The sequence below is a fragment of the Neltuma alba genome, unplaced genomic scaffold (assembly GCF_004799145.2).
Source record: "Neltuma alba isolate B1F8T4 unplaced genomic scaffold, ASM479914v2 tig00003276_pilon, whole genome shotgun sequence".
NCBI lineage: Eukaryota > Viridiplantae > Streptophyta > Magnoliopsida > Fabales > Fabaceae > Neltuma > Neltuma alba.
The window spans coordinates 1-54763 of NW_021633217.1; the positions used below are offsets into that span (position 1 = coordinate 1).

The window sequence follows — 54763 nt, forward strand, 5'->3', positions numbered from 1 at the left end:
AATGTCGGCGCGCAGGAGTCCCCCCCTTCGGCCCGCCTGCTTTGCGTATTCATCACGCGCCTCTCCGCTTTTTCTGCTCTCTTTGTTGGTACGCTACCCGACGCCACCATTTTTTTGTTTGGCCTCAACAAAACCAACTGAGCTGTTCGCTCATTAACTAACCACTAGTGTCCCTGTCCATCCAATCCACAATAACAACCAGGGCCACTCTCCGTAAACTCGCGTGACAATCACTTCCCACTCCTTATTTATTTTTACTTAACTATTATTCTAAATAATTTAATCCAAACTTTAGATTAATGCAGGGATGTACCGCTTTTCTCTTGCTTGGCCATCACCATCATGATCCCTAATGCAACGTTATATGGTCCTAATACGCTTTTCACTTGCCGCTAGAGACCTCGTTTCGGCTTCCACAGCTCTCCCTTTTTGGTCATCATAATAATGATTATAATATAATATTCTTGGCCACTTTATTAAGCTAACTTTGTTTTATACTTCCACCATGAAAATTCTATTCTCTGCCGTCAGCTCTGCTTTCCACTATTTTCCTCTTCTTTTATTTTCTTTTCTGTATTGTCCGGACGTTCTCGGTTCTCTTATGAAGCAACGAAGTTTCACTCTCACTGTGAGATTTGTGCGAGTCTCGGAAAATGGAGATCCATTCTGATGGCAGAGCAATGAACCCTTCCAGTCCCCGTTAAGCTCTCGCAGCTCTCTCTAGTCTAATTCGGTGTCTATATTCCACAGTAACACTGCCAGCACCTGCCGTAAGGTCTGCATTGATCTGTTTGTTTATAGTTTGTTTTATCGCATTCTTTTTTAGTCCTCTTGAGATGAATATAGTTGTGTGTTTACTAGATAACTTGTAACTATGTTCCATGGTCCGCATTTTCAAGCTTCTGCACATTTTGTGCTTCAAACCGTGACCTTCTGCACCAATTCTGTGAAACAATGGGCCGATCTGATGCTTCTGTCCTAGATTTTGAAGTTTGACCACAAGTTCTCCATTTGTTTTTTATTCCTTTTTCTTAGTTTTTACTTTTTATCTGCATTTCATTACTTGTCTCTGTGTAATCTGTTTCTAGATTTCCAGCTCTGTTTGCTGGTTTGTCTTTATCGGCATCTCTACTACAACCAGTCATTGAGAAATTACAAGCTTCTTTGTTCTATTATACATAAAGCTCGAAAATGCTTCCTGATGTCCTGCATTTCAACTGTTCTTCCTCACAGGGCTTGAAACTCTAAATATTCTCTGACGTTTAAGTAACCAAGTTTATCTGGGAGGGACTCATTACTTCTGCGGCCATGGTTTCTGGCATGAAAGCAAAGAGCAGGAGAAGTGCTAGTGTTAAAATTAATTACCTCATTCACATCGAGAAGATTAAGCCTTGGCCTCCGTCACAAGCTCTAAGATCCGTTCGTTCTGTACTGATACAATGGGAGAATGGTGAACGCTATTCAGGTTCTACCAGTCATGTTGTCCCCTCGCTGGGTTCTGATACAGACGAAGGAAAAATCGATTTTAACGAGTCGTTTAGACTTCCTGTAACTCTGTTGAGAGACATGTCCATCAGATGTGGTCATGCTGATGTATTCCAAAAGAATAGGTTGGAGTTCAACTTGTATGAGCCCCGAAGAGATAAGACTCTTAAGGGTCAGTCGCTGGGAACTGCCATCATAGACTTGGCAGATTATGGTATACTTAAGGAGACCTTGAGCATTAGTGCCCCGATAAACTGCAAGAGGAACTACAAAAATACAGATCAGCCACTTCTGTTCATAAAAATTCAGCCTGTTGAAAAGAGTCGCGCTAACTCCTTGTCAAGGGACAGTTTGTCAAAAGCGGCGTCAAAGGACGTTAATGGTGGTGACTCAAGATTGATGAACGAAGAATACGCTGAAGAAGCTGAGAGTGCCACTTTTTCTGATGATGATGATGTTTCTTCACATTCATCTGTGGCAGCTCTTGCTTCTGCCCTGGAGGCCAATAAGTGTATCCCGGCTGAACTTGTAGAGGTACTCATGTTCCCTTCCATTCTTTTATTGATAGCATCATGGATTTTTCTTTTACATTACCTAGATCAATTAGCATGGTTGCATAGGCCTTCACTCTCTCTAACTCAAAGGATATGTCCATTCAAACCCCCCGGGGGGGGGACTTGTTAATCCCTTTCCATGAACAAGCATTTTTCAGGATCATATTATGCGGCATAACATTTAAAAAAAAAAAAAAATTGATTGGGACATGTTGCAATAGGACAAACTATTGAGAATATTGCATCCTTTGTGTTTGCTGGAAAAGGATTATAGAGCACCGTCAGAGGACTGTCACCTTAAACTGTCCTTCAGAATTAATGTTATCATAGGACTGTCACCTTATGCTGATTGAATCTTATTGAAGAATACTGTTCTGTTTAATATAGTTATTGTAATTTAATGGCAGAATGGATCAACTCAAAACACTGGTAGGGATGACAAGGAGCGTCTGGCAGGGCTTGAAAAATCAAACATGATGCCACAAGATACATACCAAAAGCTGGAGAGGAGTTCATCTAGCACATCGTCTTTGGATATATCATCTGATCTCGGGAGTCCGGTAAATGGTCATGCTTCTTCTAATTCCACTTATTGTAATTCAGTGACCACTCAAAAACATGCTGTTACCCCAAATGCTTATTCTTCTTATCCATCTTTGGCTCATGACAAATTAGAGGCAGATTTCAAGATCAAGACAAGAAATAGTGGTAGTAAACATTCAGATGAGGAGGTTCATGAAAAGTTTGTTAATCATAGAAATAAAGTTACAGATGTTCAAATGCACAGCAAGAATCCAGATGCTGTAAATTGTGATGTTTCTGAAGTCATTGATAAATTCAATAGGATACATGAGGAAGGTGACAAATATTGTGTGAAGGAGGAAGGAGATGGTAAATTTTACAATGGTTATGTTGAGGACAAACGTGGAACTGAGAATTCTAGTTTGGATAAGAAAAGCAACGCAGAAAATGAAAAATCAGCAGATCTAGTTGCCAAAGATCACGCCTTATTGAGTGGCAGCTCATATCCCTTAGGCGGGACAAATATTACAAGAAGTGAAAGATTAAAGCATGTAAAGTCAGTGAGGTCACCAGCAGAATCAGCTAGGAATACAGGATCCCTCGTTAGTTATCATAATTTGGATGTGAAGGAAATTGGCATTGTTGGAGATGCACAAAACAGTGGAGGAAACATGAGAGGCGGTAGCAAAAAAGATGCTAAAATTTATCCAAAGGAAGCGAGAATGACCATTCTAGACAGCAAAGTCGAGCATTTAGAAAACAAGATAGAGATACTTGAAGGAGAGTTAAGAGAAGTTGCAGCGATTGAGGCTTCTTTATATGCAGTAGTTGCAGAGCACGGAAGCTCCATGAGTAAGGTCCATGCTCCAGCTCGGCGTCTTTCTAGGCTGTATCTCCATGCTTGTAAAGAAAACCTTCGAGCAAGAAGGGCTGGGGCAGCTAAAAATGCTGTTTCTGGGTTAGTACTTGTTGCTAAGGCATGTGGAAATGATGTCCCAAGGTATACTGTCAAGCACACTCTTCTGAGTATGAATCTATCATCATCCTATCATTAATCAACCAAAATTTTGATGCTGTTCTTGAGTACAAAGAACCACAAGTTACATTGGCATGAAAAATCAAGATCTTCTTGAGCCAAAAAAGGTCATTTGATTAGTCTGAGGAAACAAGTAGCTTATAGTGCAATGAAAAATATCCTGTGTTTTATGTTGAACTTGCATGCATTACTTGCTAAATAATTGTTAGAATGAGAATCAGCTTTATCTAAACTAACAAATTTCTAGGCTAAATTGCATGGTTGATATCTGCAAGAAAGCGCCAACTCCAGTGTGTCAGATTAGTAGTTAAGAATTTGGTCAACTGACATTTTGCTGATTCTTGCTGCATAAAATTTATTGTGGTTTCTTGATATTGACAACTGATAACCTCTTTAATCTGACTACAGGTTGACATTTTGGTTGTCTAATATCATTGTGTTGAGGGCAATTATATGCCAAACTTCCAAAGACATGTCACAATCATTTTTTGCAGAATCTAGTGTGAAAAGGAAAAGTGAGGGAGAGAGGAATGGCAAGACAACACCCTCACTACGATGGAAGGGGTCTTCACCTGGTGAAAATGGAAGTGCGGCACCAGAACACACAGGTTTTGGTAACTGGGATGAACCCCATGTGTTCACGTCAGCACTGGAAAAGATAGAAGCCTGGATATTCTCTCGCATAGTGGAATCTATCTGGTGGCAGGTAATCTCTATTTTCTCATCTCTTAACAATTTCTTGAAGCAGCCATACAAGCTGGTGTATAAAAATGACAAAATCTATTTGCGCAAATCTAATGGGAGTCGTTCTGCGTCTATATTTAGACTCTGATTCCACATATGCAACCTGATGCAATAGCCACTAAAATGGATGTGGACTCTGCCTCAAGGAAAAGCTATAGGAGGACGTCTAGCTCATGTGATCAAGAGCAGGGGAACATTTCACTAGATATTTGGAAGAATGCTTTTAGGGAATCCTGGGACAGGCTGTGTCCCATTCGAGCTGGAGGGCATGAGTGTGGCTGTTTGCCTGTGCTGTCTAGATTGGTTAGTTTATCCATTCTAATTCCTCTTTTTCCTTTCCTTTTCTGTTCTAAAGGTACTTGAGTATTTTATTGTATCTACTCTTCTTTATTTTAGTTGTCATATCTCTGTGGGTTTGATCACGATGGGCAAGGGGAAAGGATTTGAAACGAGTGATTGTGTGAACAAAGAATTATGGTGGTCTTATGCATTGGTCAATGATTACTGCGATAAAATAAGAGCAGGAAAGTGCAAAAGGGATTCACATCTGAGTTTGCGAAGGTCATAGTTTCAATGTGATAGTCATTATATATCTTCTGGACTGCCTGGTTACATGTGATGCATGGATAACGTATATATTTATAACTCCGACCAAATTGTATTCAGTAGTATCTTCTAGGTCTCTGGTCGGTCCCTAAAACTGAAGTTGATCACATCTGATGGATTTAAGTACTCTAAGTTCCTGATAATCACGCAACAGAATCTATAATGGGGGTACCCTCCGTATCTGATTACCTGACGTCCAAGGTATCTTCATGCTGAAGATTATTAATGTGCTGAGTTATCCCAATTTTCGGTCTCTCATTCTGGAGGGAGGAGTAGGAAGAAAGTATAATTTGCAAAGATTGTCTAGCTAAAGGTTTCATATCTGCAAATATGGTTTTCTTAACCCTTTAAAATAAATTCAGTCATGCTTTCTCTTACTTTGGCTGATGAGGTCTCCTCTTTGCCTGTATGATGACATTAGAATGAATTGTTACTTATTCTAGATAATGGAGCAATGTGTGACAAGATTAGATGTGGCTATGTTCAATGCCATTCTTCGTGAATCTGCTGATGAAATCCCTACCGATCCTGTATCTGATCCCATTAGCGATCCCAAGGTTCTCCCCATCCCACCTGGGCAATTAAGTTTTGGAGCAGGGGCGCAGCTTAAAACTGCGGTAAACTACTCGAACTCCACATATATGTGAACTTCAATTTTTCAATTCAAACCTAAATTTACAAGTTCAGTTCATGCAACTCTTTTTGTTCGTGTCTCATCTTCAGTGTATATCTAAAAATAAGCCAGGAATGTGGCTTGCGAAATGATGATCTATGATAGTATGTACAGTGTTTTATATTTTGGTCTCAAGCGATAGCTCTGCTCATACGTGTTCTGCTTTTATCAGATTGGGAACTGGTCTAGATGGTTGACTGACTTGTTCGGTATGGATGACGATGACTCATTTGAAGATAAGGATGACCCTGAGGACAATGATCAGAGACAAAATACATCCCTGAAGTCCTTCCATCTTCTAAATGCATTAAGTGACCTTCTGATGCTTCCCAAGGATATGCTGTTAAGTTCTTCTGTCAGGAAAGAGGTCTGCCGATGAACTTGATCATTTCTTTACTTACCAGCTGTCTTGCTTAAAATTTGTGCGCCAGTTACGTCAAATGGATTTTGGTTTGTGCAGGTATGCCCAAAGTTTAGTGCACCACTTATCAAGAGGATTCTAAACATCTTTGTCGCAGATGAGTTTTGCCCTGATCCAATCCCCACTGTTGTTTTTGAAGCCCTGGACTCGGAGGTAAGATGCCAAGTTTGCTCGTAATCTCTTGGCAGTCGAGTTAATGTCATGATTTATTGTGTTGAGAGGCAAAATATTGTCCTTGTTGGAGCTAAAAAGGTTGGTAATCATTGGCCTGAGTGCTGAAGATTTTAGCTTTTGATCGCTAAAGCATTTGTTCTCAATTTGAAACAGGACGATGTCGAGTGTGGTAAGGATTGCGTTAGAACCTTCCCATGCAATGCCGCTCCAATTGAGTACTTACCTCCTCCGGCAACTTCCATCGTTACCATTATTGGGGAGGTTGGAAGTGAATGTCAATTAAGAAGAAGCAGATCATCTGTTCTGAGGAAGGCTTACACCAGTGATGACGAGCTTGATGAACTAAATTCCCCTCTATCTTCTATCCTAATTGATGCCTCTGCATCTTCAGTGGCTTCAACAAAACCAAGCTGGAAAACCAAAGAAATCCGCTACGGATCTTCTGTCAGATATGAACTACTCCGGGACGTTTGGATGAGCAGCGAGTAGTCCCGCACATTCATTAATCAGGTTTCTGTGGCTGAGCTCTGTAAAATAGTAATAATAAAGATGCATCACCCAGGTTTAGCTGAACATGAAATATCAAAAATCGGAATGATGAGAATAGTGTGCATATAAATAATATTCATTTGACATGCAACTTGCCATAGGGTGCATAAAGAGAAAAACAGAAGCATCCTAACTCAAAAACACCAATGAAACTTAGAGCAGAGTATGTGCACTTATACAGAATTTGAGATAAGTTGTATTGTTCGTAAATAACTTTAGATACTCGTGATATTTTATATTGAATGAAAATTCAAGTGAAAAATAAAAAATATATATCAATCAAAATTGAAAAACACAAAATCTGAAGGAGATTCAGATATAAATCATTCTATGGTATACGTTAAACCCTAATTTACTTGACGAAATCCATTGTGCCGCGGATAATAACCCGACAGAGCGGAGTGTTCTATGGTTTACGTTAGCCAACATGACCCGAAAAATATTTCAGCATCATTTTTCCTCGCGGGACCCCTTTTAAACATCATTCCACTCCAATGCATATCTCTATGCAGTAAACTCGCCTGTAATAAATTAGCAATTTAGTTATGAGAGAATGACAATTAAAAATCCTGTTAGGAAATTAATGTAAAATAAGGATATAATTTCAACAAAAATTTCCAAATTACAACTAAAACTTCTATACCTACAATTTAAAAATCTTCATTTTGTATTAATTTCCTCTATTGTCTTTCTCCATTTAATTATTGATATATTTTATTTTATTTTAATATCTCAAATATTTTTTCTTAATCTACTAGCAGGGCATGCTTATCCCCAAGCGGCAGCGTTTGGGGATGAGACCCCTCTTTTTTTGTTTGAGAAAATATTTTTTTTGTTTTATTTATGTTAGGTTGCATTAGTTTTCTAAAATAGTTTTTAGCAGCACTCAATATTTTAAATTAATTAATTTTTAGCATATTCAGTATTTTAAAATATTTTTATAATTTTAATATTTAATACATCTAATATCTTAAAATATTCTTTCAATAACACTCATTATCCTAATTAATTGTATTATAAATTAATTATTTTTTATACATTCAGTATCCTAAAATATTTTTCCAATAACATCCAATATTCTAAATTAATTAATTTTTAAATTATCTAGTATCCTGAAACATTTTTACAATAACGCATAATATCCCTAGTTAATTAATTTTTACTGTATCCCATATCCTGAAATATTTTTCTATAATACCCAGTTTTATAAATTAATTTTAGTACATTTAGCACCCTCAAATATTTTTTTTTAGTAACATTCACTAACTGAGAAAATACTTTAGATATACTTAAAATTAATTTTTGAGATACTACATGTTACTGAAAAAATATTTTAAAGTGTTAAATACAAGTTAACTCAAATAAATAAAAATAAAATAAAATTAATTTTAAAAAAAGGAGGAGGCACTTCATCGCCAAATGTTGCCATTTGGTTTTGGGAAATGAGCATTCCTTGCTCATGGAATCGATAAGCAAAGAATGTGGATTCCTCCTTATTTAGGTTCACCCTGTGACATTTCACTTAAATTCACATCTAGGGGCAATCATCACAAAATAAGTAACTATCAAAAGTAAATATTAATGAATAATGTAAGTCCCAATCACAAGTTAATTAGTTGTGCCCATTTCTGAGACATGGATAAATATATTGTAAATTTTCCGTATGATTAAACAGTTTTAAGGGACTGAATTGAGAGATCTCGTGCTTAGAATGTCCAATTGCGAAGAAATTTATCGTTTATAGCTAAATCATTAAATTACTCTTAAATTTACTATTTCACTAATAATGAGTATATTCTTAAAGAAGACACTGACCAAACCAACATGAGGTTCGTGTAGGAACGTGAAAGTACCGAAAAATTAAGAAAACATGGAAAAAGAAAACAATACACTCATTCGTAGAATTTAGTTGTCATACAATACAGGCCCGTATACTTGCATCCTATCTAAAGCTACAGGTAACACACCCAGCTTACATTCACAAATATCAATGCAGGAGGAGGAAAAAAAACAACTAAATTTAACAATCGCCAAAATTTCTAGTGCACCCTGGCTCTCATATTCACAGGTATCAGAATGCCGATATGAATGATGCCGGAGAAGATGATTGATGGTACCTTAAGCAGTCAACTTCTGTGAAGAAGTGGGAGCGTCAATGTGCTGGAGACGTAATGCAGCCAGAAGTCCCTGCCAGGTTTCTCCAGGACCCCCTGCTACTTCAATATTAATAAGTTTCTTCTGCTCTCTGTAGTATTCTTCCAACAGCTTGCACTGTAATAAAATCACAGAAATAAAGTACCATAAGGATCTGGGAAAATGAAATGACTTCTACAGATAGAGAAGGAAAGATCATGAACCAACCTCTTCTGCGTGATCGTGGACATTTTCTCTCCAGGAACTTCCAGTGTAGGTATATTTCGAGGGGTCCTGCCGCAACAGCTTACTGTCCATTCTAAGATATTCCCGTGAAGGATTAAATGCTTGAGCTCTTAGAGTCTTCGTCTCAAAGTTTTGCTCCGAGCATTTGAAATTCACAACCAAATCAATATGAACGATGTGATCAAGAATTTCCTGTGAAATAATTTGTATTTTAACACAGATAAGCAACTACCATATAAAGGCTTGTTAAACTGAGTGCGGCTTGACTCCTCAGCGTATCAAGAATTGCCAGTAGAACAAATCATAGGCAGAGAAAAGAGACTATTTGCAAGACTGTAGAAACTGGACACTTACAGCTTGGATCCTTGTGCGAGGAATTCCATTCAGGATGAAGCCTGTTTCACCTCTCAAATATCCTTCTTCCAGCCTCTTTGACAACAGCCGAAAAATTATTTCCTCAGGGACAAGTTTTCCTTCATCCAAGGCATTCGCTATCTGCATTGGACGACACAAAATAGCGTATCTATTAAAAATGATAGATGTGAACTGTTACATTGGTTCAACTACTAAAATTCAGGTACAAATTGAGGGGATCCCAAATGGAGAGATCCAAATTTTGCTTTATCACATCTAAGACAACAGACTACAACCTGAATTTTGAGAGCGGGAAAGAAAGGTTTCAAGGAAAGAAGGAATAAAGAAAAAGAGAAAAAGAAAAGAAAAGAATTACGTAGAATACATATAAAGTAGGAAACACGAAAAGAAACACGAAACGGTCAAAAATTGAAGAATTCGACTGCAAGGACAACAGAAATCCGAAGAAAGATTATCAACTAATTGCTCTTCGACTTAAGGTTAAACTGAACTCCAATTTTTTTCAACTAAACAAACAAGGTTTAAGCCAAGCAGGACAAGAAAACCACGTTAACTGAATTCAAAAATCACCAGAGCGGGAGAAAAACCTGCTGGTAGAGAGAAGAACGAGGACTAAGTTCCTGGCTAAGGAGGGTGGCCATAGAAATGTGTGGAACTTCGAGAAGCTTCGAGAGCCTCTCAGCAAAAACATGCCTCTTGGAGCCTGGTTCCCCTATCATTACCCACTGCACTCCACGTTCCGATGCGGAACCTTCTGTATCGGCCATGGCACTTGGCTTGCACAATTCATACCGTTCTTCTTCTTCATAATCATCATAATCGTACTGAACTGCGGCAGCCGCCGATCCGAAAGCTCGATTAGAGAGTAATCTGGGCGGTCTGAACAACGGAGCGACCACTCTCAGTCTGCCGATCGCAGCCATGGTAGCGGTGGACGGAGGTTGCAGTGGCGGCTGCTACTATTAGTAGGGCTCGAGAGTGAGAGGAGAGATTGTCAGTGAATATGAACCTGGGATTGTCTAATAGGGGCATATTCGACTTGGACAAATACCACTATTTGTCGTGTTAATTACGGGCATGCCACTCCATTTTGATCGTTGATTTTATGGCGGGAGAGATGCCGGGAACGATTCCCACTTGGCGTGCGTCTATTGGAAGAATACAAGACGTACGATCTGTTATTTTGAAAGAGAATTTAATCAAGTGCGTGCAGGCTCACGGTTTTGGTATTCCTTTGAGGCTTTGATTGACTTATTTGAGTGGCTACAGTGGTTGCTGAAAGCGGAAACAGTCAAATGCTAATCAAAGATGTTCGCTATGCGTCCAATCAACCCACTGATAACGCCAATTGTCCTCACTTTTTCCATTTTGAAATGGAATTATAATTCTCACTGTTCAATTCTTAATATAACAATTATTTGATTTTTATTTTAATTTTAAATATAATACTTCATTATATTTTGTCTTTTATATTTATTTTTTTTAAAATAGTTCTTATAATAATAGCAGTTCTAACAAATATACTTGATTAGTAAAGATATTTTAGGAAAGACAATATCTATTTATTAAAAATAACTAACTTAACTAATTTTCTTAATTTATTCAAATCAGTGAACTAATTGTTATACTAAGAACCGGAGATAGTATATTGTAATACTACTTCCAGTTCTAATTATAAGAACAAGTTGACTAATTTGAGAAGATTAAAGAAATAAGCTAAGTTAGTTATTTGTAATAAATAGGTGTTGTTTTTCCTAAAATATCCTTACTAATCAAGTGTGTTGGCTACAATTATAATTATTCGAAGGACTATCTTGAAAAAATTATATAAATATGAGAGACAAAATGGATTAAGGTCTTATATTTCAGATTAAAATAAAAGTCAAACGAGATCTTATATTAAAGATTGGAGGTAGTATTTTTTAATATTTTTTTTTTGGGAAGAAAGATGATCATTTAGATAAGCAGGTCCTAAAATGATCTCGCGAAGTAGCTTCTAAAATCCTTTGAAACTATTCTTAAATTGAGTTTTTAAATACCTTAATGACGCTGTGATATATAGAATCAAGTCAGAATAATACATTATCAAAATTTAATTGCAAAATAGACAGTAAGAACTTACAAGAATTAGTCCATGTAAGGGGGATCATTTTGAAATTTGTTAATTTCGGTGACTTTATGTGTCTTTGTCTTTAGTTTTTAATTTCATTAAATTAGTCGAAGTCGGATTCGAAATGTACCCGGCGGCTCAGCGATTGAATCTCATGCCCTGGGTCTTGCCGTAGCTAATACCAAACCGAGGACATGCTCAGCTTTAGAAGCTAAATCGGAGGAAGTTGTTGTGTTACCCAAATGACACGTGGTATGTTGAGATGTTTTTTGCACCCCAGGGCAGGCCACCCACTTGTTGATATTTGACTTTTTTTAAAAGAATTTTACTTTTCTACTCCAAATATAAAACCCTTATAATATAAAAGTCTAAGAAGAGGAGTATTTAATACTCCTCCGGTCCTAATTATAAGACCCAATTGACTTATTTGAGGAGATTAAGGAAGTAAGTTAAGTTGGTTATTTATAATAAATAAGTGTTGTCATTCCTAAAATATCCTTGCTAATTAAGTATATTGGCTAAAACTATCATTATTAGAAGGATTATCTTGGAAAAAAATGCATAAATATAAGAGACAAAATGGATTAGGGTCTTATAATTAAGACCAAATAAAAAGTCGAATGGGGTCTTATAATAAGGACCAGAGGAGTATATACGTTTCATCAACTTTGGAATCCTAAGAAGCTCCGTTCTCGAAGAAGAAGGTGGCGTAACTCTTATCAAATTTTTATGGATTATTTGGAAATTAATTTTTGTGTGTGTGAAAATGCTTTAATAAGGACTTCAATTGTTTTAAACAATTGAGTGCTTATTTAGAATGGTAATAGAACATTAAGATTTTTCAAAAACAATTTTTTAATCATAATTTAAAAAATATAAAATAAATATATATAAGAGGATTTTTGTCACCACTTTTAAGAATATATATATATTTTTTTAATCAAAAAGCTCCAAACAAAGGTTGGCCACATATTCTTCTCTTCCCTACCGTTGGATGAATCTGGTGGCCCGTATTAAAGCACTGCCCGGGGCGGACTCACGGGAGGGGAGCTGAATCCCTGGGGCTTACCCGGAACATTTTCCACGCCAAAACTCCAACTACTGCGGAGACTCCCAAATTCAAAATCCGAGAAGAAACGGCACGTTTTAATTAATTTCGGGAAAATGAATATGATAGTCCTTATAATTTTATCAAGTTTTGAATTAGGTCCTTATTGATTTTTTCCTTTTTATGTAATCCTTATTGTATGCTCCGTTAATAAAGTTAGTCCTTCCGTCTAAAACATTTGAAGATGCCGTTAGTTTGAGCTAAATAAATCATAAGCTCGCCTTTTTCCTTAACACAGCATCACCTCCTTTCTCAGCCCCCCCCAAAAAAAAAAAAAACTCCGCCAGTCTCCTTCATAGCAAAATACCGTTACCTCTTCACCATTAACCAGAGACCTCGTGCCTTCTCCAAGGTAGAAGCTACTCGAAAAGGGGTCAAACATGGTGACTGCGTTTTGTTCCACATAAGCCTTCTTTAGGATCGCCGCTATTACAGTCTTTTTCTCCATCGAGGCTTTGGTTAAAGTAAAATCAAGATCTTGACTTCCATCAATAACACTCTAAAATAATGTCATAAAAAGAAAGTAATATATAAACATTGGAAAAAAAAAACTGGATCTTTACATTCTTTTTTAAACAAGAAACTGAAAAGAGTTATGAGTTTGAACTTATTGTGTCTAATGGTATTTTTTGAATAAAAAAACAATGGGTTAGAGAAAGAAGACCGGAAGAGGAGAAGCTAGCATTCCGATCAACAATTCTGATATTGGGATAATGCATTGTGTGTCTTTACAAATTTCGATATTTGCTGTGAGGTTGTGTGGCGAAGATAATTTGTTGCATGGAAATATAGAGATACAGTAAGGTTGTTTGAATTGATTCATCTTTATCTCTCTCACTGAAGTTGCAGACAAGACATGGGAGGTTGGCTTAGCAAGAATGGATTGAAGCTTGTGCAAGAGAAGGGTGAAAACGATGAAGGTGCAGAGAGAGTACACGGACGATGAGCTTCAGCGCATATCTTGGTCAACTTTAACGGCATCTTCAATTTTTTTTGTACGGAAGGACTAACCTAATAATAAAAATAATAATAAGGACTGAATAAAAAGGCAAAAAATAATAGGGACCTGATTCAAAACTTGATAAAACTATAAGGACTTCCTGATTAATTTTCCCATTAATTTCAACAACACTAGACGGACAACGTCAAATGACTTCAGTCATATATTTAGTAGACGATACTCAATCTGTACAAGCTGGTCTGTCGTAAATTTACACGGACGAACCAGCCTTCTGATATGGACCTAGCTTCAATTTTTTTGTTGTTCCAGATTCTTCTCTCTGTCTCTATCTCTAACCTTCAGGCATAAGCATCTCTTTTCTTACAGGGATGCGACGAAATGAAGAGTCTTTCCGTAAATTTATCACGATGATATATAGACCCCCCAAAAGAATGCTCCCATTGGTCTGCTTCGTCGGGTTCCAAGGGGAAAAAAAAAAAAAAGGAAGGAAAATATAGTTTTATTTCTTACGAGCCCCTCTGACTCTGAGGTTTGGGAGGTTAGCACATCAGTTTTCCAGAAATCATTAAATAATTCATCGTCGCCGCCTGGGTTCTCTTATTTGACTCTTACCATTCGTATGTTTTGTTTGAGAAATTCCAAGAGTGTTTGACGACTAATTCTATTCCTTTTTTTGATACATACGACTACTTCCATCCTTTATTAATTTGATACTCATTTACATATAAAATTAATGTGAATTAAAATATTAAATAGTGTAAAAATATAAAGTCAGCGGTGTTTTCTTCTGTTATCGTGGAACCTTACCCGGTCCAGCAAGGCTAATTGGTCAACCCACGCCACGCGACAACACTGTATTTTCTCTTTCCATTTCAAACCCCGCGCGCTTATATATACATCACGGCTGTCAGCTTCTTCTTCGTCTTCAGCAGCAATCATTATATTGGTTTCATTCTTCCTTCTTGTTCTTCCATCTCTCTATATATCTTTGTATACCATCATTATCTTCAGCTTCAGTCTTTGCTTAACAGATACATCTTATTTCCACGATGGACAAGAAGTCAAATCAATACGAACGTGTATTTAAGCACTTTGACGAGAACGGAGATGGGAAGCTATCGGCGTCGGAGCTTCGGCAGCGTGTGGAGGTGATCGGCAGAGAGCTGTCAGCAGAGGAGGCCGAGGCGTTGGTGGGTTATTTGGATGCCGACGGTGATGGGTTGGTGGGGTTGGACGATTTTGTTAGGTTTCTGGAGGAAGAGAAAGAGGAAGAGAGAGTCAAGGGCTTAAGAGAGGCTTTTAAAATGTATGAGATGGATGGTTCTGGTTGTATTACCCCCAAGAGTCTCAAGAGGATGCTTAGTAGGTTAGGACAATCTACGAGTTTACAGAAGTGCCAACTTATGATCTCTAGCTTTGACCTCGACGGTGATGGTGTTCTCAGTTTTGAGGAATTTAGAGTCATGATGATGTAATGTTGAAAAATTAAATCCCATTGGTTTTAAGTTACATTAATTAAATGATTCCGATATCAGTATTTGATGAACATTAGCAGAAAACTGCAGTATTGTCTCTTATTTTGATTGGTTTGCTAATTACAAGTTTGAGGAAAACACCCAACGACAACCGCATTGTTAATATGAAAGACACTTGTTAATTGTGAATTTTACTGGCAGTCTGCTACAAAGTACAAACAACTCCCGATCTCTACATGGAGATTTTTTGGATCAATCAGAAAATCATATTTCCCCTCCGAAACTATCTTCGTTTGCTCTGTTTTACTTTAAAACCAAAGATCCACAATTAACAACCATGAATTACTTGTTCTGCTTCTTTAATACCTCTTTTCACTGATTGTTTAAAGGTGCCTTGACCAGAGGTTTGGTTGAGCTTTCAGAGAACAAGTGCTCCTCTTCTGGTAACTCCTCAACCAATTTTGAAAGCTTCCCAACAACTTCCCCTGCACTAGGCCTCAGAGAGGGGTCTTCCTCTACACAAGCTCTTGCAAGTTTTGCCACTGTGATAGCTGCATCGAATGAGTAATTCTCACCCAACGTACTGTCCATCCACTCCCTTAGTTCATCCACATTCTCTGACTTAAAAAGGGACTTGATTTTCTCTGTGAGCCAAATGCTTCCTTCTCCTTTCATATTGTGCTTGCTTATGGGTGTTTGACCTGATAGCATTTCCAGCAAAACCACCCCATAAGCAAAAATATCAATGCTTGGGGAAATCGTACCTTGGCGCACATATTCAGGGGCCAAATAGCCCAGGCTCCAAGAGGCGGGATTGGTAGAATACGAAAGTGGATCCTCAGTTTCATTCTCAACACACCCTGCCATCCCGAAATTCCCTACCTTGGCACCAAAGTCTTCGTCTAAAAATATGTTTCTGCTCTTCACATTTCTATGCACGTAGCTTGGGTTCATCACGTGGTGCATATACTGCAAACCCATGGCCACATCAAGGCAGATCCTTAGCCGCTGGCTCCATGAAAGGAAACAATAGCAGGAAGAAATGAACTGGTTCTTGATGGCCAGCCCACCGTGAAGCCAGTCTCTCAGAGATCCATTTTCTGCAAATTCAAAGACAAGATATGATTCGGGACCCTCAGTTGAGCACCTTCCGATCAGTTTAAGGATGTTGGGGTGGTGGTGAAGTGCTTCATTGAAGAGTCCAAAATCTATCTTTGTCAGTGTGTCTGAGTTTGTGCGCTTGATTGCCATGCTCTTCCCATTGAGACGACCATGAAACACAGGTCCCTCAATTTGATTAGTTGAGTTGAAGTCTTCAGTTGCTTTCCTCAACTCTTCAATAGTGTATGTCTCCAGGAGCATCTTACGTGGTGTGGTGTCGATAATTTTCCCTTTAACAATGTCAGGAGACCCCTCAAAAGAAACCTTCTTGTCGCAGGTTGTTCTTACACTGAGGTTGAGATGCTGAAGCTCCAAGTCCCCTCCTTTCCCAATCCCTTTCTTTTCCTTTTTGTTCTTTAATCTGATTACAAGGACGACTGCTCCAAAAGCAATGAATATTCCAACTATACCCCCAGCTAAACCAACCCAGAGTTCAGTGTTCCACATGTTTGACTTCTTGTGAGGAGTGAGGACTAAGATATGGTTTAGCTAGAGACACAAGAATAGGCTAACTGCCGAGTGGAATCACAATAGGGGAAATGGCGCAAGGCTTTCAGGTCTAAAGCTTCCTGATGACACATTACACACGCAATAGCTTCAGTAGAAGTAATAAGCTTCGAAGTATTGTATCAACTTCGCTTACCGGATAGCTGAACGAATATCTTGGGTTGGACTGGCTTCGTCAAAAAATAGGCAAAAACATCTGAATGGGATCACCAACCTGAGTTTAACATCAAGATCCCACGGGGACAGAGGATGAACTGTGAGAGGGACTCTTTCTCTGCAAAGAACCAATTTGCTCCTGAAACCACTAACCGATTGATTCCCAAGTGGAACCTCAGGTTGAAGAGAGACCAGGAGTATGGGTTAATTAGTGAGTAAAACTGAAAATGTGTCGCAGTTCATAAGGCTTTTTCAGGTGAAAGCACAATACGAATAAATAGAGGAAGAAGCCTTCGGGGCGAGCATATGATCCCCTTTACTCAGACCCAGTCCCCAGGCCACTCAGCTCCATCATGGAAATGGCCTATTGATAATAATGAAAGCCTTTTGTCAGTCTTGGAGAGTAAATATTTCGGATCTATACAAGGTTATAGGCAATAGAATTTTCCGAAGATGTTTCAAAGACAGGTTTCTTGGAGACAATAAAGTTTGTTTTGAATATTTTGACCGTGATTATAGCCACCACTCTTAAGTCTTAACTTATTTAGAGGCTCCTCGGACTTCTATACCAACCTTTGTATGCTCCCCCTTGAACATGCAAGGGACAGTCATTGTTTATCGCCGATGATGAATATCTACATAGTATAACTAATAAAATATTGTAAAGTGATCGATCATATCAAAGTGCTGAATTTATTTAAAACAATTAGCAGTTATAGTCAGATGAGATTTATGAAGTGTCGACGCACAGAAGAAAAAGAGAGAAAAGAACAGGAATTATTGTCAAGAATATAACTCGTGACGAGTATATTTAACATGCACAAAGTCACAAATGTTATGATGCTTTAAAGAGGAGTAGGCCAAAGCCCAAAAAAAAAAAAAAAGAGTAGCAGGCTAGACTAGCCAGGCACATTGACACGAAGAATATTGCAATAATAATAAACTTGCTAGATATTCTTAGTTGGAATCCCAGTTTTTGTCCCATGCCAAAAAAAAAATCCCATTTTTTTGTTCATTTTGGAGGAATAAGATTCTATATAAAAGAAGCCAAACGAAAATTTGGGAGTCTTGTCATTTTGCACTTTATTAGTAGTACAAGAAAGAGATGAAACTAAAGTTCATAATGTGGCCTTTCAAGCTAAGCATCTATTTTCTACCATCCATGATAAAGCAAAAGCATCCCACAGGAAAAGCACTGTGCCGGCACTAAGCAGAAACAGACTTTGCAAGCATCAAAAGATGAGAAGGCAATGTACAGAGAAGGTAGTAATCAGGGTGACATGTAGAAACTACGGTGCAAAGGATGGAACCGGACTATGAAAGAATCCAAAGGAAGGAAATATGGATGGCTGGGTCATGTATACATTTCTTTCTGAATCGAAAATTTCAGTGGGTAAAAGCTTAAAAGGAGGGTCAGAACTCAGAAGTCGGAATGTGGATCAAAATCTCACCATGCTTTGAGTCAGAAATGGCATGGGGATTAGAAAATGGCTGAACTCATGCCTCATCATAAGAACCATTCTTGTAACTGGTGGGAATTTACTGGGGTTTAGTCAAAAGGTAATTTGGGGGTACTTAGTTAGAGCAACTAGATTCATTCATTCTTTTTTTTTTTCCCTGGGTACTCCAGTAGGCACAATGGGGAACAAGTGGCAGGCATAATCGAAGTACCTCGGCGTCAAACGGAGCAGAAATCCTCTGAAAATCGCAGCACAGAACTCAATATATAGCACGCAAAGCTTTATGACGCAACGTGTGAATAGTTATTGGAGCAGTCTTCGAAGTGGGAACTTCTAAATTCAGTTGACGTACGGCAAATGACGTTCAACGTAAAAAGCAAGATTGAGTACAGAGCACGCATACATATATATACAAATATGCGTGTGTGTGTGTCTCTCTCTCTCTGTGTGTGAGTCGGATCCAAGCACAAGGTAAGGTTTTGGGGGGAGGGGTTTAAAGTACATAACAAAACGTGCACATGCACGTGACGACACGTGCTCACCACTGTTTTTACTTCTTAGCACTTGTCTTTCTTATTTTTCACAAAATTACACATGTTTGTTGGATTTTAGCAGCGCATTCTTGAGAGTTAAGAGACTTGCGAGTTAAGACACTTTTTTTTTGGGAAAAAACTTTATGCATTACATTAGGTCCAGAATATTACAACTAGTGTGGATGAGCATGCAATTTTTTCCACTCATCCGAAGATAGTTCTGTCAAAAGTCAAAACACCGTCACCCAGAGTTCAGCTTAAAACAATGTCATTAAGATTTACTGATGCATTAATTAAATTTAAATTTTATGTGTTAATGAAGCTAGTCAAGTCCCTACATCACGCGTGAAATATAAGAAATAAGCTTTATTGTTTATAAATCAAGAATACCGTACTCTGTTAAAAAAAGTTTTATAAAGTGCAGGGTCGTGTTTTGTTTGATTTATTCTTAAGGGGACAGAAATTAAAGCACGTGGCATTCTATTGTCGTTTCCCGACCAAAACAGGGCCGTCCCTCAAGCCCACGAGGAAGTGGCCCAATATGGCCCAACCTTTTTTGTTTAAAATCGGGACTATATATCGAATTTAATTACAATTTTTCAATCCTAATGTAGCATTTGTTAGAGATATTTCTCATCGGGTGGGAGATATGGGGGAAATCAAATAGTAATAGTTGGGACAAGACACGAACCAAGAAACCACCCGACTAAGGAATTTTGGAGAAGGTTGGGTGGATGAATATGGCCTACCCAGCCACGTGGAGACAAAACATGGTTCCATTATTACAAGTGAATGTGACTCCCATTAGCCCCTCTTTTTTGTATCACATCACCTTTTCTTTTGTTTTCAACAACACACCCCCAAGCACTCAAATAAATGAAGTGAAATGCAGTTAGTTCTGGGTGTAAAAGCTAGCTAAGAAGTTAGCTTGAATGCTAAATATAAGACTTCAAAATATTTTATTTTTTATATACTGATTCAAATTAAAAATTAATACATAATTTTTATGTTATATATAAACATTTTAGAGAGATCATGTCACATTTAATAGAATTAAATTATTTATCTAACTTTTTTAATCTAATATAATTACGTGGCAGAAAAAACAGCAGCAGAAGAAGAAGACAACACAGCAATTACATTTATGATGTGGTAGGGGTTTGGTGGAGAGAAGGTCAAAAAACGCATTAGGCCTCCAGAGTCCAATCATGTCCAAACAAAAAGGGAGTTAAGAATAAGACATAAAAACTTTGCGGAGTTAATCAAGGAGTGATTATTCATTTAATTATCTTTTTACTACGAGTATTAATTTATAAATATCTTTGGGACGTAGCTTAACACGTGTGTGGGAATATAAAACAAGAAGAATGGCCGGACATGCTTGCGTTGTCAAAATCAACCTCCTCGTCAATTGAAAATTATAAATTCCCTTTAAATTTCACGTACAACAACGCGAATACTTAGACTAATGTCAATTAGTATATAAATACAATACAATCACCAATCTTTGGGTCACTTTCTTAAACGCACCAGACACGTGTGTGTACAGGGCGGGTCTCTAAATTGACGCGATCTTTGTCGGGGATGATATTTGGTCGTGCATTAGAGGGCAAATTAGAGTCTTAAAAGTCACCTTAATTAATGTGGTAATAGATAAAAATAGGATCCACTGTTATTATGTACTCCCTCCGTTCCTTATTATAAGAGACGAATAACCGAATTACGTTGATCAAAAAAATTAAAATTAGTTAAGAATAATTAATGTGTAAAAAGTATAATTTTTTTTCCAAAAATGCCCTCATTAATAAAGAGAGAGAGCATGAGAGAGAATAATAGTAAATTCTTAAAAGAAAGAGAAGTGGGAAGAAGAGAGAGTGTGAGTTGAAGACAATAAATATGGGTAAAATAGGAAATCAACACAAAAAAGTAGAGACAACTTTTAAGTGTCTCTTATATTTAGGAACATACTATAAGCATCAAATGTCTCTTATAATAAGGAACAGAGGGAGTATTTCTTTATCTCGTTGGCCCAAAAAAAAAACCTATATATTTATTTTAGAAGACTTTAAAAATTGATCACATTTCAAGTTGCGTAATGCATTAAAAGTAACGGCAGAGAATGGGCAGAGAGGATGAGTGGAGATAAAAGGTTAAAAAAAAAAAAAAGGAATATATGAGTGGAGAACTGAGAAAGTGAAGAATCTATAAATGAAGCTGATGCGTTTCGAATGGATGGGGGGGTTGGACATAGTCCGTGATATGATATGAGCAGAAATGGTACCTTATTTAATGAATTCTTATTATTCGTATTATTTTTGCCGGATCTTAAATAAATCAGTGAATGAAACGTCTCCCTGCAGGCCGTCCTCAATAATTTCGGCTTTCGATATGAAATACACGGGATGTCCCAATCCCGGTGGCGCCTTCTACCTCACGGTTCATCCAATCCCAGTATTTCATTTATTTATTTTTTCAACAGGAACTCAGTATAGTGCTCCCTCCTCTGCTTATGATAATTCTTGTTATGAGTTACTCCTCCGGTCCTTAATATAGGACCCAATTCTTGAGTTGGTTTTGGTCCTAAATATAAGACCCATTTCTCATATTTATCAATTTTCTCTAAATTACCCCTATGGATACCCCCTCAGCCATAGTCAAATAGAAGAGGAAGATGAGGTATTAAGAAAGATGATTATGGTGTTTTAGGAAAAATGTGTGATTTTTCTTATAATTAACTAACTTACCTAACTTTCTTAATCTAATCAAATTAGTTAAATGGGTCTTATATTAAGGACCGGAGGAGTATTAAGCAGGATATTAATTATATTTTTTAATATTATCTTTATTTAAAATATGATTAATTACATTTTTTATGACTTATTGAATGTAATTAATGAATTAAATAGGAGTAAACTTAAAATTATATTTTATTTTCAGATCAAATCGGGTGAATTGAGTCACATGTCTCAAAACTCAAACAACACTTAAAATTTTTTATTATAAGTCTCATATAATGAATTCATAGATAAAATATAATTAGTTAAAAGCAATAAATAAATTAAAAATATATTTTTATTTTTAAATACGTCTTTATAATAAATAAGAGAAAGAAAAAAAGAGAACATATAGAAAAATATGATAAGAGAGAGTTAACAAATGAGAAAGAATAAATAATTAAAGATAAAATTAAAATGTATATTAAATATTAAGACAAATTTTAAGTTAAAACTAATAAAATAGGTCATATTCCTCTTCAAATTTTTAAAACTTATAAATAGAATCAGAAGCACAACTCATTGTCATAAATACTCAAATAGTTTGTTAGTGTGTGCCCACGTAAAGTTTGTTAGTGAGGGCGTGTGAGAGGCCACGTGATGCTTAATCCTCACTTCAACCTCAACCTCAAAATGCTAAGTAACCGTCTGGCATAATTTATAAATCATAAATGTGTAATTAATAGTAGCCAGTCTAGTTATAAAATTACAGAGTACGTTTTCTCTCCGCCGATTTGGGTCCCCAGAACGTTAGTTAATTCCGTGGTTTTCGATTCCCACCCAACGTCACCATGCCCTCCTTTTTTTTTTGGTACAAAAACTTTTGAAAAGGGGTCGGGTTCACCACGATCTAAAGGCAGGACGAAATCTCCCTTCTCTTAGTTCATACTAATATTAGACAGGGCGAGCCGTCAATTACCATCATGTGTTTACTTAGACACCTAGGAGTTAGGATGCCTCCCCAAGCATCGCAACTGGAACCACAACAAAGTGGTATTTTCAGGATCAAACACATGCCAATTTAGTCATATGTCTCACCTCTTTGCCTGAACCCATAGACGATGGGTACCATGCCCTCCTTTTGTCTCCTACACTCAAGTTAAAACCCATTGGATCGCAATTCAATGTTCCAATGTTGATATGATCCCCACCTTAATTCCTCCTTAATTTAATACCACTCCCTTACATGCTAGTACTCCATTATTCTATCTTCTATTGTCTCCTCTCTATATCTACATTATTCCCCGCTACCTTCCACACACCCAGAGGCTTGTCACCACATGGATTATTCCATGGCAAAACCACCCATGTGTGTTCTTAATCTTCTTCCCCTTGTTTAATCTCGTTAATTAATCTTTGATTAGCCAGCCCACCAAATTTGCAAATTTCACGCGCACACGTATGTACATATGTCTGAGCTGTCCGGGTGGCTACGGCATATGATTCTGAAACTTGTTCTCCACTCCTTGGCATTATTCTTCAAGGGGAAAAGGTAACAATAAAAGGGCATTATAATTATTGCTGGAGAAGGAAGTTGGCATTCCCTCGTGTAAAGGTAATTAAAGCATTCGAAACAGATTCCAAGTGCTGGAGAATGGATTCAAAGTAATCTACTCCTAGCTTTGATAAGATTCATATATCTAGAGTGGGTGAATGCGAATAATGGCATTTAGAATTTGTACTCCTCCGATCCTAAATACAATATCTTTATAATATAAAACTCTTATACATGTTAATATAAGAATCTTATATTTAAACCAAAAGAATACTAATCAAACACCAGTCATGTCATGCGTATTAATTCTCACTTTAAATGTACTGCATATCATATGTTTCTATATTAAAAAAAATAACTCCCTGCCCATTCACCCAAAATAAAAATAACGCCTCACCCATAATTTTGTAATCTAACAACATGAATGGTCTTAAATAATTGAGGGACGTTGGGAATTCAATCTTATTTATAACTTTGTGCCGATAATGTATGCTCATTGAAAAAAAATAACTTCTCTATGCTAATTAAAACAAGTAACTTCTCATTTTTAATAGGATTTTTATCATTTTAAAATCATTTTTCACATAATTTTATTTTTTTTATCAAAATTAAGAAATTATTCCCTATTTTTCTTTGAAAAAATTAATCAATGAAAAGTTTTACCCAGTTTGTGCTTTTGAGGGGAAAGGCGTTTCCATTTTCAGCACGATTTTGGGGATCACGGGCTCCAGCAGTAGCTGTAGTGTTTCGTCTTTCTTCCGATTCCATGAGCATTATTTATTTTCCGGTGGGACCTGTCATTCCAGAGCAGTGAGAGTCCACATACGATACAGTATGAAGGAATTCTGAGCAATCAAAACTTCCCTTTCAAGCCCAATCCTTTTTCTCTCTCACTGTCTGATTTCCTTGCCAAGCCATTTCCCACTCCTTCTCTGTAAGGCCGTAAACGCTCTCCCCTTCCTCATTCTTGGTCTCTCGCTCCCACTTTACCCCCCCTCCCAACCCTGCAGAACTCTTTTCTTGGTTCGTGATGAACAGAGAGTAATGGGTTCTTGCGCTTCTGTTCATAGAAACACGGAGACCGACATGAAATTCAAACTGTCACTTGGATCCAAAGCTGACAAGATTGTGATTCCCCATCACCCGTCAAGGAAAAACCCCGCAACGACAACTTTCCGATCCACGGTATTGCTCTTAAGTCCTTCAGGGACTGCGATATGATCCATGTTGAAATTTTTATCGCTATAAAATTTGTGTTTCACCAGTTAGTTTTTTCCTCTGCTCTCGCCTGGCTGTTTTAAAGGGTTACTTTTACATTTAATTGATCTCTTGATATACAGATGCTGTTCTTTTCATTATTATATTTCTCATAGACGTGAAGCTTGACACTTTTATCTTTCTGTGAACGTTTCTGGAGTTTCTTTTGACGTGCGATCTCAATTGTTATGGGATCTGCAAATATTTATTTATCTGCTGTTTCAGATATTTCAGAAAATCCGAATTTTTTATCAGATTTTGTTTTCATATTTTATGTTTCTTATTGTTACTGGTTTTGGAGTTTGTGTGCCTTATTTCTGTTTGATTCCTTCTGCTGGCCCTTCTAGGTGTGTTGATAATCTCCTATCGATCTATTTGGTTTACATGGTCCCTATTTCGTACTGATTTTTTTAGATTACTTATTAATATTAAACTTTAATTCAATAAAATGGAAAGTCACTATAATTTAATTGTAAGATGGTTACTAAGAGTAGGCATCTAGTTAATGGAGCTATTCAGCGTCCAAGAGATATCTCCCGTTCATCAGAGGAAGTGTATCCATTAGTTGAGCGGAGGTGTCCCCACTTAACCAAAGAGGCAAGTCTCTTGTTAAGCTTGCTATAAGTGGATATCTCTCTCTAAGATTGCAATAATTAATACTGCGTGACTCGTGCTATAATCAAAACCGGGAGCCTCCTAGAGAAGAGGAGGGAACGACTTAGTTCAGCAATTTTTGTTTGGAAGATATTGTTTTACAAACTGAATTGAATTGAACCCCTTCTCTCTTTCTGCTGAAGTGTCTCGAACTCCATAGATCTTATCAGCCAGCAGCTGGGTTGAGGCTTTGGTCTTAACATTTTCAAACGTTATTTACAGAGAAGTAATGGTTAGAAAACAGAAACACTTTAGAATATCATGCACGCTGGTGATGATACTGTTTTTACTAGCAGATGTCTTATTGTATTCGGTCATTGATGGTAGATGCGTATTGGTATTTATGTGGTCGCTGCCCTTTGGAACTTTCGTTTCTGTGGGACCAGAAGTGCAGCATACATCATACGGATTGCCTAGGCCTCTAGTGGGGAAGGTTGGTATATTTTCCATGTAGCTTCAACTTACCACGTCATCTATGGACTCCACTAACTGGTGAGAGTCAGCTATAAAGGACGAGCAATTTTAAAATGATAGAGCATATTGCATTAAGTATGATAAACCTTAAAGGTGAAACCTATAAAAGAATGCTTTCTGAATGCGAAATGCCTACAGGATGTTACTTCTCAGTCTACCTAGACCTATGGATCACATAATGGGGTAAAGATGGGGTGTAATGTCAAGGAAGAAAGGAAGGCTTTCAGAGTCATGAATTCATGATTTTAGATGGAAGATCTTTGTCAATTGCAAATTTTGTCAAGTACACAGGCATGAAGATAAAATTGTGGTTTGGCATCCTTCTCAAAACTCTAAGGACTGCTGCGAACCAGTGCATAGAGTGCCTCTAATTATGCTTGCTAGCATAAAATAAGAGATGGAGAATGAAGTTGGGTGTCCAAACTGTGTCATCTCTTGCTTGTAACATTTCAAAATCAAAAGCAATCTTTTCTGTTGGATTTATCCTTCTCTTGTAAATTGGATTGCTGATTTCATTTTCCCAGGTGTTGCATTCAAGTTGAGTCTATATTCATGCCTTTTGCACGCATGAACTGAATGTGAATTTTTTTTCCCTGCCTTGACAGGTAGCAAAGAGGAAACATTTTTTGATTCAAAGCCCTGGATAGACTCGGACGGCGAAGATGATTTCTATAGTGTCAATGGTGGTAAGGATTTCTTGCTATTGTTTCTTCTTCTGAATTTTTTCTGTCAGATTATTTACCTACCTAGCTTCAAAGATTATAGTAATGTAGTTATGTGCTGACTATAAGTTGAGGTCAAACTGTGCCCATCTAAAAATTTTGCTGATGGAATAGTCAGAAGGATACACGAATTTGAACTGGAAAGATATTCATGATTATACTAATCAGTGTCATTGTAATATAAGCACATGAAGAATGTAGAGCCACGTTGAACTACAGTTAATTTTAGCTTTTTGTTTGATCATAACTCTTCCTACACTCAGATGGGGTATTTCTTTGCCTGTTTCTCGTAATGCAGAGCTTACCCCATCTCGGGGCAGCACTCCGGTTCACCACTCTTTGGGGAACTCTGGTGTCAAGAGAACCCCTTCTGAGAATAGAAATCCCGGTTCGCTGCAAGAACCATCTCCAACGGAAAGAAGAAGAAACTTGTAGAACTTTTTCAAGACAAAGATGAGGCTGAGGGTGAGAAAAAAACCCCCGATACCCAAAACAAAGGTGAAGAAACTCAAGTTAAAACAACTATCCAGGACTTGCTTCCAAAATCTGCACAAAGCACCCCATACATCTCGGGGGCCAACTCTGTGTGTAGTAGTGAAAGAAGCATGAACGAGGACCCTCTGTCCATCAGGGAGAAATCTGGTAAGTCTGTCCAGTGCTGCCTTCCGAGCTTGGCCTCATGTCGTAGCTTTAGTGAGAGGAGGAGGAAGATGAGTCCTGCAATACCAGCTAATGGAAAACCTTGACCACGATTATACGTTGCAGTCTTGACACAGAAGTGTCTTTTGACATGTTGTAAAAGTGGCTGAATTGGCATTATGTGAATGTGACTGTGTACATCTCAACATTTTCCTTGTAAAGAAGACTTATAATATTAATTTTGAGAGCATTAAAAACTTCTGACTGAAGTGATGACGCTCTGTAAAAATGCTATGAGATTTTCTTGTGATAATATATCTTCCAGGGCCCAGTTTAGCCTTAGAACTGGTTGTCTCTTGTGACGCAGTACTTATTTGATTCGATTTATTTTTCCAGATGAAGATTTACTTGATAGAATCATCCCACAAATTATGTCATGGAAGACACGCATAAATTGAGCTTGCTTTGACTTCAATATAAACAAGAAAAAGTGATAGTAGAGTATTTCTATTTTATCGTCAAGTGGAAGCCATAGATGATATTAGTTGGAACTGAATGAGGGTTGTTCAGTTGCGCTTGAGAAGGAGTAACGTTGCCTGCTCGCAACAGTCGTTGAATTACTAGCTCCTTATCATTCCTATTCCTATACCGCCTAAATTCAGGACGAAAGCCGGCATTAGAGCTCTTTTTTTTTGTCAACACAATTAACTCTATGCCAGGTATGAGGGAAATAGAGGAGAGAGGAGGGAAATTTTTTATGAAATCGATTTAAAAAATTGAAAAAGTGGGGATTATAAAATTTTAATAAAGAAAAACTGTAAAATAAAATAATAATAATTAATTAAAAAAATTTAACCCCACTTCATTAATTTTTTAAATTGAGTTTATCAAAATTTTCTTTCCTCTTCCTTTATATTTTCCTTATACCAAACAGACTCTAAGAGTCATCTTCTTTTGGGCCAGTAAGTTATTCAAAAGGCAAAATATCTGGAAGTTTTGCAGATGAAGAAGATAGATACTTTTTGTGAACTAAAATGATTTAATTAGGACTCTTAATTTAGTATTGTAATTAAATTTATTTAAAAATAAAAAATTTATATATTAACTGTAAAGTGATGCAGTTTGTGAATTAATGAGAGCCTTGGTTTCGTAGGATCGGCCATTGAGTGTGGGGCAGCAAGCTGTGGGCTGCTGGCTCCTTCCCAGGATCAACTGAATTGGATCTGCCAATGCTCGTAACCACGAGGATTCACACAAATTAAACAACATTATATTTAGTAAAAAAACTAATTTCTCTCAAAATAGTAAATTAAAGTTTAAATTTTTATCAAAAGAAATACTTATTTAGGGTTCAACAATATTTTAAATATAAATGCTTACAACAGCACGATGACTCGTTAAAAAAAAAAAAATCACACAAATTGCCTCAAGAAGAGTCTACAAAAACCCAGACGAAAAATGAAGAGTGGACAAATGGGGTCCACGGGACAGGTGTATCAGAAATTGAAGATGCCTTGCCCCATCACACAGAGAGTGGACTCTTTCACTATCAGGCTCCTTATCCCTTTCCCAGATAACCCACTCGCCCACTCCCTTGATAACCATTTGGGATTACCCTCCTTCACACCTTTATTATTGCACTCACTCTGCATTTTGCATACGCTTTGCTTCATTATTAACAAGGACTATGTATTATGTATATAAAAAAGTGTCTTTTGCACAGAAAAAGGAGATACGAAAATGGGATTACAAGTGAGATCAAACTCGTAATCTCCTACTTACAAGAGGAGTTTACATGTCATTAGACTACTATCAGGTTATTAGTTTTTTTCTCGCTTTTTGTTTTTGCACCGAAAAAGGAGATGTCTGACTCTAATTTACGATCTTTCACATTTGTGCTCCTACGTGTCAGTATTTGATGGAGAGTGTGGTTTAAAAATTATGATTACGTGCAAGGTACATGTATTATCATTTCACTCGCACAAGCATATGTCTGTGGTCTTTCTATTTCTATAGTACACTACTCTTACATCAAAAGAAATATTCCACCTCTATACATAACTTGAACGAATCACCGTGCTCATTTCCTGCCCCGCGTGAAACTCCGGATTCATACCAATTATATTATAAAATTTTGAAAATTTAGATAACAACCAAGAACACTGATTTAAAAAAAATAGAAAATAAAATAAAACAACCATTTTGAAAATAAAATAGTATTTACTTCCTTATATTGGAAAAAAGAATATAACTATTAAGCAAAAATTTATTGATATATAACATAAAATTTAATGTTGGATCCATATTTAATTAGTTATGACAACATAACAAACATAATATGTAAATGTATGTGTATAAATTAAAAGAAATTTAAGTTCCTCCCTTTCAGAGGCATACACATAAATCAGTGTGAAGCCTGAGCAACTTCTTTTGAAGGGGTCGGATATGAAAAGGCTCAATAGACATGAACCCTACTCAACCATGCGATGGCAGAAGCAAAGTGATGCACTATCCTTTTTATGGACCCAGTTTCCCTGCTAAGCAATGTGATGAGCACCAAGTGCTCATCACCCAAACGCAGCGTTTTACTAAAGAATGGAGAAATCTTGGCCATTGGTTGTATGATAATCCTAACCATCCAATTATGAAATATCCTTGTTGTATTGTGGGAAGACTCCAACGGATGAGGCCAGATTCCGCTTCTCTTCTCGGCAGAACCAGTTTTCTGGTAGCGTCATCCCTATGAGTGTCATCGGCGGTGGCTGTCCTTGGGTGGCGCATGGGGGTATTAAACTCTACGGCACTCAACACATGGAGGTTGAAGATGACGCATGGTTCAGCGGCGTATGGCGAGAGATTTGGTTCGATGATGCTTGGAAGGATTGCGTAGATCTGATTTGATGCTGTAGAGATTCATGAACCAAGGTAGGATTCAAAGAAGAGAAGACTCAAAGCCATTGCAAAAATTCAAAATCATGGTTCAGGTGCTAATTTTCATTGATTTCTTGTAGAAAAATGGCACCACTCTGGTTCAAATGCAGGAAAAAAAAATTTGCATAAAGTGGTGTTGATTCTGAAATTGATCTCTATCGGAAGTATTAAGTTTTGGGAGCAACTTAACAGTTTTTGGTCACATTCTGAAGAGGGTAACTTATGAATGGAGAATAAAAGTTCAGGTTAGTAGCGAAAAAATGTGAAAGGAAAATTTGGAACTTGTTCTGTTGAATCGCATCTCCCTAAGTTTGGTTCATGCATTTTATTTGTCACAAATTAAATCTTTTTATTATATGTATGTTATGTGATGAAAAGAATAGGAGTGTCTCATAGATGTTAATGGTAAAACGGAGCTTAGTTTGTAAAAGATAATCTCATGGACCCTGGAGGCTGATATATTAAGCTAGACAAATAAAGTTGATTTTGATCAAATAAAAATGATGACCCCGATGCTTTGGCTCTGTTTTTCCATGCATTTGCTGGCCACTAATTCAAGTTTCCAATAAATCCATATTATGCGTTCAAATGTTCAAATTAGAAGGTTGATGTATTTAAAGGAACATTTACATGAAACTATAGTTTCAAATGCTCGCTTCTCACCTCTCTTGAATCCTTAGATAATGTATATACATTCATGTTTACCAAATAGCCATATTCTTGTTTATTTACTTGTTAGTTCTAGTTGCTAATTGTAACTCTTGTCTTAAGCATTTATGGCTTTGCAACCTATAAATGTTGATATAGTTTGAAGTAGTATCATCATTACTTTTGTTCTTTTGTCATAATTTATGCCTTCTATAGGTACCATGTTCTCCTGGCTTCATTAGCTTATCTTAAAGAGTATACGTATCATTGGAAGAAGAATTTAAGAAATTGAGTCGCAAGCATTAAAGTACAACAAGGAGCTTGCAGAATAAATTGAAGCAAATCAAGCACTACCACACTGCCTCCATTCCAGTGTGCATTTTATTGTCCTGTATAAATGAAAAAACATGTATTTTGTTAGTTATGTAATCTGTAAAGCCTATTAATAGATTGATATGTACAGAGGTTGCTTATTGTAGATGAGATTGTTGAAGAGAATAAAGAGAATAAAATCCTATTTTTATGCAAATTATATGTATCTATTTTTCTATTTATTACCTTGTGTGTAATTTGCCATAAGGTCTATGGCTTCACTTGATGGAATTTCGTTGACCTGTGCCTGCATTTGCAAACATCAATGGTTGGGACATCAAAATATTATAATTGTATATAGCACTTAGTACTAATCAATTTATTGATTTATACCATTAGCAAGCTTGTAAATGACAATGATTGTGATGTAGATGATGAAAAACTATGTTGTGATGAAGGAATTGAGAATGAAAATGTTGAATCTTGTGTTTGTGCAAGTTGTGTTGGAACTTCTAAATATGAAACTGTTGAAACTTGAGCTTGTGTATCTTTCATTTGATCAATCTTTTTTCTTCCCCTTTGTGATGAAGCCTCTCTTTTTTTCCCAGATGGCTTCTTAGATGATGAAGCATCTTGAGAGTCCTACAAGAAATAATACAAATGCAAAATAAGGAATATTCTTTTTTCTTTATGTACAAATTAAAATTCAATACCTTTGATTCAACTTTTCTTCTTATTTTCCTATTCTTCTCCTCCCAACCTTTCCAACGTCTTTTTCTAGATTTTCCATCTCTTTTTTGAATCCCTTTGGCATATTTTGTGGCTCTGTGATTGGTTCAGAATTCTCATTTTTATTGCTGTCAGGAATCTCATTTTCTAATTCAGTGATACATCTCTGAACACGAGTAAATTCCTCAGGAGTATCAGCAGCTTTTGTTGCCAACCTTACCATCCCAATCATCAGTTGTTTAAATCTTCGTGTTTTGTCGAGTTTAGGATCTACTTGTATTTCATTTCCTTTGGCATCATGCACAACCCTGTTCCTTGCTTCCTTAGTCCACCGCTTGAGAATATATTGCTTAGGCATAACTCTTATATCTTTAGACTCGTATACTTTCAGTGCATGACAACATAATATCCCTGTGGTCTCAAACATCTGACAACTACAAGAAATTTCATGTGTATCAGGATTAAATTCAATTCTCCATTCCCCTTCTTCATCTATCATATGAGATGTATATAAAAACAAAGGCTCTTTCTCATCACGTTCAATTAATTTTACAGAGAATTGGAGATCCCATTGTTCTTGAAACTTGTCAAAAATAGTAGGGGTATAAGACTGCACAAGTTGGCGCAAGATAGGTGCACTTTGATTAATCATCTTTGGTATCCTTTGTCAAGATTCGTACTCAAGTTGCAATTCCTTATATCTCTTATTTGCTACAACTTTGTCAAACCTTTTGAAGAATCGATTAATATCTAATTTAGGCTTTGTGCATCTCTTTACCTCAGCGTTCACGCTTTCACTAATTTGTGTGCTTCTCATGCCTAATGTAAAAGCGTCCTTCATATAGCACCTGGCCCATTTCTCCTTAATGTTGTAAGTGAAGTTCAACCACCCATTTTCATGAACATTATAAGAAGATAATAATTCACTCCATGCCTTTTCAAACCTATCTACTTCAACATAATCAAACATGCATTTTTTAAAGTCAGTCAAAAAGTGTGAACCATCTTTCATCAAGTTCCCAAGATGCTTAATGCCATTTTGCAATAAATGCCTAGTGCATAAACAATGTCTTGTATTAGGAAGCACTTCACTTAATGCTCTAGCCATAGCTTGATCTTGATCAGTAAATACTGTTTGAGGCTCATTTTGTATGTGAGCATCTAAGAAGGTTTCCAGTAGCCACTTAAAAGACTCAATGGTCTCATCGTACAATAGTGCTGCTCCAAAAATAACCACACTTCTGTGATTGTTAAAGCCAGAAAATAGTGCAAGGGGTCGACAATTTTTGTTTGTACTATATGTTGTGTCCATTGATACAACCTCACCAAAATGTGCATAGTCTTTAAGCATATGAGCATCTGCCCAAAACACATTGGTAATGTGTTGTTCCATGTCCAATTGATATTTGTGGTAAAAAGAAGGATTATCAGAAATTTGTTTTTGAAAATATTCAAGAAGACATTCCACTTCTCCAAACTTCATATGTTTTCGCCTTTTTTTCATTAAGTAATTCCTTGCATCTGTTATGGTATAACCAAGATTTTCTTGACCACCAGTGTATGTACTCATTAAGTCAAAAGCTTCCTTGGGTTCAAGCCCAGCTTCTTCTGCGAGATCCACTTCACAAGCTTGCACTTCTGATAAATTTCTCTGTGATGGTAATAAGTGCTTTGTTTCTTCTGTATGAAGGGGGTGATTATGTTCTTCAATAAACTTAGTGACTCTGAACTTTTGATCGACACGAGATACTATCATTTTTGCCTTGCAATTAGTTCTTGTCTCCGGCCGGTATCTAGAAGAAGTTGTCCCTCTTTTGTCTTTTTTTCGCACACCCTCTTTACAACATACATATCTGTATGTAATAAAAGAGCCATCTTTCCTACTTTTAGTTCCATTATACTTCCTAACTCCAAACCCAATTTTATTTCCATATTCATTCCAGAAGTTCCATGCTTCGTCCAAGCTTTTGAACTCCCTTCCTATCTGGAGTTTAAGTTCGTTTTCCATCAGCTGGTTCCTATATGCAATAAAACATTGTAATTTTAAAAATGTTATCTTGCAATATATATATATATAAATATATATATATATAAGCCTAAACAAGAATTCCTTTTCTTTTTCTTTTACTAATTACACATATTTCAATAAAATATGGTTATTCTTCAAATATTAATTCCAATACATAGATAACTATTACACAAATATTATATATGTAATTAAAGAAACAACTAGAAAGTATAGACAAATTCAAAACCAACCTATGATTAGAATGTCAAGCTCCTTCAATCCGAAACTTTTCTTCGCGTTGAGAGAATGGAAGCTTTCGAAAATTCCTGTAGTGCTTTCAGTTTTGACACCTTCAATTGAAAGCTTTTTTTTTTTAATTTGATGTTTTCTCCCAACCTTCAATCGCAGAAACTCTTTTTCCTCTAAAAGTTAGCACCAAGCGTGTTAGAGACTCTTCAATTAGGTTAATGTTGAGACAATAATTTTATTTACTTAATTACATTATCTTTGAGATTTCATTCTCGATATATAATTTTTTTCTGAATCATAATTTCCTAATGAAAATAAAAGAAAGATTTTTGCCATCAATGATTCGTGATTCTGCATCTGGTCAATCACAATTGAAAAACTACAACTAAATGAATAAAATAATAGAGCCTTGTCTTCTATTAAGTAAAACGCTGCGTTTGGGTGATGAGCACTTGGTGCTCATCACATTGCTTAGCAGGAAACTGGGTCCCCTTTTTATTTGTTTAATTTTAATCTTAAAGCTCCTTTTCGGATAACAAAAAAATTCTCCATTAAAAGAAGACGCGTGATCACCATAAATTCCCCTGTTCGGTCTTACTCTTTCTTTTCTTTTTCGGCCATTCCCCTGTTCACACTTCACAACGCATAGTCACTTTCTTTGTCATAAGGGCAGTGGAAGTGAGATCAGAATTATTTTTCAAATTCTTACAAAAATAAAAAGCTACGATTATTATAATCGATCTTTATATCATTGAACACACTGCCATAGCCACAATAGGAGTTATGCTGTCCATATCACTTCCACGTCACCTTTACATGTCAGATTGTGCTGAAATAAATAGGGGAGAATTACAATGACGTACCAAGCAAAAAAAAAAAAAAAAAAACAAGTCTCAGAGGTTTGTCATTCTCACCATAAGACTTGTCATTATAGGCTGTTGAGATTGTTATTGGGACATTTTGGTAATTATTTTTCTTCTATGGGACTTGATTGTAATTCTCTTAAATAAATAGTCATTATTAAAGATGACTACGAAGGACTCTATTTTTTTAAAAAATAAAAAATTCTCTTAATCCCCGTATCAAATACAAATTTCTTAATCCTAATCTGATCACCCTCTCTGTTTTCTCATCACAAGAAATTTCTCTGCCAAGCAAAAACCACGCGTAACAAATATAATAAACAGCAGGACCTCTTTTTTCACATAAGAGGAAAATTCTAATTTAAAACACAATGTTATAATTAGATGCGGATTTATATTGGACATTTCACAGGTGGTAGTTAAATGAATGTTTGTTATTGTATGTGGATAATGCAAATTTCTTCTCCTTCCCGAAAATAAAGATTTCTTAAACTGAATATCCCGGTTTATTTATCTCACTGGTAAGAATCGTCGAGCATCCCCCTACCAGGTGTGCAATCGAGCTTTGGAGTTGAGGAGGGAAAAGTTGGAAAGAAATTTACAAGTATTTATATAAATCCATTTCAATTCAGAAAAAATTTAATTTTATATAGGATGAAATAATAGTATATGATTCGTATTTTGAAAAGCCCCAGCCATTTTATTTCTTGCAAGATTAGGTAAAGGCCCCACCCACCACATGACATTATGAGGCAGTGAGAGAACCTTCCACTTTAGACCCATCAATCTCTCCCTGGCCACTTCAAAAATAAACAAAAGACGGTTTCTCATTCTGTGCATTCCATTTATTGTTATTTGTTCATTTCACATAACTTCTCTTATCCTCTCTCTCTCTCTCTGTATATATACATACATGAAGGCATCCTCCTCCTGACTTGCTCATCATCATCCTCCAACCTCCATGGCTCTTCTGGGTTTTGCTGCTCTGACCCTTTGTTTCTTCTCAGTGACAGCATCCCAGCCTCATGCAGCGTCGCCTTCAAGAACTGCCTCTTTTCCTGATCCTTCTTCTTCGTCATCACTTGGTATATGTGCATCTTCTGTCATCGTCCATGGCTACCAATGCCAAGAGCTTCATGTATGTATATATATAATGCCCCTCTAATATAATAAACCTGCACACTCACGTAACCTTCCATTCATAATGCTCTGCAAACTTGAATATCACACTCATCAAGATATATACATATATATCTTTCACAGGTTACAACAAAAGATGGATATATTCTTAGCCTGCAAAGGATTCCACAAGGCAGAGCTGAGGTTGGTGGAAGCAGTGGTCGGAAGCCGCCGGTGATTATACAACACGGGGTGTTGGTGGTAAGAAATATGATATAACTATATATGATGATCATATATATCTGCAATATATATATTATCGGATCAGATTTGCTCCCAATTTTTCAGTTTCAAAGAGGCTATACATTTACATGAATTCCTGGACATTGCCTAGAGAATAAGTATTTGTGTGTTACTGTACGCGGTAGCTTCTAAGCCTAGATGATGAAGTGATAATAATCCACCCCGGCGCCTCAGGAATATATCCTTTATATATGTAGTTCAGTGTGAACATGATAAGGTGACGAAAAGCCAAAAGGTATTCAGTTCCGCGTCTGTCACGTTATGCTTCTGCAAGTGCTTTCTGTCCATTTTCAAGTCAAAGAGATCATGACTCTTCAATCTTCAACATAATTTAAGTCTTATATTGGGTCTCGCAGTTACATAGTCAAAGAAAATTGAAAACTGATGACATAAGGAAAAACATTACGTTATGTACAATTTACTTCTACTTTTTACCCATTTTTTTAAATTAATAGTCTTATCTATGGCAAAAAAATATAACAGTGCTGGAAAGTTTTGGGCTGTCGTATTATAACGGGATTGCTTGAGAGTGAAGACGACTTTATCAAGACCGTGGCGTTATAATCAAGAAACATAAAATGTGTTGGTAACGGCACCAATAATTAGAAGACGGCTGGTAGGGGCGTGATACGTACAAGACGCAGCATTATAGGATTATACTTCTGCGTTCTCTTCGATCATGTTGATTCCGAATGATGAATAGGCATCTCTCTCGGAAACAATGTCACCTCCAGGCATATTGGGATAGCCCTGATATTCTCCAAAATTTTAATAATCTTCATGGCTACATGTGACTGATCTCCAAATATCGGAACGGAGATATCAATCCCTGAAATAAATGGCCCATCTTACAACTGTAGTTCCCCCTAATCTTGCTCTTACATTCGTGACTCTTCAAACACATTTTCCTCGTTTTCCTTTTCTGACCCACAAATTATCAAACCCAAAAACTAGTTTACTGTTAAGTTTCCTAGATAATAAATGTGTTATACGGTCCCCCCGCTTTATGACACCTCAAACTCTGAATCTGAATGTACCGCAAATTCATGCACCGTCTCCAGCACATAAGCGTATGGTCCTTTTGGGGTTCGAAGTTTAAGAACTCCACTCATCACTTGTCTTCATCGTTTGTAGATGTACGTGGTGAAGCGAACGAAGGTATTAGTGTCTTCCACTCTCAGAATGGGCGGGCAAGTTTGTTTGTTCTTAATTCTTAGACCTAAAATAATATGATTCATATATGTACACGCATATATAATGCATGCACACCCACGCACATATTTCTTTTGGCCAAAGGCTTGATGTGTGCACGGATAATGCTACATGATTTGTTGGTTTGCTGACCTTTATACGACGTCGTGGGAGCAGGATGGGGTGACGTGGCTTCTGAACTCTCCAGAACAAAATCTACCCATGATTCTTGCTGATAATGGCTTCGACGTGTGGATAGCTAATACAAGAGGAACCAGATTTAGCCGCAAACATACCTATCTGGACCCGTCCAACCCTGTTCGTTATCATAGCTTTCTCTGGTTCTTCATTCTTTTTTTTTTTTTTTTTTAATATTCTTGGGAGACATTATTTTAATCTGCTGAATCGTAATTGGGAGAGATTTGTGTGATGCATGGCAGGCATTTTGGGATTGGTCATGGGATGAACTGGTTACCTATGATCTACCAGCTGTTTTTGACTACGTGGCCAGCCAAACAGGACAGAAGATTAACTACGTGGGCCATTCTCTGGTACTACTACACCATCACATGATTATTCATTTCATCGTGAAAATCTGACATGTTATTGAAAAAACAAAAGAAGCAAGTTTGAGTGAAACACATTTGGCAGGGGACTTTGATAGCTTTGGCCTCGTTCTCAGAAGGAAGCCTGGTGGACCAGCTTCAAGCAGCAGCCTTGTTAAGCCCCATTGCCTATTTAAGCCACATGAACACTGCCCTTGGAGTTATTGCTGCCAAAGCCTTTGTTGGCGAGGTACATAACCTAACCAATAAGCCTCACATTCTTCAACTGCAAAAATAATCAAATAAACTGGACCCTTCATATTTATGCTAGTTCATGCTAATATTTTTGTTTTGTCGAACAGATCACCACCCTGTTCGGTCTGGCAGAATTTAATCCCTTAGGGTAAGAACTTAGAACATACAAGTAATTAAGCTAAAAGAAAAACATTATGATTGTGGATAATTAAACGTTTTTTTTCCTTCCAAATCCTTTGACTAGGTTACCCGTCACTGCTTTTGTAAAGTCTCTCTGCCATCACCCTGGGGTAGACTGTTACGACTTGTTGACCGCATTAACCGGTATAAGTCTTTGCCATTACTTCATGACTCATCAACTATGCAGTTTTGATTCCTGACCTTGTTTAATGAACGCCTGAACTGTCTTCTTCTTCAGGTAAAAACTGCTGTCTCAATTCTTCAACAGTGGATCTATTCTTGAAGAACGAACCCCAGTCCACATCCACAAAGAACATGGTGCACTTGGCTCAGAGTAAGTCTATTTTGCCCGCATCTTCAGTAAAGATTCTGACTCAAAAGCCTGTTTCTTTAATTGCTGATATAAAAGTGATGAACTTTCTGCAGCTGTTAGACGTGGGGTTCTGGAGAAGTTCAACTACGTGAGACCAGACTATAACATAATGCATTATGGAGAAATAATGCCCCCAGTTTACAACCTTTCCAACATCCCTCGTGACCTTCCTCTGTTCTTGAGCTATGGAGGCCAAGATGCGCTCTCCGATGTTATTGATGTTGGCAGCTTACTTGACTACCTTAAACTCCACGATGTGGACAAGCTCAGCGTTCAGTTCGTAAAAGACTATGGACATGCTGACTTCGTTATGGGGGTCAATGCCAAGGACATTGTGTACAATTCTGTTCTTGCCTTTTTCAGGCGTCACATTGGAGCCTGATAACGGAAATCACAGCTTCTTCAACTTTCCCCCACACTGTATTATATAGAAGAGTGAGTAAATAGTAGAATGAGAATTTTTATGTACGAGGCTATAACTTGGATTCCCAAGTTATCTAGTGAAGCTTAACTGATGGCTTATGAAGAACACTCTGTTCATTGGTAGTGCAAATGGGACCAGTCCGTTTTACTGTGTCGTCAAATTTATAATGCCGTCGCAGAACCTGCAAACCAAATGAACTGGTCTTGGCTTGCTATCTAGAGAGAGCAAAATGCATGGGCATTTAAAATAATTTAAATGGAAATTTCACGTTCTAACACGAGAGAAAGTGGTTCCGACATCTCTTAACGATCACTTAATAACCCAAACTTCAAACCAAATTTTTGATAAGAGCAGTAGAGAGAGAGATGGAGAGGATTTTTCTTTTCTTTTCTTTTCTTTTGCGCATTTTGGTTGGAAATTCGATGTTATTTCAACTCCCAAAAAGAATAAGTTGCAATTGAGAAATCAAAATGATAAATGTGTCTAATTTATATAAAGTTTAATGCATTTTTGTACTATTTTTATCGACTAATATGATAAAAATATAAACGACAAAAAAAAGACCTAACATTTTAATTCTTTTATGCTATGTCAAATGTAATTATTTTATTTCATTTTTCATGCTTTAATAACTTGGCATATTTCAGATGTCAACCAAAAATGGAATGAAAGTTTTGACAAAAAAGTAATTAAAAAACAAGGGTTGAGGTGTAATTTTAACTTTAACTTTATTTTTTAGGTGTAATTTTACTCCTAATTTTTTAATAATATAATTTTAACTCTAATCTTATTTTTTAGGTGTAATTTTTAATTTTGTTTCTAATCTTTAGGTGCAATTTTAATAGTCAAGATGACAAAAAAAATCAGGATCAAAATTATATCATTAAAAAGACCAAGAACAAGATTACCATGGAGGTTAGAACAGCACCTCAATCCTAAAAAAATTTAAAAGAGGAAAAAAGGCATATTCCATGTGTTGCTCTGCCTCATGTGACAAAATGGGCGTGTCCACCCTCATTCTTTCGTCCGGCAACGTCGAACTTCCCAAGTCTTATTTTGCTCCACGCAAAAGGTGTGACCAGACGGAGTAGCGTAGCGATGCCGGAGGAGACTACGTCGATCGACGATGTTATGGAGGCTGCCTCCGGGCCCCACTTCTCGGGCCTTCGCATTGACGGTCTTCTCTCGTCTCCGCCCTCTTCTTCTGCTTCATCACCTGCTCATCGATTTGCTTCCGCTGCCGCTTCTGCTTTGGATTCAACCCTACCCTCGGATTCTACTCCCACGCGGCCCTTCGTTATCGGTAATTTTCTCTTCAATTACGTCTCTCAGTCATCCTATCTTGTAAACAGGTCGATCACGTTTTTTGTTGTTGAAGTGATTTTGCTTTTTCAAATATGCTTGAATCTTAAGCTTTCATTTTCTTAACTCTTCTCCTTGTTCGTTGAGCCGGTGGCTTCACTGTTTACATTTCATCATTACAGTTTGGGTTGATTGAATGTATAGGTGTTTCGGGAGGTACTGCTTCAGGGAAGACCACTGTATGTGACATGATAATCCAACAGCTTCACGATCACCGCGTTGTGCTAGTCAATCAGGTTTTCTATCTTTCCTTTCCTTTTCTGGCTGCTCTGATTAGCTGTCTAGTTAAGATGCTTTACCTGTAGGATTCGTTTTATCGTGGTTTGACACCTGAAGAATCGGAACGTGCGCACGAGTACAATTTTGATCACCCTGGTAATTCATACGAGCATTCAATATCATCGAGATCCTTTGAAGTATTCAGACCTAGCTCTTCTGCTACTCTCTGCGACTTCATATGTTCAGAAAGACAACTTTTAGTGTGCTACTCTTACTGTTTTATTATGATTTATGTGTCCCTTGCCTCGAGCATTTGTTAAGTCTTTTAACTGAATCTCGGTTTTTCTTGTAGATGCTTTTGACACTGAGCAACTATTAGAATGCATGCAAGAACTCATAAACGGCCACGCAGTTCAAGTCCCAATTTATGACTTTAAGAAGCACCAGCGCTCTTCAGATAGTTTTCGGCAGGTATCACCTCATATCATGTTAATTGTCTTTGGAATTAGGAATCTTAGTTTTATAACTACACTGTAAATTGTCCTGTGGAAATCATACTCCATACTTGACACAGTTCCTTTGCTTTCTCTGCATTTATTTTTGGCGTAAATTATTTTGCTATTAATGGTCTCTATGCCCTTCCATTTTTATGATCCACCTTGATTTGAGACACATTTATGTTCTTACACTGTTAATGCAGTAGATGGGATGGCCATAAAAAATTGTCGTTGGGAACACATTGTTGTGCAGCTGTTTCCTAGTTAGTGTTACACATCATGCACATTTTGGGGGAGAAATTTTATTAGATCTGTAAATCACGAACTACACACTTAACAGTACATATTACACCTGATGAATTATCTCGTCATGTCAAATGTATCACATTGTTGTTTTTTATGCCAATAACTGTTCTTTTTAATTACTGTTTCTGATGACTTTTTGATAAAGAGTAATTGATGGATGTGCTCAGGTCAATGCTTCTGATGTCATTATTTTGGAGGGAATTCTTGTGTTCCATGACCAACGTGTTCGTGATTTGATGAACATGAAAATCTTTGTTGACACAGGTCTGGTCTATTTGTATCATGTGTGAAAGTGCTGTTGTTCAATACAAGCCAACATTAGTTACATATTTTTGCGATAACTTGTCATAAGATTATTTCCCCCTTGCCATGTTTTGCATTTCATTGCTCTTTGTGCCTCGAGTTATTTTTACCAGGTTCTGATGTTGGGACAGAATAACCTGATGGATGCTTATGCTTGAATTGCTTTAGCAGTGATATTCATAGAAAATCTGGATAGTTAAAAGCGCAGAATACTTCTTGCTATCATTTGAGAGTATTTGTAAAGATACCCTATAATCTTCTATAATGATTCAGGCTTGTTTGGGGCCTCTTCTTCATTTCAGTATGCCTAGTAATGTATTCTCCAAGATTTCTAGAAGTATTTAACTCATGATGATTACCTCACCTGCCTTCTTTGTGTTTCTATTCTTGTCTTTGTTGAGCTATTAGATTAGCTGCTGGCAATTGCTTGAAGAACACTATGCAAAAGAATGCTAGTTTTTTATTATTTGTTTTAGTGATGGAAGCCCTCCCTCTATATCTATCTAATGTTATATTTGGGTTTACTAATTGCCTGTAGATGCTGATGTGAGGCTTGCTCGTAGAATTCGACGTGATACAGTGGAGAGGGGTAGGGATATAAACTCTGTTCTTGAACAGGTACACATAGTAGATTAATTTGTAACTGAGGGTTATTAGCAATTATGCAAATGATGACATCTGTTTCTATCAAAATCTTTGTGTTTTTGAGAAATTTTAATGTGGTAAATTGATAAGGAGATTATTTCTGGTGAAAAAAGTTCCTGGCTAAATGTGATCAATCATATTGTGTATTTGTGCCTTATTATGTTGTTGAATGTGCAGTATGCAAAGTTTGTCAAGCCTGCCTTTGATGATTTTGTTCTTCCATCAAAGAAATATGCTGATGTGATCATCCCCCGAGGAGGTGATAATCATGTTGCCATTGATCTGATTGTCCAGCATATCCATACAAAACTTGGTCAACACGATCTATGCAAAATATATCCAAATGTGTATGTTATTCAGTCAACATTCCAGGTACTTATGCCGAACCATTCTTAGACCCATTTTGTTTTAATTTTCTATTCTCTTCATGAATTAGAAGTGGATGGTAAATTTGGATTATGATGCTTTGCGTTGTGGGTCATGGAACTCACATGTTAATTACTGGCTGAAACATTATAACTTGGAAGCAATGTCTTTGACTGCCTGGAGAAAGGGTGTTGGATGAGATTTGAGTTGGAGGTTAACTGTTCTTCACTGGTTATGCCTAAACATTTCAGATAAGGGGGATGCACACATTGATTCGTGACAAAGACATATCGAAGCATGACTTTGTATTTTATTCAGACCGACTCATACGCCTGGTACACAGTGCTTTCAACCTTTTTGCTAAACCTCTTCACTTGTTTTCATATCTTTATCACTTGGAACACTGGATAATGACTACTTTTGGTGGTATTGGTATCAGGTTGTTGAGCATGGCCTTGGCCATTTGCCGTTCACTGAAAAGCAGGTGGTCACTCCAACAGGCAATCATCTATCCTTGTCTCCAATCATCGTATCTGTTTCAAATTCCTTGTATTCTCCTCCCTTTTTGGGAAACAGGATTTAAGCTTTGCAAACTGCCCTACTGTGAGATGTACTTGGTTTTGTTGATCTGATGTCTGGATATTCACTTTTTACCCATGGATTAACTGAACCGATACAAAGTAGAATATCCTATCTTGATTTGCCAGTAGACATTGAATGAAGATGCAAGGTCTATCGACTGTCTTATATAAGGAAAAAGACCTACATACTTAAGCTCACATACCTAAGGTACTTCATTCCAATCAGACGAGAATGCGTGGAATTTAAATTTAAAAATAAGTTAACACTGCTAGTAGCAATAGTTAGGTATAGGATAAGTGATGCATAAAAAATCTTCTTGCCCTTGTTTGATTAGAATAATGTACCTTAAATGTATGATCTTAAGCACATAAGTTTTCTCTCTTATTTAAACCCTCATTTATTTCTGAATGGGCGCTTCCTCTCTGTTCACAGTTAGTATGTAACTTATACAAGTAGTCTTGTTTCTATATGAAAATAAAATTGTAATGGCTTGAGTTTTGTTGTGATCTTGACTTTAGGAGCAACTAGAACTGTGGCCTCCTTCTCTAGTTTGCTGAGGCATATGCTTAATGAGTTCTTCTCCTTTCATTTAAATCATCTAATCCCTAAAAGTAAGTGCAATCTGTACATTTTGAATTTTGTTGTTGCAGGATCTGTCTATACTGGCGTTGACTTCTGCAAAAAATTGTGTGGTATTTCTATTGTCCGAAGGTGAGCTTTGAACCAGGTATTAATTTTGGCAGGCTCAGCATCTAAATGATATAATGCTAGAAATGCAATTTTAAGTACATGCATTTAAATGCCCTTATTTGGTTAGATTAATATTCTCAAATTCTCATGTATTTTTATTATGCCTTAACATTGAATCTGAATAGCAAATCAGGTGTCATACGTTGCCATCATACGTAGGCTATTCCCTTGATGTTATTTATTTTTTATTCCCCTTGTTTATACATTATAGTGGTGAGAGCATGGAGAATGCTCTACGAGCATGTTGCAAAGGCATAAAAATTGGAAAGATTCTGATTCATAGGGATGGGGACAATGGACAACAGGTAAGTTTACTTTGGATGTCCTTGAAGGGACATTAAAAAGCGGTACTCTCTGAGGATTTTACATGGATAATATATGATTATAGGTATTAACTGTTAAAATTGTTTCTTCTTTAAGCAGCTCATATACGAGAAGCTTCCCAAGGATATATCAGAGCGGCATGTCTTGCTTCTTGACCCTGTCCTGGCTACTGGTGCTTTCTGCTACCCTTGATTGAAATGGTTTCCTGTTCATTTTTGTTGTGTCGCATTTGAATTGGCTTCACCAGTCTTTACGCTATCCACTATTGCTCACCCTTTTGTATCATATTCTTGGGGAAGGACCTTATATAAAACATGTAGAAAAAAGTGGTAGCTGGAGAAAAGTTGGACGACCTATTCCAATTTATTTGCAAGAACAGGCTAGCATGCGAATTACAGTATTGGATTTAATTTTTGGGGTGTCGAATGCTATCTGCTAACTACCCTTCGAGGGACAAGAAAAACCTGAAAGGAGTCACATCCTAAATATGTTTTGATTACAATGTTAAGATGGGCTTTCTGAACATGTCTGGTTGTCGGTCATTAGCTTTTTAGGATGTGTAGTGGTTGCCCAAACCGTCTGCTTCCAAGCTGTATGAAAACTGATATCAGTATTTCCGTTGTAGGTAACTCTGCAAACCAAGCAATTGAGCTGCTCATACAGAAAGGAGTTCCAGAATCCCACATAATATTCCTGAATCTCATCTCTGTGAGTTACTTTTGATTCCTTTGTTGATGTGGTCTGAGGTGTTAAATTTTTAGATCACTGTTAAAAATACACGGATCTTATGGGCTGGTTTTCGAGTTCAGGCACCGGAGGGAATCCATTGTGTGTGTAAAAGGTTTCCGTCCTTGAAAATCGTCACATCCGAGATTGATGTTGCCTTGAATGAAGAGTTCCGTGTCATCCCAGGACTGGGCGAGTTTGGTGATCGCTACTTCGGAACTGACGATTAATCTTTGCAGTTTGAGTCTTGCGGGGGAAAAAGTGTATATATATATATATATATATATATTATCTTGCAGTTCGAGTTAATCTGGAGATCATCTTATCGGTGGCAACAGCTTACAGGAATTTTATTTGGTATTAAAAAGATCCATCAGCGAACAGCATGGGTAGTTTTACTGTAGATGTCATCAATTGTGTTGATGGGAATAATTTAGAATCATGTGCTTGTGTTTAATATATTTTCGGGATGTTAATGGATGGATGGTTTTCAGTTGCTAGTAGCTAGCTATGAGAAGCTTAGATTTCTTGAAAGTGATTTTACGTATTTTAGATATATTATATGATTAAGAACTGAATTGGCCATTTTTACAATCAATTCTCATATTTAAATATATGTTAGACCCTGTGAAACACCCATTGTCTGGATTGGTTAAGAGATATAGTTAGTTGGAAGAGTATCGGCGTACAAGACGGAGCAAATTTTAACGCGCAATATTGTATTCTCTCAGGCCTTTTAAATTAGAGACTTTAAAAAGTCCTGTTTTATTAATTATTTGTTTTTCCTGCGCAAAATAAAACAGTAAGTTTTGGCCGTGTTTAAGATTATTTATCTCATGTTTTATAAATTACAGTTAAAAAGTTATTTATAAATTATTCTAAATAATCCTATATATGCATATTTTTCACCCATACGCGCTCGTAAACATATTAGTTTGTCCCATCTTCGGCATTGAAAATTTTGTAGGGTTCGTGAGGAGCCCTCAGTAAAGAAATCGAGAAAGAAAAAGAAAGAAATAGTAACCGAAGTAGCCGATTGTTCAATTGCACATGGAGCTGTTTTCAGAACTGCAAATCAATAGCAAAAATTTAGAATGGAAGAAACGAAATAGATAAATGCTCTCATTTTAAAAAATTTTGGAAAAAAGCGGATCAATTATGCGGGAACATCAGAGTGAATAGAAAAGTACTCCATTGAATATAGTTATACACCTCCTTGTATATCATCCCTCCCTGTACTTTGATCCCCGTACTTTCTCAAGAATAAAAATGGAGACCTCAGACTTGTTCAAAGAAAAGCTGCTGGGCCGTTCAATTGTCAGGGAAGGTTTAGTTCCCTTTTTTTTCTCTGCGCTCACGATTTTTTCAGGTGAGGAAAGACTGTAAGAATGTTGTGGGCTAGTAGATCCCGCCTGGTCAAGATCCCAATTACAGGAGATACCTATGATGCGAGAGCAAGATGGGTCAGTGATTCATAACTATTTTGAATCCTTAAGGATCATTCATGAAATTTTTACCAGAAAATTACTGAAATAATAATAATTAGTCCATATTTGCATGGAATTAATAGACTCAACTCACCCCAGATGCTTGATAATCGGGCAAAACAAGCATATGTCGAAGTGCTAGTTGTCTGAAGAGGACCATCGCTTTTGCCACGGATATGCTCTCCAGAACTGTAAAAGGAGTTCTATTGGTGAAAGGATGAAGATCAACAAACATGTCCATTTCCCCCCTCGTCACGGCCACCTCCTCAATGTTCCCTTCTCTGTCTGCCAGGTCCACCCACGTAAATTTCTCTCTCACTTCCCATTCCTCTGTCCTCCTCCTTTCCTTCATGAACCATTTCTTCTTTAGCGCTTGCACAAGGTGTGCTCTTAGTATCAGTCCATGAAGCTTGGCCACCCCTGTTGAAGCTTCCGCTGGTTCATCCACTACAGGGAAACCATTATGTGTAGTGTTTTTAAGAACTTCCACTATACGAGCCACCTTCTCTATTCCACTGAGGGTAATCACCGGTGCTTTTACATCGACAAGCTCACCCACTGTGAGATTTCTCATCCATGGTTCAGGATTTGCGTCCAAGAATGGAAGGCCTTTCAAGTGCAGTATAATATCATAGATGCTAGGGTTAAAACTGTCTCCAACAGTCTTGGCTATCAGGAGAACAATCATTGTAATGGGTAGTAGCAGAAGATTGTTGGTGAGTTCAAGGAAGATCACACAAACTGATACTGTCATTCTCATTGAACCCGCCATCAGGGAGGCTGCACCCAGAACAGCAAACAGCCCCTGGTCTATTTTTGTGTGAGGTCCCATCAAGAGGCCAAGAAGACGGCCATAACCAGAACCCATGAGGATTATTGGAAGGAAGAGCCCAGATGGCACAGCTATCCCGAAAGTAATAAGTCCTAATATGCAATATAGTACAAAGAAAATTAGGAGGGAAGACGGATGATACTCATGTGGGGTGTTGGTTGAGAATATGTTTCTAACAGCATCGTCATTAGTGGTAAGCAACAAAGTAGCAAGTTCATTGTAGTGACCACTGGGGCAATTGAACTGTTTAAAATTTCCAGACCGCCCATTTGTGGGGCAGGCATTTTCTGGAAGCGAAGGATCGCAGGGGATGCATCTTGCTAGGAATGGAAGACAATATTGGCAAACTGATGTGAAGAGTGCAACTGAGAGACTGAGTAGGAGCTTCTGTATTTTCCCCTTCCTGCCATTAATTAATGGTAAATCATCATTGTTGATTGTGAATAGAGAACGCTGTAAAGGTAAAAATGGTGTCAGTTTAATTCACTAGGATCTTGACTGGCTGGGTTTTGCTTTGTTCATTATGTACTAGACTTGAGCACTTATGTGTTCTTATATAACAGTGAGACTAGGATTGGATGTGGCCTGAGGGACTGCTTAAACAAGGTCGTGGTTCAAGTTCATGTGAATATGTAAAAAGGCATCCTTGGGAGAATTATCCCATTTGGAGCCTGACAATGTTGGAATATCATCCGATACTACTGGATATCAGATGCTACATTAAAAACAGAGAGAGATTGGATATGATTGCTTACTGATTGATGATACTGTAGACTCTGAGGACCTTGTGAAGAAGATGGTTATAGAGGCTTCCCAATACCCCACCAATGATGCCAATGAGGACAACAGGGATGATGTCCATTACATGGTATCTCACTGTTACACTGCTGACATCAAACATGACCAACCCTCCTGTGCCAAAGAGGCCACATTTCCCAGAATTGCAGATTTCAATGAAGGCCCTGAGCACTACTGCCACCACAGCTGTGCTGAAAAAGGTTCTCCAGAGGAGAGCACTTCTCCACCAGGTTGCCACCTCCCTAGAGAGAACAGAACTCCTCCAACAGGTGCCCTGAATGCCGCACAAACCCCTGAGGAAGCTCCACATGTGATGAGATCTCGGCGGTCTCGATCGTTGTTGAAATATCGAAGCCATCGCCATTTGATCCGGTGTTTTTCAGTGCCTCCTTGGCCTAGTAAGGAAGCTATGCAGGCCCCAATATGTACCAATGGTCCTTCTTTTCCTAAATCTAGCCCTGCAGCTACAGCTCCAATGCTTCCAATTATCTGCTCAAGCAGATGTATATCAGAAGACAGAAGTAATGTGACTTATGAGAATGCATTGGCTATTCGCTGTTGATAACATTGGTTCATATTTTGTTACAGTATTTTGAATATCACACCCTTGTCATCACAGAACTGTGGTCTGCAACTCTTCAAATCAGAAGACTCGTTTGGTTGACTAGTCTTTTTTTTTTTTTTTTTGAAAATAACACTTGCATTTTATGTTTGTTGAGACGATAGTATTGTTACTTCACGATCGTTCAGAATCATGTATGCAAGACAAATTGCGAGTGCTAATAATTACCAAAAAAATAAAGGGAAGAAGAAGAAAGAAGAAAGGAAAAGAAAAGATGACTTTTGCACTTTTGCTTTGCGCAGCATAAATTCCCTGATATTATTTATCGTATTCTGAGATCAGTGCGCCATCACTAATATTTAAACCCGAAGATTCTCGCAATAGTTGGGCACTCATTGCCTTGCATCTCTTTCAAAAGGACAGTACAGAATGAAAATTAACAGAAAATAACACAATGGATCTGACAATATTTAGATGCCCACTATAATAACAAAAAGGCCTGAGGAAGAGCCAATAAAAATCTCCTTAGCAATAGGAAAGCACCATCTACCTTTCCATTAATTGCTTAATGGGAAGTGAATCAGAATCAGAATCAGAAAGTAATGAAACATAGAGACGAAGCAACAACTAACCTTGACTATCAATGGCGCGGCACCATACATGTCGGGAGTATCGACGCCATTAAGGTAAGCTTTGATTTCAGGTATACCAGGTCCGGCTGCTGTGGGTGCAAAACACACACACAGAACAGCAGCACCGAATGTTAATAAGAAATTCACGCCGGTGAAATATAAGAAGCCCGCCAAATACCTGCATTGATCATATTGATCACCAGTTACACACTATATAACCTGTGACTTTGTTGGAAACTTTGCCCCTGGAAATACTAGAATTCAATTCAGTTTTGTTCCGACCTGTCGTTCTCGATGAATCCGACAACAGCGAGAATCTTGTAACCCGCTATGTTCTCGATTGCAAGATTGATGAGGGTTGCTACAAGTCCAGTAAGAAGTCCAACAAGAAAAGCCAGTGACCATTTACAGAATATATACTGTAAAACTTGAACTTTCGATCTGCTCCTCCAATCATGCTTGAACAGATCATTCTCATTAATCCTGCATCATCAAAGTAAGGTCTTTTTCAATATGATAAACTTCAAACCTTGTAGTCACAGATTGGAATTCGTGCAGCATATAAACCAAGTTCTTACTCATAGTCCAAGCTTTCTATGTAGGAAACTTTGGCTCCGACGAGAGCTAGTGGATTGGTGGAAAGTGTCCGATTCCTCTTGAGCAGTGGCTCATTCAGTGGATTGCTTTCTGGATCTCTCTCTTCTCCTTCAGCTTCCCCTTCAATGCTGTTATTCATTACTGTGTCTTCAAGATTACTAGAATCATCCCCCATTGCAGCAACAACGAGAGCTTGTAAAGCTCTGAAGTTGGCGAAATATTATTGTCTGGTTATGGATTGGAATAAATGGAGCCACCCCACCAATAAGACTCGATGGTAGCTGTTATCTTGGAGCTTACTGTTTAACTTTGCCTTACTAACCTAATGATTTTCAATAGAAAACCATATAGTTGTTTTATATAAATAATTATGTAGCCTTTATCACCTTTACCCATCAAGAAATCAAGCCATTATATCAACGTGTTATGTAAAAAAACTCATGGGAATGCGTAGGACAAGATTCGGGCAGCAATAATTGACGCTTAAGGTTTTGATGAGGAGAACAAACATAATATTAAAATCACATATTCATACGGGTAACTTGTCAACTACTCATATCTGTCTTTTAACATCTGGGGTCAAATGTATAGTTAGATAATGAAACACAAAGCAGGGCTTTAATGAGGTTAGGTCACAAATGCCGAATATTCATGAAATGATCGTGGTATCTACATCTTTTTCTAGCTCTTACTCCAATTAACTGATATGGTTATTAAAACAACGTGAAAGTTGTTTTCTGGGTTTTACTTTATTCAAACTGTGAGGAATGATTGGCTTTCTTGTAATGTGGGCGATCTAACCTTTTTCCATTCGAAGTTGATCTCTCTCTCTCTCTCTATTATTATTTTCATCAGATTAAATAAAAACCATCATTATTGCATGAACTGAATCTAATCAAATGCCAGGTGGTTGGCAGGATAGAGTCAGTGAGAATGATGAGCGGTTCTTGGCAAAACGGCTTTTGGGAACCTTCAAAGGACACCCTTATCCGCTGAACAAACACCTTTTTTTCTGGGGTGCAAGCAAGAGAGAGAGACCCTTCACAGGGACATCTCAGCTCAATCAAGTCTTGGGATGGACCATCCATATATTTGCCTTCTGGAGGGATAGTGTGTGGGTGCACGTGGAAGACATGTGTTGGTCAAGATCTCTGACACCCAAGTCCTTGCTGGCACTTGGACTTCTATGTGCCTCAAGACATTCTAAGCACTTAAATTAGAGTAATAACAACATATTTCGGTGAATGATTGACTTGTTTTTTTAATTAAAAATGGAAGATAAAGAAGAAGTCATCAGATTAGTTCCAACCTGTTGGCAACAATCAACAGTTGGAGCAGAAGGAGAGAGCCCCACACAGAACTGAAGGAGGGCGATCAAGCAATCAAAATATGCAGAGAAAGCTAAAAGCCAAATGCTATCTGATATATGTGAAGGAACCAGCAACATAGAAAACTGCACCATTGAAGAGGAAGAGTGGTCCAAGTTTTGACGATGTCAAGTTATCGCATAACTTTGAGAAATGAGCTTCGGAATGGCATGCACACTACACACACACACACGTTATTAATTTTGTCATTTTTCTCTTTTTCTTTCTTATATATATATAATGATTAAAGAAGACATATGCCACGGTATCATGCAATCAAACCCGTGTTATGAATTATGATGTTGAATATTCCACGGTATCATCTTTCTTCTCTATGATGAATACCTGCATAAATTATAGAGATGAAATGGTCGATCTTATCTCGGAGGACCTTGCATGACAAAAAAAAGAATTTGGAAAACACGAACGTGAATTATTGTCGCGTTCATCTTCGATTCTGTCATTGTCCTCTAAAATTATTGTTAGATCTGCTTTGTAGATATGGGCCCTGCATTTCCCTTCGGTTCCTTTTCTTTTCTTTTTTCCCCCCCTATTCTCATTAATATTGTCTCTCATTCTTATCATTTATAATAATATAACATATATTTCCTATCCTGCCTATACTATATATCTATGCGTGTGACTACCACCATACCACTTGGAATCTTGGATCCCCAGGCGTTCGGTTGGGCTTATCTATAGTCACCTCTGCACTTACCAAACAGAAACGATTAACGTCAGTCCGATCTTTTTTTTTTTTGTGGAATGAGTCGTCAGTCTGATCTTAGGTCTGAGTGATATAAGGAAGATGACTCTTCACTTTCAACAGAGAAGAAGGTACCCAAGTTTTTGAATTCCCAAATTACCCCTCCCAGAGAATGGGGATTATTGATTGTGTCATGCAGTGCATCGATATGGTAATTGGGTGGAATCCTAAGTAATTAGCGTAGTTTTAGAGCGTCGTGATCTCACACACGAGTTAAAGAAGAAAACATTCCTTTGTCCATTATGTTACTGTTGGATCTGTCTGTTACTGGGTGCATTTCCAATGGAAGGACACGTCATCCTGGGTAAAATAATGTATCAGCCAAAATATCTTCGGATTCACACGGTTTGCCTTTCAATAAATATCTAATTAACTTCAATCAATAAGCATTATTTTTGTTTGGATGGTTTCTGGGGGTTTTAAATTCCCCACTCGCATTAAACCCCGTCATTATCACATAAAATATCCCGGGGCATGATCATTTATGGGTGCCATCTGAATAATCACTAGGGCATAATAATATCGTAGTGGTGAAAAAAAATATTATTCTTGCATCATTTCACGTACCCATGTGACAGTGCCTTTTTGGTTAAATAATCAATCAATGATGTGCACAAAAATCAAGCTAAATCATTCTCCACGCTGGTTATTGAATATTGATACTTTGACCTGAGTTTCCAACGATTAGCTATGTTAAGTAATTATATTCATCTATCTTGTTTCAGACTTCAGCCAATTTCAAGGAATATATCCTATTGTGCTTGATTAATACTCCGATTCTATTTACGGGCTTCAAATTCACCAAAAATAAAAAAGATTCATTTTATAGATTTTAATTTGATATTTGTTTTAACATTTAATGTATTTTTTTTTATGATTTTACTTTTAATTATTTATTTTCTCTCTTTTATCATACCCTCTCTTGTCACATTTTTCATACATTCTCTTTTCATTTTTCTTATTTACTATAAAGACATATTTGAAAACAAAATTATATTTTTAACATATTTATTACTTTTAACTAATTTTAACTAACAGTTAATTATCCATAAATTAGTTATTTAAAAATTATAATAAAAACCGGCAGAAGCATATACTACTTCATTTGCTCCTTCTCATAACAAATTTAGTTACTTTCACCACGTACGTCGATTTTTTCCATCATCTTCTAAAATTATCCTTCCTGAATAAAGTTTATTAAATAAGGGTGTTTTTAGGCTTATAGTTAAAAAGTATTTAGAGAAAACAAATAATCAATGCTTTTAAAATTGTGTAAAATCCATCCAGAAAACCTTCTAAAAGGTTATATATATATATATATATATTTTTATATGATCAGAGGAAGTGTGTGTGTTTTATACTTTGACGTGATCGCAATTCATAATAATGTTGATTTTGAAAAGCGCACAATTTTCAGAGATCTGGACGACATCTCTATCAGGAGAAACATGACAAGGCCAATACCAGTATTTGTCAAGTTGTCTAAACATAATTAAATCCAATCTGTTTCATTTTATGAGATGTCCAAAAACATGGCGCCTTATAAATTATATCTTTGAAAATGATTATTTAATTTATGGCCGGTACCCAATGACTTTAAGAATAATTAATAGGAGAAAGCAAGATGCAAAAAGAAGGGTATGAAGCCTAAAACATGACGCCTTAAAATATCACCAACATGGATAACAAGAATTATTATAGATCCTAAATTCGTGAAGGAGGAGGAGGAGATTTCGGAGCTCAGAGGAAAACCAATTTTTCAATGGAAAATAATCATTTCGTAAGCAAATACCACATGTAAGCTGTACAAACTGTTAACACACAAAACAAGAAAGCACAAATCATTAATTTCCATAATCTTCCCAAATCAAAAGAAGAACATGGGGAACATGCCTACACCCATGACGATCGATCCTGATGAAGGAGAAGAACTAGTCTCTTCCCTTGGCACCTATATACAGTAATATTATTGTGATGCGTGTTTTCCTGATGAGGTGGAAAGTGGTCCAGGTATGGAAAACAAACACTATAAGGTATCATCCGTCAAAACACTTATTTAAATATATAATTGCCTGAATAGATTCAACTACTTGTGATATCGGATGACCGACTAGATGATGTTTTCAACCACCTTCGGACATGCTCTAATCAGATAAATATCCTTTTCACCACCATCAAGATGTAAACATTCAAATGGTTATTGAACCATCTCATGCATTATGAGATAAGAGCAACCAATAAACAAAACAAATATTGCATATGGGCCGTCAAGATCAAGAATACTAACACAGTATGAGTTGGAAGGTCCATGTGCGCAAGAGTTTCAAAGGATTCATAAAAAAAGTAGTGTACAACTTCGTCTCAAACTCCTTGCAAAAATTTATTTGCATTGTTTGCATTGCAGTTGGTAACTGCAGAAGGGAAACAGGAAGGACTTTCATCATGTTATATCCTTAGATCAGCTGTTTTTAGTATGACAGGAGATCATTGAATTTGAGTGGCACGAGA

The 54763-nt window shown here is 37.1% G+C and overlaps 6 protein-coding genes and 2 pseudogenes across 9 annotated transcripts; 5 read left to right on the forward strand and 3 right to left on the reverse strand.

Moving 5' to 3' along the window:
• The first annotated feature begins 522 nt into the window (after window positions 1–522).
• LOC114741104 (uncharacterized) lies at window positions 523–6742 on the forward strand. 2 transcript variants are annotated; one of them, XM_028929363.1, is made up of 9 exons: window positions 523–775; window positions 1234–2019; window positions 2447–3561; window positions 4006–4303; window positions 4423–4644; window positions 5391–5564; window positions 5793–5987; window positions 6081–6194; window positions 6369–6742. In XM_028929363.1, exons 2-9 carry the CDS (start codon window positions 1309–1311, stop codon window positions 6702–6704), a joined length of 3165 nt encoding a protein of 1054 aa, XP_028785196.1. In that variant the 5' UTR covers window positions 523–775; window positions 1234–1308; the 3' UTR covers window positions 6705–6742. The 2 variants fall into 2 exon arrangements, with proteins under 2 accessions (XP_028785196.1, XP_028785197.1); XM_028929364.1 differs by having other exon boundaries at window positions 523–770.
• LOC114741105 (probable adenylate kinase 7, mitochondrial) lies at window positions 6664–10501 on the reverse strand. Of its 2 annotated transcripts, none has more exons than XM_028929366.1 (5): window positions 10106–10501; window positions 9498–9638; window positions 9126–9335; window positions 8882–9035; window positions 6664–6742 (listed from the first exon to the last, which is right to left on the reverse strand). In XM_028929366.1, the coding sequence occupies exons 1-4, from the start codon at window positions 10439–10441 to the stop codon at window positions 8883–8885; spliced, it is 840 nt and encodes a 279-aa protein (XP_028785199.1). In that variant the 5' UTR covers window positions 10442–10501; the 3' UTR covers window positions 6664–6742; window position 8882. The 2 variants fall into 2 exon arrangements, with proteins under 2 accessions (XP_028785199.1, XP_028785198.1); XM_028929365.1 differs by lacking the exon at window positions 6664–6742 and adding an exon at window positions 6902–7285.
• Window positions 10502–14656: 4155 nt separating this feature from the next.
• Window positions 14657–15243, forward strand: LOC114741109 (putative calcium-binding protein CML19). The gene has a single exon (XM_028929368.1). The coding sequence runs from the start codon at window positions 14747–14749 to the stop codon at window positions 15170–15172; it is 426 nt and encodes a 141-aa protein (XP_028785201.1). The 5' UTR covers window positions 14657–14746; the 3' UTR covers window positions 15173–15243.
• A 301-nt stretch (window positions 15244–15544) lies between these two features.
• On the reverse strand, window positions 15545–17608 carry LOC114741100 (protein LYK2-like; annotated as a pseudogene).
• A 6405-nt stretch (window positions 17609–24013) lies between these two features.
• On the forward strand, window positions 24014–27349 carry LOC114741108 (uncharacterized protein At3g27210-like; annotated as a pseudogene).
• An 8339-nt stretch (window positions 27350–35688) lies between these two features.
• LOC114741107 (triacylglycerol lipase 2-like) lies at window positions 35689–39257 on the forward strand. Its single transcript, XM_028929367.1, has 9 exons — window positions 35689–35882; window positions 36008–36124; window positions 37535–37675; window positions 37798–37908; window positions 38009–38152; window positions 38265–38305; window positions 38402–38481; window positions 38576–38671; window positions 38764–39257. The coding sequence occupies exons 1-9, from the start codon at window positions 35706–35708 to the stop codon at window positions 39090–39092; spliced, it is 1236 nt and encodes a 411-aa protein (XP_028785200.1). The 5' UTR covers window positions 35689–35705; the 3' UTR covers window positions 39093–39257.
• Window positions 39258–40179: 922 nt separating this feature from the next.
• Window positions 40180–45792, forward strand: LOC114741102 (uridine kinase-like protein 2, chloroplastic). Of its 2 annotated transcripts, none has more exons than XM_028929361.1 (14): window positions 40180–40437; window positions 40641–40732; window positions 40802–40871; window positions 41068–41186; window positions 41686–41782; window positions 42360–42439; window positions 42644–42838; window positions 43084–43167; window positions 43272–43332; window positions 44065–44125; window positions 44376–44469; window positions 44585–44660; window positions 45114–45196; window positions 45298–45792. In XM_028929361.1, exons 1-14 carry the CDS (start codon window positions 40233–40235, stop codon window positions 45442–45444), a joined length of 1464 nt encoding a protein of 487 aa, XP_028785194.1. In that variant the 5' UTR covers window positions 40180–40232; the 3' UTR covers window positions 45445–45792. The 2 variants fall into 2 exon arrangements, with proteins under 2 accessions (XP_028785194.1, XP_028785195.1); XM_028929362.1 differs by having other exon boundaries at window positions 40233–40437; window positions 44588–44660; window positions 45298–45444.
• Window positions 45793–46393: 601 nt separating this feature from the next.
• LOC114741101 (chloride channel protein CLC-b-like) lies at window positions 46394–50342 on the reverse strand. Its single transcript, XM_028929360.1, is given in 7 exon segments — window positions 46394–46655; window positions 46796–47936; window positions 48289–48574; window positions 48577–48820; window positions 49526–49703; window positions 49808–50008; window positions 50104–50342. Coding segments are annotated over 7 exon segments (2331 nt in total). The 5' UTR covers window positions 50298–50342; the 3' UTR covers window positions 46394–46568.
• Window positions 50343–54763: the final 4421 nt, after the last annotated feature.

Coding starts and splice junctions, on each gene's coding strand:
- LOC114741104 (XM_028929363.1), top strand. CDS start 1,309: ATGGTTTCTGGCATGAAAGCAAAGAGCAGGAGAAGTGCTAGTGTTAAA. Junction 3,562..4,005: donor TGTGGAAATGATGTCCCAAG/GTATACTGTCAA, acceptor ATCTGACTACAG/GTTGACATTTTGGTTGTCTA. Junction 5,988..6,080: donor GTTCTTCTGTCAGGAAAGAG/GTCTGCCGATGA, acceptor TGGTTTGTGCAG/GTATGCCCAAAGTTTAGTGC.
- LOC114741105 (XM_028929366.1), bottom strand. CDS start 10,441: ATGGCTGCGATCGGCAGACTGAGAGTGGTCGCTCCGTTGTTCAGACCG. Junction 9,336..9,497: donor CTCGCACAAGGATCCAAGCT/GTAAGTGTCCAG, acceptor ATTATTTCACAG/GAAATTCTTGATCACATCGT. Junction 9,036..9,125: donor TCCACGATCACGCAGAAGAG/GTTGGTTCATGA, acceptor ATTTTATTACAG/TGCAAGCTGTTGGAAGAATA.
- LOC114741109 (XM_028929368.1), top strand. CDS start 14,747: ATGGACAAGAAGTCAAATCAATACGAACGTGTATTTAAGCACTTTGAC.
- LOC114741107 (XM_028929367.1), top strand. CDS start 35,706: ATGGCTCTTCTGGGTTTTGCTGCTCTGACCCTTTGTTTCTTCTCAGTG. Junction 37,909..38,008: donor ACTACGTGGGCCATTCTCTG/GTACTACTACAC, acceptor CACATTTGGCAG/GGGACTTTGATAGCTTTGGC. Junction 38,306..38,401: donor GCAGAATTTAATCCCTTAGG/GTAAGAACTTAG, acceptor TCCTTTGACTAG/GTTACCCGTCACTGCTTTTG.
- LOC114741102 (XM_028929361.1), top strand. CDS start 40,233: ATGCCGGAGGAGACTACGTCGATCGACGATGTTATGGAGGCTGCCTCC. Junction 41,783..42,359: donor GAAAATCTTTGTTGACACAG/GTCTGGTCTATT, acceptor AATTGCCTGTAG/ATGCTGATGTGAGGCTTGCT. Junction 44,661..45,113: donor TGACCCTGTCCTGGCTACTG/GTGCTTTCTGCT, acceptor TTTCCGTTGTAG/GTAACTCTGCAAACCAAGCA.